The sequence below is a fragment of the Corvus hawaiiensis genome, chromosome 26 (genome assembly GCF_020740725.1).
Source record: "Corvus hawaiiensis isolate bCorHaw1 chromosome 26, bCorHaw1.pri.cur, whole genome shotgun sequence".
Classification (NCBI taxonomy): Eukaryota; Metazoa; Chordata; class Aves; order Passeriformes; family Corvidae; genus Corvus; species Corvus hawaiiensis.
The window spans coordinates 107238-179326 of NC_063238.1; the positions used below are offsets into that span (position 1 = coordinate 107238).

At 38.9% G+C, this 72089-nt stretch overlaps 1 protein-coding gene across 2 annotated transcripts; it reads right to left on the reverse strand.

Moving 5' to 3' along the window:
- Nucleotides 1-25449: 25449 nt before the first annotated feature.
- Nucleotides 25450-51794, reverse strand: DSC1 (desmocollin 1). Of its 2 annotated transcripts, XM_048286943.1 has the most exons (17): nt 51539-51794; nt 49011-49095; nt 46298-46500; nt 45704-45823; nt 44367-44522; nt 43345-43489; nt 41996-42162; nt 39689-39823; nt 38609-38794; nt 36949-37208; nt 36600-36742; nt 35226-35441; nt 33423-33656; nt 30648-30769; nt 29326-29562; nt 28643-28688; nt 28466-28557 (listed from the first exon to the last, which is right to left on the reverse strand). In XM_048286943.1, the coding sequence occupies exons 1-16, from the start codon at nt 51575-51577 to the stop codon at nt 28650-28652; spliced, it is 2487 nt and encodes an 828-aa protein (XP_048142900.1). In that variant the 5' UTR covers nt 51578-51794; the 3' UTR covers nt 28466-28557; nt 28643-28649. The 2 variants fall into 2 exon arrangements, with proteins under 2 accessions (XP_048142899.1, XP_048142900.1); XM_048286942.1 differs by lacking the exon at nt 28643-28688 and having other exon boundaries at nt 25450-28557; nt 51539-51792.
- Between the last annotated feature and the right edge of the window lie 20295 nt (nt 51795-72089).

The window sequence follows — 72089 nt, forward strand, 5'->3', positions numbered from 1 at the left end:
TAATAGGAGTGGAAACTGTGAAAGTGAGTGTACCACAGGATTCAGCATTAATAGCATGTGATAAAAGGGAGAAGTATCCTGAAATGTGAAACTAACACTTTTATTGAAATCACAGAAAAATTAGGTTGGAAGGCACCTTCGGTCAAAGTAGGGGCAACTTTTAACTTACAACAGGCTGCTCATCCCAAACATAATTCAAAGTACATCCTGGCAAGACAGTGAAGAAGAGTCACATACAGATTTTTTTTTGGTTTTGTTTCTCCCATAGCCCTGAAGAATCAGTCCATTGTATTCACAAGCTTCTTGAGGGTTTTGATAAACTGCTGCTTTAAAATACAGGAGTAAAATGCAAGACATGGCTCCAAACTGTTACATGCTGTGTTTCTGCTCTCACTCTTCTCTGGGTCTTCTTTCCTTGATGTGTTTCTGCATAGCACAGGGCAGGTCACAAGAAAAGGCAGCAGTACTCACAAGGGAAACTGCAGGTATCTGAAGTTGACCCAAGCTCTTCTGTTCTCTGTGAAGAGAGAGGCTTTTGCAGAGCACCAGAGATGAAATCCCACTCTGAGTTGTCCTCTGGAACTCTCTGTCTCTATTGAGCAGAAGACTAATTTCCGAATCTAGGCCACTTTTAAAAGTGTGAATGCCTCCCAGGGTACAAGCTGGCATCAAATCAGAATCCCAAAGGCCCAAGTGACCTTACTATTCAGGTCACGTATTCATAGCCAACTTTTTGCATGTTGTCAGTGTCTGTTTGCTTGTCTTATCTGGATAGTGCAAGGAGTAATCAGGTATTTTTAAGAAATCTGACCTAGTACTGTAAAGACTATACAGTCCCTTTACACACTGTTAACTTGAATTCAGTAAAAGGAGTTATTTTTCTGCTGCAAAATCATCCTTTCTTTATTGTTTTTTTCTGATGTTTCTTATTGTTAAAATGCTTCACTGCTGTATTCACTTTTCAGCATCTGAGTAAGTGGTAAGTGGAAACATTCAATCAACAAATCTTTCACAATTGTATTTTTCTTGTTTTAGGAAGCCATTCTCTTAGTCAATTTTGAAAAAGGTACTGAAGTTCCTAAGTTTACTTGGTTCTTGTACAAACTTTCCCCTTATGTAAGAAATGATGTCCAAACTGGGTGCATACTGAGAGCTTCACATCTAGGGGGAACAGCAAAGATTGCTTTGGAAAGCCTGAGAAATTATTGTGTGACTTTCTCCATGCTTAGGCAGCCTCTCTGGAAGGCGGCTCCCAAAGTAATTGGTATTGTCTGCAATAATATAAGGAAACTTTGTTTTTACTCCCTCAACCCTTCCTATGCTTCATTTTGCCTGGATGCTCACCCCCTCCCTACACACACTCATCATGAAGGAGCAGTAACTACTTCATGTTGTATTTTCCTCATTACTCCTATACATTTTCATGATGACTCAGCTCTTCCTGGGACCTACACTGACTCATTGAGATTCAGATAAACTCTTTCCTACTCACTTTGCTTCATGGACTGTTGGTTTGGGAAGCATTTAAGAAGCCTGGTTTTTTTAGTTCTCTACCTTCACAGGTGTACAAATAGTCTTGTTTGCAACAGTCATATTTGCAATGCAAATCTGTGTATAAGTTTAAATTCCTTTTGTTTTTTTCCTGCAATGATACCTTCATACAGAGGGAGACTTCCAAGCTATCAGTAAATCTATAAAGAATTTTGAATAAAGTTCTTCTTTCAGTTTGAATAGCAAAATAATTTCTTCTCAGAATGGATGCTCATTTGCCTCAGGTAGAGATCGGCAATGGATACATCAGTAATGGATAGGATGGGAAATATCCTCACTGTCCTACACATTTGATCTACTCTTCCCACACTTTCAGCAACAGTAGAGTAGCACTTGAGTGAGTAACCACTTCGTTTCTTTCCAGTGTACTAATGAGGTTTCGGTTCACAGTTTCAAATACAACACTTGTACATAATATTGATTACTCTTGCACTAGGATTAGAGAGTTGTGGCCATGCAATTTCACAGAGAAATGGTGCTTAAATATGGCATCTTTTGACTTGTATCTAATGGATTTGGATGAGAGAAATGTCCCTAAAAGGTAAAAAGGCAAAAAGGAAAAGAAAATATATTCAACTTGCTCTAGAGCTTGCTGACAGTGGGCAAAGTGTGGACATCGGAGGGGACTCTGCCTACAGGTTCAGTAATGGAGTTCCTACTGTCAGAGGAAGGGAGCTCAAACCACTTTATATCTCTGGCAGATACTTTCCCACTTAATGGCAAGAAACTATTCCTATTTATGAAAACTACACTCAAATGCTATATCCTAGCACATAGAACTGAGCTGAGGCAGAAGATTTTTTCTTAGAACATCAATTAATTTTGCATGTGGTGAGATTGTACTTTACACTCTCCTCGTGCACTGTATTTCATCCAAGGCTACCCAAAGCTTTTGTTGATGCTTGAACATAATTCAGCAGGAAGAATGGAGATTTTTCTCTAGTTTTACACTGGCAGACTCTGGTCAGTCTAGACTACCTTGCAAGTCCACTTGTGTTAATAGACCAAGCTTGATTGGTCACATTCTATTTCGAACAGCACTGATTCAGTTTGCTATGATCACTGTCTAGTAATCATCCACAAACATATGCCGAGGAATAATTTATTAGAAAACCTAATTTTCCTTACCACTGCTTAGGATTAGAACAATTTTCAAACTCTGGCATATAGATAATATAGGATAATATCTGGCATTTATAGTCACAATTATACAACAATAAATGCAGTAATGCTGCTTTATTAGTCCAAACTATGTGAAGTAAGTGAAAAAAGCTTATTAACACACAGCTTGATTTTAGGTAAAATCACCTAAGCGATCTGGAAGTATAAACCTTTTTTCTTAATATTAACTTTTTTTATAGCGTACAATGCTAAAACCTTGTTTCTGAACATCAGGCAAATTCAGAAACAAGGAATGTTATTTATAGTGTTCTTCAGTGCAGCTATTTCTGCTCTCAGTTATTTTTTCTTTTCTCATTTGCCAGTCTGCCATTAATCTGTAAAACTCTGCTCTATATAATCATTTTCTCCTTTTCAAGACATAGATACAATCGTTTAGGTTCTGCTTGCAACTCCAGCGGAAAGAAATTTGATACTTTATCTTTCTGAGTGCCATAAATAAATAGCATCAGATTGTGAAAAAGAGAACACCAATACTTTCAGGCATAGAAAAAAACCGAAAAAGCACTTTCATTTTTACTGTGTTCCCTTGTCGTTCCTTTTAACCTGATTATGCCTGAGATTGTTATGGGAAGCTAAACATCTGACTATGTTTGTTTCTCCTTCTCGGTCTCTCTAAAAGCCTGCAAACATTAACAGTGTTGTGAAACATTGCAGCAAATCTGAAACAGGATTTTCTTTTTCTATCTTCCTATATATTCCAAAGGATTGTGCAAGGTCTCTTCACAAGCTGTTTTAGGAGATGCCTGCAAAGACCTGTGTCTCAGCTTTCCATAGCAGTCCAACGCAGCCTGGAAAGGAATGCTGTACACCATTTGCAGTATAGTCTTTTACACTCACATACATATTGGGGATTAACATTTTGGGGGTGTTTTTTTAGGTTTATTACAATATTTCTTACCAAACAGTATGGGAAGAAGTCATAAGCAGTTTTATTTAGACAAGATCTCTTTTTAAATGTAAAAGCACACAGGCAATTTTCAAATCAATTATTTATCAGGTGTGTTGTCAACTAGATTATAGCACTAAGTGCAACATCCAGTCATTTCCTGAACACCTTCAGGGAGGGTGATTACATGTCCTCCCTGGACAGTCTGTTCCAACACCTGACCACCCCCTGAATAAAGAAATTCTTCTTGATGGCCAGCCTGAACCTCCTCTGGCAGACCCTGGGGCTACGTATGTCCCCTTGTCTTGTACTTACAGTACAGTGTGCCCTCTAACAAGGTCTATTGGAAGTCTTTTTACAGGACCAGTATGACTGTGACAAGATTATTCAAATAATTTTTGATACCAACATAGGTTTTCTTTAAATCTGAGTTTTGGAGGTATGACTGAAGACCTCAGATAGACTCCTACTATGAAACTTGGTCACAAGAAAATGTAGAGAACGATGGAGACACTTTTTTTCCCTACAGTGATCATTATAAGAATGTTCAAAAGTCAAAAATATAGTATGACAGATTTTGAGAAGATTTTTCACCTTTTCTTCAGAGATGTCTTACCAATGTCATATTTTTGCTGTATTTATAGGTGCCCCTTTGGTAAATATAAGGTATCTCAGAAGAGGTTATAAAGTTCAGATATTTCTATACTCTTGCAACTTCTAGTCCATAGGGTTGTCAAATCAGCTTATTATTAAAAAAATACAAGTCTGCAGTATCAATATTATCAGTTCCACCTCGTTTGCATTAGATTGCTGAATACATGTTTGTTTAAAATAGTTTCATAATCACTGAATAATTAAGTTGGAAGGGATCTCTGAAGGCCATCTGTTCCAAACCATGTTCAAAGCTGGCTAAGTCAGGTTACCTAGAGTGATGTCCAGTTGCATCTTAAGCATCTCTAAGATTCCAAGCCTGTCTGAGCATCCTCATGTTTGACCATGTACATGAGCTGGTTTGTTGGCTGGGTGGTTTTTTGTAAGTTTTAAATAGCAATAATAATAATAAAATAATCAGAATTTCCTGTTTTCTAGTTTGGGCCCATTGCATCTTGTTTTATCACTGTGCACCTCCAATAAAAGTCAGGAAACCTCTTGTCTGCATGTTCTGATTAGGTATTTATAATATCTTTCCTTAGAACTGGATGGAGAAAGGCATTCATGAAAATTGTCAGTAACAATTATATGCACTGCTCATTGTTGATCAGTTTTATTAATTGACCATCCCTGAAAACAATAATGTGTAGGCAAAAATATATAGGCTGCATAAGTTCCAATTATTTCATTAACTGACTTATTCACTCTGTGAAAAATAAATTTTAAAAAAGTAAGAAATCAGCTAGAATTCATAAAGCTTCCAAAGCTTTACGAAATCTAAATTCATTAGATAATTTATTCTTAGGAAATAATTTACCCACTTTGACTTATAATGGAAATTGAAGTGGGGAAAACAGCACCCTCCTAACAAAACTCAGACAGATTGGTTCCTAATTACAATGTTATACGTTCCAGAGTCATGTAGTCTTTTGGGTTTTGTCTGCATTCTTCTCTGAGAAGAGACATCCATATAAAACAGCTGCAGCTCCGAAAGGACTTTAAGTGGTAAATTGATTTGATTGATTCAAATTTGATTACATACTGGAAACACATTTAGTTCAAGTTAAGCACATTAGCGCACATCAGCTAGAATAAAATTCCAATTGCTTCTTTGTTATTCATTAATGGAACTTAATGACTCCAACGAAACATTAATGAAGAAAAAATATTGGCTTGCATAATTCATTTGGAAAAATTAATTAATTGTTGTATTAAGGGCAGCCTACTCCATGGAGTAATTACTGAAACTTTGGTGGGGAGTACTTCATGATATTTATTTGCAAGCTGTTGTTTACTCCTTTCATTTCACATCGATTTCATTTTGCAGATAGTATAGTTTTCTTGCCGAAGGAAATTAAACACACTTTATAATGATGCTTCTAACTAAATATTTGCAATTGATAGGGTCACCACAGTTTTACACTCAGCCTGTTAACATGATGTTTACTACATCCTGCACCTACTGGAAAGATGAGAAAGTTTGTCAAGAGATAATATGCGAAGTGAAGAAAGACCTTTGATAGAGCCAATTCACCAGTTCCAATGTACAACAGAAATAGTCACTTCTGCTCAGCTGAAACTTTCTAACAAGTAGAAAATAACTTCTGGGGCCATATTTTCTTCTTGCTAAAATCCATTAAGAAATATATGAGAATTTCGCATAAGTCCTTAATATTAAGACAATGAAAGCATTACTCAGAAACTTTTTTTTTCTTTTGTTTTCTTATTTCTTGACAGCTACAGACAGATGTTTTATTTCAATGGAACTTAAGTTTTAGGTAGAGATAGACTTAAATTAAGACAAAAGTCTCTACAGTAGTCAGGTAGTAAGAGCTGCAGTCCAATTCCCTGTCCCTTACTCAAGTTCTAATCCTATGGAATTGTTGGGTCTGATGGAAGACCAAATTCAGTGCAGACATTTACAGCTAAGACATTGCAATGCTTTTTTATTTTTTTGGCCAGTTATTTATTCTGTAAATAAGGCAGATAGTAGTTCATTGTAATTTCTGCTTTCAAAGGAGTCTCAGTTCTTTACTGGAGCTAATCCTCAGTTGATAAAATTAATTTTAATTGAAATATGACATGAAAGTGTTTTTAGGTGAAGTAGCAGGTGGTATCATTCATTTTGCTGTCCTGTTTACAAAAGCAAAAACAAAGTTTACCTGGAGAGATACAGTTCACCAGAGCCAAGTGTCACTAACCTGATAGTGGGCAGCAGAGAAGAAAAACAATTGCAAATTCCTTTAAATGCTTCCCCAACAGCAGTAGGATTTTTGAGTTTGTTTTGCTTTCATTCCTTCCTGTAGCGGGTTGAGTTCGTAACCGGGCAGAAACACCAATTAAATGTAGTGGTTTTGATTCAAAATATTCATTATTTACTTATTTTCCTTCTGTGAGATAAGAATTAGGAGAAAAGCAAAGCAGGCCACAAACCTTAAACAGTTGCAGTACAATGAAAGAGCTTTATTACTAACAGAATTAAAAGTAAAGAGAAAACAAAACAAAATTAAAGTAAATTCCCCCCCCCCCCCCCCCCCCTTCTTTCCAGCACTTCTCTCCTTTTATCCAGCTCACACAAGGGATAACAGAACATGGGATGTTAGTCAGTGTTGCAGTTCTTGAAAAGTCTCTCTCTTATGCTTAAGGAAAAAAGGGTTTTCCTTCAGTTGCACGTGGATCCCACCGCTGCCACCAATAGCAGACCCGCCCGGAAACAAACAGTCTGCTGTGTGTAGAACATCTCTCCCATGAAGAATTTCACAGTTCTTTCACACTACAGAACATGGGCCATCACATGGGGTTATTCATCTTTTTAAGGATAAGTTATTTTGGCCTGCACACAGAGGCTTTTCTTCGCCACAAGTCTCTAACAGCCTCTTACTACTTCTATATAGCCTGGCATAGGCACTCTTCACAAACTTCATAGGCACACGTTGATTCTCCACCCCCCCCCCCATGTTCTTCAAATGGATTAAAGAGACAAACAGTTTGTGGTATTACAGTTTCTTACCACGGCATGCAAGAAGGTTTCTTTTAAGCTGCGCGCCAGAATCGCGGCACCGCCCTCTTTTCTCCTGTCGCCATGCTCAGCTCCGTCCCACGTGACTCACTTCTCTTTCTCTCTGACTCTGAAGCCGCCATGTTGAAGAGTGTTCTTGTTCAGGCTTTACGGTGGGGAAAGCCTCGCTCCCTCTGTGCTGCTGGCTGCGTGGTGTCCTCTTCAGTTCAGCACGGAGTGTGCTGGCTGCAGACAGGAGGCTCTGCCGGCTCCCGCTGGCTCCGCCGGCTCCGCATGGAGAGGAGAGGGACCCGCCTGTCCCCAGAAGCCGCGCTGGATGGGTTTAGCTGTGAGCAGTCCATGGCTGGTTTTAGCTGCCTGCGGCTCTGGGACAGTCCCCCTCAGTGACCCAGGGTCCGTGCCGCAGCAATAGGAAAGGGGGAAAGGGGCAGTGGCCCCGGCCCGGCCCGGCCCGGCCCAGCGGGGCCGGGAGGCTCGGAGCCCCCCCACCTTCCAGCAGGCGAGCTCCGACCATAAGGGGAAGTCCCGCCTTTCCGTGCGGTTTAAATATGTAAATTGTCAGAAGCGTAATTGGTCTTAAAGACTGTCCATCAACTCAGGGTCAACCCAACACACTTCCCTAGAAAAGAAATATTCTTTTATCAGTGCTAGGTGAAAGGGAAATACGTGAGTGAAAATATTACATACTTCTAACCAGAATCCCAGAAGAGCCAGTTCACTGAGCACTTGGAAGGCTCTGCAGGGTCTAGATGTAAAGTGGAACCATATGTCATCATATTTATAAAACTGTACAAAATAAAGCAGAGTTTTGTTCTGTAGCTGGGTTCTTGTTGCTGCTTAGAAATTTAGTGGATTTAATGGACAGTGTTCGGCTGTTGAGTCATTGCTTCAGTAGAAAAGCAAAAGCTGTTTGTTTATATGACTTTTGGCATTTGGATCACAGACTATGCTCCACGTATGGTTGGGGTTTCCTTTTTTTTCCTCTTTAGCAATTAATTTTAGCAACTTCTGCTGTCTAACTAGCAAAGAAATTGCCTGACCACAGGAGATATGATCCAAAGCTTACTGTAATTTATGTGATCTTCTCCCTGCATTTAGTAGGATTTGCATTAAATTTTGTACTTAACAGTATGCATGGAACATGGTAGGATACAAAACAGATGGTGGACATGTGTTAGTTAAGGTGGTCAGAGATGGAATTAATTACTAAAATCCTCTAGAAATGGGGTTTTTTTAGGTAGCTATTTTTCAACAAATATTAAGTCCTTTCATTAGTACTACTGAGGAATGAAACAAAACACTGCAAGCAATCCTTTTTTCTGTTTTGGGTGGGGAGAGAGGGCCAAGAGAGGACCTTTTTCCAGTTACTTTTATGATAACAGAGAAGGACACACTGTTTATGTAAACTGATGTAGAAAGTGAAACTCATTACCAAGTAAAGACATAATTTTCCTTCATCAGAGGTGGAAAAAAAAAAAAAAAGGGTTTAGTAGAAGTCTTAAACCTTCTGTTCACTAGCTTCTAATTGCTACTATGTAATGCTTTCCAGTGAAGCTGAAAATGACCCACAACATCAAAGGCTCAGCAGCTTCTGTGCCTTTTACTGTTTGGCAAGACTTTAATGGCACAACAGGCTGGATTTTCTGCTGTTTTTGAGAAAAAAGGACGAAACCAGAAAAGAATCAGAAGAAGAAAAGTGTCGGGTGCTACAGGGGATTCAAGTCTTCCATCTCTCTTCTGACAGTCAGTGCCAGGCAAGCAGCAAATGAAAGAGAGAGACAATGGAAAACATGCTTTTGCTTTTTCTTTTAATTTTCACTGCATGAACACGTAGCGTGCCACACGATGGCAGCACAGGCTGCAAAATGAAGAGGAGTTGCTGTACACAGTAAATTGTACAGAGAAGATTAAACGTTGAAACTCCCGTCTTGCAAATGTTTCTGAGGGGTAGGGTATCGCTGCAATGGGAGCTTTTCCTGTACACAAGTCATGCCTATAGGGATCACTTTTCCAGTAAAGACCATCTTTTTGAGATGGCATTGGTATTTCTTCTCAGAATCATAAGGGTTTTATTGTCTCCAGTGACCTTTTACTTTCCCACTGCCCCAAATTTTCTGTGCTTTCTTTAAACAGAAGTAATGCCTTCATCTCAAGATGCACTGCTGCGCTCTGTGACCTGCTCCACCCGCACTAGGTGAAGGTTACAGCTTAGCAGGACAAGGCATACTTGAAGGCAGAGACTGGTTCTAGCAGAAATCTTTGCTTTCCACATACAGCTGTCTCTGGCACCATTTCAAAGATTTCACTTTTCAAAAGGAAAAGCAAAATGAACTTCAGGAAGGAAAATAGGCTGTAATTTTGAAAACTGATTGAAGGCAGGCTTGGGAGCTGTGATGAAGAAGGGTTGGGTTTGAAAGCTGAGCAAGGTGCCCTTCTCTGCTGCCTTTTTAACTTCCCCTTTGGTTTATTGACTTCCTTTCTGTCCCAGTTTAATCCTGGACATCTCAATTTGTGCTCCTTTTTCCTCTGTCAGTGATTAAATGGTATCTAGCAGACAAACACACACCAAATGAAAATACAAAAACCATAACACACAAAAAAAGAAATACCTGTCTAGAAACAAAACTGGATACATCACTTTGTCTCGATGTGGGACTATGATACCTTTTAATTCTGTTTCATCCTAAAATGATTTTGTGGTTTGTTACTGCAGCATTTAGTCTGCATTTCGCTTCTTTGCAGTAGCCCATGACGCAGTTTGGGTTGGAAGTGATTAGTAGCTCTCGCTTTTCTGCCATCCCATGCTGCCATCCTGAGGCCAACTCCCGCACTGCCTGGAGCCACGCACGCTGCAGGCTGGCTGTGTCGGGATGCACAACCACTGTTCATCCCCACCTGCTGAGAGACCACCCCAGATCAAAGTTTGAGTCTATCGAGAATCATCGCAGTTTCAGAGGTAGTTCAATATAGTTTTTTATTTTCATTCCAATGAGGTAAATTCAATTTCACTTTTAGTAAGCACTCAAGTTTGTCTTGCACTTTTAGTTCGTATTTTTTAGTCTGAAACCATGCAATTACTATTTTTACAACTGAAAGTTAAATTGGTGTAGTTCTTCACTTGATGAATATAATTCTGCCTGGCACAATCATTCTTTGCCTTTTCTGGGTCATAGATTATCTGTCTGTAGGTGGTGTATAACTCATGACTGATTATCTTTGGGTCCTAAATGCTGTCCTAGAATTTGAGAGGACGAGTATGTCACCTTCGTAGCTGCACACTGCTTCTAGTGCATGTTTTGATCATAAGAAAAAGCCCTGAAACTAGATTTGATGTTGCCAATCTTTGGGATAAGACACATGAAGATAAGTGATGCCAGCCAGGTGAATGGACACTGAGAAATACAGCAGGAACTGGGAATTGCAACCATTTGGATACCAAAGGGCATGATGCCAGCTATGTGGATGCGCATGGAGAAGGAGGCAGGAGTCAAAGATGCGTGAGGAGGAGTGAGACTGGTGTGAGACTGGCACATGGGGAGACTGTGAAGGAGTAACAGCCCAGGAGTTCCTTTGTTGGGGATCTCGTCAAGGCACCAGCTCAGGCTGTTTCTGTGTTACTGTGGCATGAATAAATGGCTTTATGGAATGAGACATCTGAGACTTCACCATGGGAAACCTGGGGTTGAACTGGTGAGGAAACCTGGTCTGACTGTAGGAGTGGGATGTGTGAGGAGAGAAGTGGGGACTTATTGGGTCACTGGAGCTGCCCGCAGTGAAGTGACTTCCGTTTCATCAGTGAAAGTCTCTGGCACTGGGAGTGCAAATGCTGGAGAGGGGCTTGTGAATGATAGGACTGGGAAGTTTCCTTAATGAGTGAGCCCCACAAGTTTCTACTACAGCTCACAATGACAGAATGGGTTCAAGGTGACATTTGCTCCTTTTTTCAACCGTGGATTCCTGTTGCCAGGGAAATCACCCACTTTGGCCCCGACAGGAAGAATGAGTGTCAAAATGTAAACCAAGTCCTGTTATAGACTGGACTAGCAGTTAATGTAGTCCTGTATTGTGTTTCTAAAATCAATTGCAGATATTTTAAATTATGAACCATAAAACTAGTTAGTTATTAGTAATAAAATTGCTTGTTTTCAACTAGTGTTGGTCTTCTAATATGAAACGTGGTACCTTTAACTGTTGTCTCTGACATCCTCCCCAATGTAGCTGCAGTGTTTTCTTCTTTGTGTAAAACATTAGATGCTTTAGAACTAATTGCGTAAGAGATAGCCTGTCTTCATGGGACTCACTGAAGTATTTAATTTTAAATATTTTCATATTTATGATCAGTGGATTTGTTCACGATGGAGCTTTACTGACAAGCAGCACAAGATGGAGCTTTAGAACATGCACTTTCTACAGGAGGATCCAAGGTCCACAAGTTCTCTTTCAATCAATAACTGCCATCAAGATCCTCAAAAAACACTGAAAAAACCTCAGCTAAACTTCTTTCCTGAGATTTGACAGCAGAAGAAATGGACATGTAGCAGTAGAAAGTTGTAGGACAGGAGAAAGAAAACTTTCAAGCACTCTGTACTTACTGTTGTGGAGTACATTTAGCTGTAAAATTGATTCAGGATCTTTATCCTGTCATCCGAAGTTAAACCAAGAATGTATACAGTCTGTAGCTAAATGCCCTTTTTAAAAACTTCTACAAATAAAAGTACATTAAATATGGAATTCTAGTGCTCTTTTCTGCAGGGGTTTCTTTGGGAAAACTTGAAGGGCTAGATCTAGTGGAAGTCAGCTCTGGAAATACTACGTTCCTTTTAAGCATGAATTGGTACAAGTATTTTTTATCTCTGTAAGTACATGTAGCTAGGTTTGCATTAATTTTTATGTTGTTTTTTTTTCTTTAAAGCAAACTTGTGATATGATTTAATTCTTGCCTATAGAATATTTCTTAGGTAATAAATTAAGTAGTGAGCTTGGAGAAAATCAGCTTGTAACAAATTAGAGAGAATATTATAATTAAAATATTAATGGCTTGTTGAAACTTGAAAATTATGAAAATCAACACAGTAGAGACACTCAGTTGTCATATATGAGTATTAGGATAAGAGAAGAACATATTAACTCAACTGAAATAGAGAGCAAATCTTTCCCTTTGTAGTAACATGAAATAAAGAAATATGAAGTGTTTTACATAAACTATAATATTCTGAGAGAAAAAAGTCATGCTTCCCATTGTACGATGGATGAAAACAGTTGCAATCCTATGAGTACATGAGAGAAACAGTGTAAAAAGTAGCACCATATGATAAAAATCCAGGTGGAATACTGAGGTGCTGCTACATCTATTGACTGGAGAAGCACCCAGCCGTGTTAGGCAGGGTTGTACAGGACAGCTAATGCTGTCCTTCACCTTCCAATCAAATGTTCTTTTGGTTCACTTCTGTCATGGTTTAACCTCAATAGGTTGCTCACGCCCCTGCAGAGGGGTAGAGGAGAAAGTAAGAAGAGCAAAAGTATGAAACATGGGTTGAGATTAGGACAGTTTACAAGGGAAAGCAAAGGCTGTGCACACAGCAAAGCAAAGCAAAATAAGGAATTAATTCACCACTTCCCATATGCAGGGAGGTGCTCTGCCATCTTAAGGAAAAATGGGCTTCATCACGTCAGAGTTACTTGGGAAGACAGATTCCACAACTCCAAATGTCCCTTCTTCCTTCTTCTTTCCCCAGTTCTGGTCAGTTGGGGTCAGCTGTCTTAACTGTGCCGCCTCTGAACTTCTTGTGCACTCCCAACCTCCTCACTAGTTTGGTGGGGCAAGGAGCAGAAAAGACCTTGATTCTGTGTAAGTGCTGCTCAACAATAACAAAAACACCCCAAACTTACCAATGCTAATTTCATCCCAAACCCCTACCACAGCACCATACAAGCTACTGTACTCTAGCCAAAACCCATTTGAGTACACACTCTGTAGTGTAGGCTCTTTTGGTTTGCTATCTGCTTGTATGGGGTAAGCACAGTGAACCTCTGACCTATGAGTCTTACTATTATCTGGAGTAGCTGGTACCAGCCCTCTTACAGGAATGAAGGATTGAGGCAAAGAAAATTATCTGCTGCAATACAAAAAGCATAAACACTGTTTCTCCAGCACATCACACCATTATGCATTTTTACTCTCAGCCTTCATTTTAGTGGTGTGAATTCCCTTCCTGATGTGTTTTAAGCAGCTGAAATAGTTTGTGCTAATACCTTGGTGAAAGAATTTGTCTAAGCCACTGTTGTTCTGATTCACTGGGAATTGGCCCAAGAGATGAATTCTGCAAGTCTGAAAGAGCACAAAACTTAGAGAACTACCAATTTGCTCTTCCATGCATTTGTATCTTAGGTAATAGTGAAGTTCATGCATTCCAGCCTGGTTCACTTTTCCTGTGAAGCTCAAGAGTTACTACTTAACACTAAGAGGAATTTTTGCCATAATTTCTTTTGCTTCTAATCTTCATTTCCTCTGATAGCTACTATACCAGAATATTATTATTTTATATATAAACATCATAAAGTATTTGGGAATGAACTTGATATGAGCAAGAGTGGAAAAAAAGTGATATCACAGTTCTGTCTACATAGTACAGCGCAGATGAATAGGAACAGATCTGTAAAGCAAACTGCCTGGTGTTGAGGGCAGTGTCCACACTACAGGTATGTCAGGGGAATTCATACTCAGGTGTGGCTATTCTGTCCCACGGACTATTCCATCCCATGGGCTGTGTGTTCCTGTGTGTTTCACTGCTCAAGGTGAGTGTTACAGTGGGGATTCTGTAACACGATGTATCGAACAAGGAGGCCCATGGAAAAGAAATATATAGGGACCGATTTTTGATAGATGTTTCAGAGATGTTTATTTCTCCAGCCACATGGCCGGGGCTCTGCCGAGGAACTGAGGCAATCATGGGACCCGAGGGTCCTTGCCCATGCAGGGGAACACAAAACAACCAATGGGGAATGAGGCTGACCAGGGGCAGGGAAACCCCGTGTCTCCCCCCATGGTCCCTCTCCCTGGGCTACATGGCAGTGGGGAGGGACCCCGACATTTCACTCGTTTATTTTTAACAAAAGAGATTTAAAACTTAATATTGAAAACAACTGGATAAACATAACAAGAACAGTTTCAAAACAAAACAAGCCACCCTCCTGAGTCTTTAAATGTCCAAACAGATTCTCTGGAACATCTTAAGGCTGACAGAAGGGAGACAGGACTCTCCGGGCATGCTTTGTGGGGAAACTGAGGCAGGAGAGTGTTTAATTTCTTCCCTCCCCCTCTTCATCCCCCACTCGGCATTGGAAAGGGATTTTTGGGGAAACAATTGGCAAAGGCATGGTTTTGTGAGGGAAACCATGGGTGGAAAAACAGATTGGGAATACACTGGGGCTAATAGGATATAGGGTAAAGGGAAAGGTGGGATTAGGAAAGGGAGACTGTAGGGGGGGCTTATACTGTCTAACATCACTACGATTTTTAGCATATGTACTGCCTTTTACAGAAAAACCATCAGGCCCAGTGACCTCTGATGCTTGTAACCCTTTTCTACCTTGTACAATTTTGAATTCCACCACCTCTCCATCTCCCAAACTTGGGATGTATTTTTCAGGGTTATTCTTTTTAATAGCAGTTCTATGAACTAATATGTCTTGCTGGTTGTCACATCTTGTTATAAAACCATAATTTTGTTTAACATTATACCACTTTACTATTCCTAAAACCTTAGCTACGGTGATCTTTCCCTTTTTTCGAGTGGCTGCTGTTTTCTGTCTTGCTGTGTTTTTGCTTTCTCTTTTGCTTTCGCTCGCTCCCATGTTGGAATTGTCGGGGCTGCTCGTGCCTGCACGCTCTTCCTGGGGTCGCATTCGGGACCGCGCAGGCCGGGCCAGGCTGCGCTGCTCAGCTCCCTGCACGCCATCTCTTCTGCTCTCAGCTGCGCTGCCGCTGCCAGGCGCTGCACCCATGTCTCAGCCGGGCCCCCGAGCGACAACCCCCCTGCACCCTGCTCCAGCACGTGTTTTGGCTCCTCTCACGGGGCTCGCTCCACCACACACTGCGCGGGGCCGGGCAGGCTCCCGCCACGCCTCGCTCCACTGCCAACACTGCAGCTCACGTCGCTCCACCCATGCGCAGGAACTGCCTCGCTGCTGCTCGGAGAGCACTCGGTCCACATGGCCTGGGTCGCACGGACTCTGAGGTACGCTTCCCTTCGCTAAGACACAGCTGACATTGCTCAACAGTCTCAGTAATTAAATAATATTCATGAAAATATTCTTCCATCAGCATATATTTTGACTCAAAAATTAACTGTGTCCAAACGGTGTTCCAAAAGTCTTTGGTAAAAATTAAATCCCAAGAAACATAGAAAAAGTTCTTAAACAACCATGAAAGGAAATGTTTCAGTTCCTTTTGAGCTTGAATTAAGCTAAAATTTACAAATCGTTGTTCAAGAATCATTTTAAGATAAACGTCCATATGCAGCTCTGAGAGCCAAGAGTCTTTCCACAGTTCCTACACAGTTAAGATATGGAATAGCAAAACAAAAACAAGAAGAGGAATCCAAAGTTTCTAGGGTTCTCTCACACATCAATCGCTTAGGGATTGCGGATCGTTCTGCCCGCATTTCACCACCATTTGTTACAGTGAGGATTCTGTAACACAACGTATCAAACAAGGAGGCCCATGGAAAAGAAATATATAGGGACCGATTCTTGCTAGATGTTTCAGAGAGATGTTTATTTCTCCAGCCGCACGGCCGGGGCTCTGCTGAGGAACTGTTACAATCACAGGACCTGAGGGTCCTTGCCCATGCAGGGGAACACAGAACAACCAATGGGGAACGAGGCTGACCAGGGGCAGGGAAACCCTGTGCCTCCCCCCCAGGGCCCCTCTCCCAGGGCTACATGGCAGTGGGGAGGGACCCTGACAGGTGAGGGCCGAAACCAGGACAATGAAAAAGAAGATACAATGGAGAAACAAAGGACTTTGACAAGAAACAGAGATAATGTTGATGACGCGGACCTAAGTAAGCTAAACTAAAGATCCACCCATCAGCTTCTGAACTCTTGCTTCCGGGCGTTCACCGATCACGTTTGTAGTTTGGTGTTCTGCAACTGGTTATTCACTTTGAAGAGCTTAATCTTCCTTAGAGTTTAATCTTCCTTTCATATATTATTTTCTGATGATTGTGTTGGCCCAGTTGCCTCACAGGACATTGTATTTTAATATTCCTTTCCAGAAGAGTAAATTCAAGACTCATGTCTTTTGGCAAAATTAGCTTTACTGGGTGTCTCGTGTGGCAATAGTCAGCTTCAGTTGCTCAACATTTCTCTTCTTCTATTGCATTTATGTTTGATCTTGTTCACAATTGAGTCACTGTTGTGGGAAATTTTGCAATCGTTGTTCTTTGAGAATTTTTATTATCATAGCAATTTTGTTGAGAGCCAATTAAATCATGTTGGTAAGACATGTTTGGACAGTAAAAGGAAATTGCCTTGTAGCAGCAGAACAATACACAGTAAGAGTGTCGAATCACATCAAGTAGCAAACCTCATGAACAGATATATATGAATTTCAGGTCGCTTTTTAAAGCAAGTAGCATGACAAAAATAGAGGCTTCATAAAGTCAATGTAAACCTGATATTTGTACATCTGCTGATGGATGCAATACTTTTAAATGTATTTCTCTTCTCTTTCTCATCACTCATCTTGCTTCACCCTTCTCTCCTCATTTCTTTTCTTTTCATCAATTTTGTTCATTGAGCAACTAATAATTTTAGCATTTTGAAGGGGTTGCTGGAATACATGTTTTCTCTGCTCATTTCATCTCATAACTTTTCTTTCCTGTGTTTACCTGAAAGGTAAAGGAGTATTTTATATAAATCACAAAGACAAATACATAGAAAATACCATTTTGAGAAATAGAAATAGTTCATTTCAGAATACAAAGAGAAGAAGATAGTATTCTTCCTGTAAATATGAATAATTTCTTTCTCAGTGCATTAAAATGCTAATGATTTTTTAATATTAACTGAAAGAGGTACCTGGTGCAATACTTCAACATTTTTTTAAACTTGGCTTGAAAATTGTTTTGAACAACTCATATTCACACAGCCATTATCTACACTTAAGCTAACTAGTTTTGATATGTCCCTTCTGCCTTGATCTGAACTACTTTTAATATTCTTTTCATTCTTATTATGATGTTATCAGTTGTCCCAGATTCTGCAGCTACTATGTCATCAAAAGTTTTCTGTGCTTCACTAGGAAGATGTTCACCTGTTTCTGCACAGCTACAGACTTACAAGTTGATCCAGACAAACAAATCCTGTTTTCCTTGTGCATTTGAGTTTCACAGCCCGGGGTGAATATGACCTTAAGTTATATCAACAAATTTGTCACTTGATGATTTTAAATTATTAAACCTGTCTCCTTTCTGCTTTTATTGCAATGAATCTGTCTTTCCATGTGGAGTGACACAGACAAATATGGTAGCTGTTGCTAAAGGCAACCAGAAAAATATTATATCCCCATGTACCTCTAAATTTAGTGAAATACAATAAGAAGTCCTTGATGAACCTCAGGCAGTATTAATTTAAGGATGGCTTCTTACTGTGTTAGACAGGTTTATAGCAGCTGCCAGGTCTCAAATGCTTTTGACAAACTGCTGGCTCATACAAATCTTGCATTGGGCAAGAGTGCCCCAGTCATCAAAGCAGTTTCTGCACTGACATGTTTCTCTGTAGTGCTTTGACATAACTGTCCGAGTCACCCCAGCTTACTGCATGGTGGTGCAGTTCTCAGACCAGTTCTGGTACTAGCAAACTGGATTCATTTAGGAGGAAACTCAACCAAAATCTATGCTCTGTGTGTACATTAAATACACTCATCACTCCTAATGAAGATACAAAGCTTCAACCAGTGCACAGCCCTCAAAGGGCCTTTAATCACTGGAAGGGGATGTTCCAGTCATGGAACAAGGCTAAATCCTGAGTGAGGTCACCTGAAACTACCCTAATCATCCTCAGTGTGTAAGTAGAGGCCTTGGCACCAAACACATTAACATGATGATCCAGAGTTGGTGTGACAGATCGTTTGCTAATGTAAAAGTAATCTGAGATTCCTACAGCCCCTGCTGGACTAGCCTGGTCACTCTTTCATGGAGTGTGCAAGGTGGGTCTGGAAAATTCACCTCATGCCAGCAATTTTAAGCACTATCATATAATGATCCAGCTGTTGGAATTTAAACAATATTTTAAAAGGAAGCGATTGCTCCCTTTTAACCAAGCAGATCTATGCAGATGGAAAATCATTTCCAAATTTTATTTTAACTCCATTTCAGTTGTGTCTTGCAATAATTAACTTGTGCAAAAATGCTTCAGTTTACTTACAGTAAAAGGGTTGATCATGGTTTCAAATTTAGGTCTGTTTTCATGATAGTTATTGATCAATGTTCTCTCTGATTCATTCTAGGACATATTGTATGTAGATGTTTGTGGGGTATGCCCAGCCACTGCCCTGGAGGGACGTCTGCTGAGATAAGGAGATTGCCGAAACCTCCCAGCAGAACTCCCCTGGGAAGGCAGCTACTCTTCAGTTACGGCGAGAAGAAGACAGACCCAGAATCCTCTGGGAGACCCTATGCAGATCCTTTCTAGCCCATTGGCCTTTACCCTCTGACACCCACCCCCTGTATCCCTATAAAACTAGCTCCCTGCCCCTGTGAGGGCAGAGAGAGCCTGTCCCTGGCCTCCCCTTCACTGGAGTACGGACCAATAAAGCTACCTTCATGCAGAGCCAGCCACACGAGCTTCTCGTCTCTCTCTCCCTGGTCTGGCCTGGAGGCTGCCCTGCAGAGCTGAAATCATGAGCTGATAATCACTAAAGAGCTGACAGCTTCTGCACGGGCCCTCCTAGCTGGCAGCTGAGGGAAGACACTGGGCCTCAGGAAGACGATCCTCCCTCCACAGGACCATCTCTCCGGACCAGTCACAGCTTCCTCAGTCAGAGCTACTGACCCCACACCAGCTGCCATAGATATTTATTAAGGCATAAATGTTGAGTGTTTTGCCTATATTTTTTTTGCAGTGGGCCATATAGAGGAAATACATGTTCTGCACATCCTGTGATGGATGTGATGAGTACGGATCTGTTATCCTAATGCCAAAAAAGTCAATTAATTACTTGCATTTTTAATCTGAATTTACATACATTATAGTACATTTCTACCCTATCATACCAATAGCTGTATAATATTTTGTTTCCTGTCTTTTTCAGTTCCGGTTTCTACCCTACTGTTGCTCCCATCATTAATAGAAACAACTTTCAGTCATAGCTGTGGTCCTTGTTAACAGTAACAGCACAGCATGAAGAGCTTCATGCACAGATGTCAGGACAGGGAGTACTCTGTCAGTCAGGTCTGTCAGACTCTGTACTCACAGATTTCTATGTACATAAATTTATGTGGAACTGATAGCCACTGTTCCACACCTTCCACAAGTTCACAGTTGAAAACATAACCACAGCTTCCAGGATCAGCTGACTGCACAGGTTATCTCCTGCTTAAATCAAACTTTCATCTGCAATAACAACAAATCAGTAGTTTATTTTATTACAACACCGGCCCTACTTTTTTTTTTTTTTGACCAATTAAACCATCTCTTATCTCTCAAACAGAAGTAACTGCCTTGCAACTGCTTAACTGCCCAACAGTTTTCAAGGTTCATCATTCCTGTTAAAATGACATCAAAGACATTCTTCACTTCATCTACATATTTCCCTCTTCTTTTTTGCTTATATTATTGTGTGCACACATATGTCCCTGGAAAAATATAGGAAGCATTTAATGGTCTAGAAAATTAGTTCCAAACTTTGTATTTATCAGAATAGTGGCCTGCAGTTTACTCCAGCATACTGTCATAGGAGACACTAGGCTCAAATGATATTAGGAGTTCCAGTTTTTCCATAACTGTATCGAATTCCAGAAAATTTACAGTGCTGCATTCTTGGCAGGCATGTATTACATTGCTGGCTGCACTCTGCAAACCCATTTTCAGAAATATTCTACAGTGCAGAGCTGGCCTGGCATGTTCTCCCAGGCTTGGCACCTCCTTCAATGCCTGCCCATGGCTCAGCAGCAAGGGCTGCTTAGCTGGGGCATAGGCTGGGAACGGTGTAGAGGTGTGCACCCTCACTACAGGGAAGGATGAAAGAATTGAGGCAAACACTGCTACCAGGAACACTCATTCCTGCAAAAAGGTCATCCTTTAGTAAGCAATTCAGTTGACCTGTCCTCTCACATGTTCCTAATTGAAGGGGTGAATACTGCAAAAGTGTTGAGAGCAGATGGCATGGGTTTTTTAAACACTTTGTGGAGTACTTAGGAAGAAATGCATACTCCTCCAAAAGTGGTGGCTCAGAGATCTTCACATTGAGTATTATATCTTAGTCTGATACATGAGTACTGAGATAGGCTGCCAATGCAAACATCTAACAGAAACCAGAGCAGTTTTTGGAAAAATGATATACTTTTAATAATAATGATGAGGGAAATAAAGTTTCATCTACTCACTGTTTACACCTGATTTCATCCAAAGAAAAGTGAGCCTGACAGTGAATGAAGAGGGCACAGCTATTTCTAACATCTTCCTGCCACCATTTCTCTGGTAAGAGTAAAGCATGCTTTTTTTCCATTTTTTCCTGATATTCATGTTACAGACCAGTGTGATCCATGCCATACTGTCACCAGTACACAAACAAAGGAGACAGCTGTCCTAGGAAACAAATTATATAGAACATCACTAGTTAGAGAAAAAAATTGGGATTTTCTGTCCTAAATGTACATCAGGCTTAATATTTTATCAAAAAAATTTTCCCCCATCAATTTCTGTAAGATAAAAACTAATAAAGCTAACACTGCAGGGGTTAGGATTGTTTGTAGTGCTACCCCACATAATGGTATGATTTTTGAATTTTCATTTTGACATTGTTATTCCCTTTGTGATTATTAATTGTAAAAGATTCTTTGTTGTGTAAATGTTTGCTGGCTGTTAACAGCACTGTGAGTCTGGAGTTCTAGATATCTGGTTAATTTCAGAGAAAACAACTAAAACCTTAACTTCAGTAACAGACAGCCACTGGTTGTCAGCAAAGGTTTCTTATGTTACTACAGAATTTATCAGTAGTGTGAGAAAATCAAGTATCCTTTGATTACTACCTAAAGGCTTCCTGTATTTGCTTTATATTAGTGTTACATGTTTAACTTCCTCCCTTTAGTTTTGTTACTGAGGTAGTGACTGATTGAGCTGTGTGCAAAACAAAACCCAAGATATAAGATGATCTTAAAACCATGTGTTAGGGAGGCAAAGAAAAGGTGCCAATAGCTTTTGTGTTCTCAAGCACAGGTGGATCATAAAACCTCATCATATACTCTTTTATCTGGTCAAATTACAGCCTCCTTAGAGAAGGAGGAAAGAGTTGGGACTTTATGAGCCTATTTGATTTTTAGCATTTATGTGGTAAGTTTGTCGTGGTTTGGTTGTAGTTACGGGATGCCTTAATTATAGGTTGATCCAGCGAAGTTACCTGTATTTAAAGAGTTGCATAATGCTTCCTTGCTTGCCCAAGACTACTTTCAGTCACTCATAATAATTTCAAGTGATAAAGATCGTTTGCATTGAAAATCTAAGCTGTTTGGCATTAGGCAGAGGCTGACTTTTTTCTCAGCAGCATATTTAACTTTTGCTCAAAAATCTTATGCTTTCTTAGAAAGTGGGGGAAAAAATCACATACACACACACACAACCTTCCTGTTCCAAAGTTTCAGTGTCTCTAATTTTTTAAATAGAGTTTGACTATTTCCCAGGGGTTATTCCACTGTCAAGTATATGTGTATTGGTATCATGCCTGTCCCACTTGATCAAATCGTGAGTCTGATTTGCAATTTTCACACAGCCTATGAGTGTCTGTTGGCTCATATGCAAAGAATGACCTTTCTGAAATGTGCTTTGTCTAAGGATCTTTGAAGCTGACCAAGGCTTTCCTTTCAGTTGCTGCTGTAACCATAGGTGTTTTAGCTGAAATTAGATACAGAGGTGAGATTCACTTGACCAAATAGAAACCTTTATCTTCAGATTGAATGGAACTTGATCCAAAACTACATTATCTAAATGTCTGCTAACTAGAAATTCACTGCATTATGATTATCTCATTTGTAGATGTCTACATTTTTAAATACTTATGCTAAGTTTTTTGCCTTTTCCTCACAGACCCTGTAACACCTCTCCTGGTGTGCAGACAGCCCACTCAGATTCAGATTATGCAGAAGCTGGACTGCAACAAGAGAGGGCAAATCGCAACAAAGGTGTTTGTCATATTACAAAAAAAAAAAAGAAAAAAGACAAAACAGATCTTTTGAGAGGTAAGAAATTATACATAATGAGCATTCACGTAGAGACATCCTGAGGCCAAGGCTGAGGACAAAAGCAAAGGGGAAGAGAAAACTGGGGTAAGAAAGGGATCTGGAGGCTAGAGCTAAAGAGGACAAGTCCCAAAATAGTATGAGGAGGCTGGGATCAGAGAACAGAACAAATTGCTTGGGGAGTTGCTTGAAAATAAGTAATGTTGGTTCTCTATAACATATGAAGCTAGTACTTCAGAGTTGCAGATTTCTTCAAGGTATTCGCTGATAGAAAGAATTGCATAGAGTTTTCAAGGTTCCTCAGCCAAAATAAGACTCCAGATGTTTGAAAGCTGTTCAAAACAATGTATTAGTCTGTAGATCTCCTTGTTTAACTTTGGTGATCATCAGTATTACCTGGGCAATTTTAAATCCACCAAATCTGATTTTTATACATAAGGGGTTTTTTTATGTCCCACTTGAATATATACTGAAAGGTAATAATCAATAAATATTTCAGTGAAAATCAACAGTACTTCTTGGGAAAGCACACATTTGTCCCCTAAAAAAAAAAGACAAATCACAAAATTTGTAAGGCCAAAACAAAAACCATGGCAAACAATGATAGATTTTGTGGTAGTCTACTTTCAGTAGCAATTCTGTTAGACAAGCTGGTGCCCTTCTCATCTCAGGTACATTTCTAATAAGATAGTTCTTTTAACCTAAAATGTTTGTCTTATATTCATTCAGGAGGCTGTGAATGGGATTAGAAGAGCAAGAACAGCATGTTTTGTAACAGTCTCCAGATAAAAGAATGCTTTGCCCCCTTACTCTCCCCTTAGGAAAATACATAAAACCAGGAAAAATGCAAGATCAGTGAGAGACTTTGAATCCAATTTTCATTGTTATGTTTAAGTATAACCCCAGCTTGAGGCTGACTGAGATTGAGGTGACTCAACTCAGTTTCAGGTCTTCTTTCTTTCCCCTCCCACCAGTTTCTTCACAGCTCAGTCTCCCCAGCACAGAGGATGCAACCACCTCCATCTCATGAGTATGGCCAGCACACAAACGCTGAGCTCAGCCCCCTGATGCTGGCTGGTCAGTGAGGCAGCATGGAGCATCACGGACCCTCTCCGTGCTGCCTGTGTGACCTCACTACTCCTCCTCCTCTTACAGTCCCACAGCACCAAAAAACACAGCGCTGGAAAGAGGTGCATCCTTCGTATGAGCTGAAAAACATCAGTGGCATCAGTATAGACAAGAAGTGAATATTAAGGCAGGTTCACTGCTCTCAAAGCTAAGGAGGAACCAGGTGTGCTCTCAAGAGGAGCACCTGTGCCTGCTGACCCTGAGCCATGCAGAAGCACCAAAAGGAAGCAGCAAGTGGGTGACAGCAGTGGATGACTCTCTGCTTTGAGGGACAGAGAGACCCATCTGTCAATCTGACCTGCTCTCTAGACAAGTTTGCTGCTTGCCCACTGAGAAGAGCATTAAAGAATAGACAATGTGGGTGACAAGGTAGTGAGTGTCTTCCCTGGATCCCCTGACCAGGAAGAGCAAGAGCATGAGGCTTTTCATGGGCAGCCAGAAGCAGCCTCCCATGGTCCTCATGGGGCATTTTAACCACCCTGATACCTGCTGGAATGGCATAAGCAGCAGCTTGGCTGCTTGGAAAGCACAGCTTGGCAGAATAGGACCTGGGGCCCCTGGTGGATACCATGAGCCGATGTGCTTTTGCCACAAAGGAGGCCAATGACATCTTGGGCTGCATTTGCAGCGTTGCCATCTGGTTGAAGTGATCCTTCCCTTCTAATCAGCATTGCTGAGGCCACACCTGGAGTGCTGTGTCCAGTTCTGGGCTCCTCAGTACAAGAGAGACGTGGACATACTGGAAACAGCACAAAGAAGGGACACAAAACAATGAAGGGACTGAAGCCTCTCTCCACGCAGAAAAGACTGGAGGAAAAGGCTGAGGAATATGAACTGTTCAGCCTGGAGAAGGTTCAGGGGAGAACTTATTAATGTATAACAGTACCTGAAGTTAAGAGCCAGGCTCTTTTCAGTGGTGCCCAGAACACAGGCAGCACCATCTGAAGATCATGAAGCACATTTTTACTTTGAAGGTGACTGAGCACTGGAACAGGTTTCCCAGAGAGGCTGTAGTCTCCATCCTTGGAGATACTCAAAATCCACGTGGTCCAGAACAACCAGCTCTAAGTGGCCATGCTTGAGCAAAGAGGTTGGACCAGAGCACCTACAGGGGTCCCTTCCAACCTCAGCCATTCTGTGAATTTCTCTTTCCTTGAAACCAAATAACCAAACCTTACATTCCACTTGTCTCCTGATCACAATAGCATAACCCCCACTATACTGATATTCTGCAGCTTTATGTGCCAAACATGTTAAAATTTGGGTTATCTGCTGCTACTGGTTTTCCTTACGAGGTTTTCAAAATAGGCACTGTGTATTTTTTACAATTTATCATCAAGATGACCAAGTAATGCTTTGTAATTTTAATATCCTGAATTTGCCAAGTATAAACTCCAGCTAGACCCACCCTATGGCTCATGCTGCATGGACAAGTACTACTAGCATCACAGCAGTATAGTGGCCCAAAACCACTTGCACTAAAATTTAAAAATCCAATCCCCTTCAGAAACAGGCATACTTATCTTCATAAACTGGTTCATACGCAAGAAATGAAGAGTTTTTATAGAACATCCTTTTACTTTGCAAAAATTTATTACTCACTGTTGTACAAAATATACCTAAAAATATGATGTTAGGACAATTTTGACACAGCTAGGTAGACTGCAGATTACCTAGCTGAAGGGAAGAAATCTTCACAATTTTTAAGGCAATTCAAGACAGTAACAACACGTGAATTATACATTTTGAAATATTCCATTTATAAGCTTTACACAAATGTTACCAGGTACTTCGTATCTTTAATGCTTTATACAAAGTTTCCATTCACGTAATTAGAAGATAAAATGAAAATAACGTTTTACAGTACTTTTTGTGAAGTATCTCACATCTATTCTTGGTTTTACAGAAATAGCTGGTTAAACTCGGATTTTTAATTTTTAAAAGAGACAAAGGAGTAGAAATCATTCCAAATTTCTACTTCGTTTAAAAATGGGTAAAGAATTATCTATGTTTGCTGAAATGTAAAAAAAGAAAACCAACAAAACCAAATAAAACATTTTGAAGGTAAATTAGACTAGAAAAGCATTATTTTGATTTAAATAATGTATTATTTTAACTCTAGGGTGGTAAGTTGGCAACCATCTACTTAAAACAGTCAACACTGATTCAATTTAAGCTCATACAGATTTGGTCTATTCTTTTAGAGAAGTACTACTACTATAGTTCATGAGGAAAGAAACCATACTCGCAGGGGTTTCTCTACACCACCCTCCAAGTAATTTTCTAAAGAGTGCAGTCGTTATTTATCCTAGGTCCTTCTCAACCACAGGATTTTTATATAATTTAAAATACAAACAAACAAGAACACCACCAAACATTAAGAGAGGGAGGGGGAGACATTACTATTACCTTAAAAAGTATATAGCTAATAACTAAACATAAAGATGCAGGACACAAAGCAGCAAGAAAATCACTAGGGAACAGATCTTCACCTGGCATAAAGTCAGCATAGCTCCACTGGCAACAGCAGAGCAATCCTGACTTGTATCAGTCACAGATCTGACTGTCCATGTACAGAATTTATTTATGTTAGTGATAAAGATGAGCAGTGTTCAGAAGAGAAGTGTTAGCACACATTTTTTAAATGAAGTAAGTTTGTAACACCTTGCTTCTCATCTAGCATTTTGCTGCTGATGACTGTCACTCCTGCCAGTGGCAGTGTATCTACTTCAGGATGAATTCATTACGACTTTCAAATGATACACTAAAATATATTTAACATTGGTCTATGAAGTCTTAACCACAGCTAGTTCTTACTAGAAATATTCTGAAGCCCATTTACAGTGTGAAACGTAAGGTTTTAAAAGTACTATTTTATAATGTTTGTAACTTTTTATACTGTTATGGGTTTTCACTGACCATAATTCATATGGAATGAACTGCAATCACTGGAAGTCAGCAGAAAATGAAATTTAGAGCAGCATGGATCTTGGTTGTTAGCAATTATTCCTTTTACAGATCATTAGCAATAGTAAATTTTTTAAAATATCCCTAAGGCATATGTTTACAGAGCAAATCCTAAAAGCAGACTTATAGCTACAGAAATAAGTAATTGCACAAGTTTCTCATAGGCACCAAGACGTTCTTTTAAGGCACAAGAGAACTCCCAGAGTGCAGAAGACAGATTACTTAACCAGGAGTGCAAACATTAAAAAAACACTTAAAACCTGGGAAGCAGAGGTGGAGTTCCACCTGCTGCTTATGGCAGCATTCAGGTCCCACTGCTGTCATTTGCCAAAGGTATTTCAGACTTTTGTGTGTTTGTATATATATATATATAGTGTATATGTATGCTTAATCTAGTACAGTAACAAATGGAATTCAGATGGTTTCTGCCAGAGATGTGTGTAAACGCTGACCTCTACAACTACCCTGTATTACACTCAAAACACACGGCTTCTCCCAGTGTAATTTTGCATCTCAATAACAAGAAATCTCTAAACCACATTATTAATGCAGTGTGCTCAATCCATTTGAGCCGTATCTTCTGTCAAGTTCTACTTCCAAAAAGAAACAGTTTAATGAAGTCCATACCAGGGCAAGTAGAAAAGGTAGTGGTAGCTCCACTGGACAAAACTCTCAGCAATGGTCATCATTTCTGCAATGATATGATTTAAAAGCTCACAAGCAACTGAGGTACTAACTTATGTGAAGTAAACATGAGATTTATACTGCGTTCATTTGAAGTATGATTGTTTCCTCTACTGCATGATTTTTTTTTTTTTGATCTCTTATTTCCTTAAAAGAAAAATACATCCTCGCATACAATGCTGATACCCTATGTGGTGATGCCATAAATCCCTTAGGATAGCTAGTTTGATGGGTGGTAACCCATTAGGAGAAAAATATATTTTTGAATATTATTTTACATATATACAATATATATATATATTTAATTTTCAATCAAAATGTAAAGTTTTCTAATATATTCATGAGTATTTTTATGTCCAAAATGAAAAAATATTTCGTATCTCAGTTCTTATAAGTTAAAAGTTAACAAGGTATTTGATATCCACCAACATTATTTGCTTCATTTCTACAAAATTAAAAGAAAACAAAGAAAAAGTGAGTTACAAAGCTTTCCTTCTCCAAAGCCAAATACAAGAAAATTTTGAAGCTGGATAATTAATTAAAAGAATACCAAGTTTTGCATTGTGAGTAATCACAAAGAATGTAAAATGCAATCTTAGTAGAAACTAGCATTACTATATTAACCTAAAGAAAAAATATTTTTAATCCCTTTTTTCTAATAGAATGTGTCCAGTGTAAGAAAATGTAACTTTAAAGCAAGAGTTATTTACACTCTCACCAGTCTGTCTTAATTTGGATAAACCTCTGCCCCCTTCAATTCCAAAGTACCTAATATCACAAAAGTATGACAGCCACTTATTTACAGGGTTTTTTCAGCACAGTGAAAGGCACGTTTATCTTTTGATGCATGTTTCTGCTAATGTCCTAAACTTGGGTTCCAACTGATCTAAGAAGTCAAGTGCCTCTTCTTCATGCTGATCACTGCAGCAGCCTACAGAGCCAGCCAAGGATCCTTTTCCTTCATAGTTATATGAAAGGAGATAATCTTCAGAATGCTTCTGTTCTTCATCCTGTCTGCATAGGTGCACCTTCTGGATAGGAACAGAACAGATCTTATTATTTTCTTAAATTGTTATCCTAAACATATTGCAAAAAAATAAGTTCTTTTTGATTTACCTTTCATTCAATTATTTTTAATCAGAGTGTGTCCTCTAATGGATTCCTACATACAAAAACATGCACATGATTGGTCTATATCATTAAGACTACAAAATAAAAGTATTTAATAAAGAAATAATTTCTACTCATCACGTAAGTAACAATAAAAGAGGAAGAACCTGTTTACATAACCTGTTAAGCAACTAAAATGCATTGAAAATTAGAAGACTGATTTATACATAACTAGTTAGGCAAGTAGTGAGAGTTTTTTGATCTCCAAGAAACAGAGTGACTACATTTCTAATGCTGTACATTCATTCCTGCTCCACTGCTAAGTTAAGTATGAGGTTTAAATTAGCACAAAGCAAGCAGCTGGAATAAAAGCAAACAGACATTCTCAAAAAAACTCACAAAAGCTTCAGTAATTACTCTAAATTATTCAAAATTAAAAATAGCACACTGCATATAGTTTAAGCCAAAAAAAAGAAAGTAATTTACACTTATGTCTGAAATATGTCAAGAATTACTCCTTGAAAGAGCAATATTCCGACGGGGATGCAAAGGAGCAAAATAGAGGAAAAATGAAGTGAAACCAAAGCCAGAAAGCCACCTTCCTAGCACATTTACATGTCTTCCTTGAAAAGTCTGTATATATTGACCATAACCTACACTTCAAAGAAAATCAGTTTCAGAATACTTACTTCGCCTAAACGAGGATGTGTGAAATTATGCCACTCTGAGTAGGAGTATCTACACGTATCCATCATAGGCTGTCCTCCTCCTTCTTTAACTGATCCCAGAGTCTGATGTCCACCTCCCTTGACTGATTCCAAGGTATGCCCTCTTCCTTTTACCATTTCAAATGTTTGCTGCTCTCCTGTTTTTACTCCATACCCTCCTTGATCACATGTATTTTGTAGAGGAATTATATTGTGATCCTAAACAAAACAAAACAAAACAAAACAAAACAAAAAAACAGTAGTGAGGATATCTTTTCCTTGCTTCTTTTTTTTTCTTTTTAATTCAAAAGATGAAACGGCAATCAGATAGAGTCACAACTGAAAATTGAAAAGTCTCCATCTTGGCACTGTGATATTTTGAACAAAAGGCTATCCTTAGATCTTAGTGTATAAAGATCAATAAATCATCTTTGAAAAGGTTACTATGACAGAGTAGAGAAAAGAGAGGTTATCTCCATTTAAATACGAGGTGAGATCAAAAAACTACGGTTTTATCCCAGTGAAATGTATATAATCTATATACTAGTTTATAATGGCACATTATGCTTCACAGGCAACAAGAAATGTGACACTTGCCACCAAAAGATTTCTTGGTTTTCAACATGAAATATCATTTTTAAACTTATCTCCTCTTTTTGGGGAAGACAATGTCAGGGGGTGGAGTACAACAGAAAAGAGGTAGAGTCTAAAGAGCGAAGTTCTTGTGCATGAACGCAGTGCTGGACTGAACTATGTTCATGGCAGATGGAAAGAAGTTTAGATGCCAAAAGCAAGAAAAATTGCATAAACATGGACTGTTTATGAAATCAACTCCATTTGGGGTCATTTTTCAGGGGAAGGGCAGAAATTGCACATGCAATTTACAACAGCTATCTGCTAAATAAAAAAATCCTTCTCCAAGGAAAAATAACGTTTTGCCATAAACACATATTCAACACAAGCAAAACAATACATTTCCATCTAATCTCATTGTTAAAAATGACAGAAAATGTTATTAAAATGTTCACCTGAAACTTCCAACCAAATCCTTAAAATCTGGAAGAATTACAAGCCACCAGCCTAACGACTACAAGGTATGTTTAAATGTATATGGTGCTACCACCTGTGCCTAAAGTAAGATTTTTCAAATTCTTGTTAAATAGCAAAGTACATCTAATGACCCCTACATTGATTGCTTATTTCCTTTACCAAATCACTTACTTGCAGGTGGTCCTGTTCTCAAACTGCAATGCTACGGACATCTTAATTGCAAGTTTCTCCATTGAAACAAACAGACAACTTACCATCACTTCTTCTCCTGGAGCTTCTGTGTTTGAAATTATTAAATTGTGATTGGCACAATCATCAGTCACCTGCCGGTGCATTACCCCAGCACCACAGCAGCCACAAATTGTGATCAGGATTACTATGAAAAAGGAAATAATACCATAAACTTTATGTCATAATGGGATCTACTTATATTAGATAATGAATTTTAAGGGCCTAAGCATCAACTATGGTTTCAAAAAGTAATTAATTTCCAAAAATGCCCATACTCAGAGCTGTATATATTCACTTTTTTTTTTCAAACAGCATAGGGAGTATTCACTGCATTGTTGAATTATTTCATTTTTCTAAAGCACAACCTTTTTTCCCAAAAGAAACGCAAGAGTCCTTTATGAAACCACTGTGACTTACACAATTTCATAGTAATGAAAAATTTAGATCCAAATCCAGGTGAAAAATTGCATCTTATGCCTACAATATGGTCGTACATAAGATATTTTTCATCTCTGAATATGCAGATGTCAAATTATAAGGAACTAATATGCAAGCTAAATGTCACAATATCAGAAACTTCTGCTTCACAGGAAAGGTCAGCAGAACCCTGGAAGACTTCCAGCACTAAGCTACAGAACAGTCTTATATAATCCCTTGTATTGATTTTATTCTTCTTAATAATACTGCTTTTTGCTGTCAGAGACTCACCCAGAAATGACTTGGAATAAAAGAATCATGTACAACTAATACCTCTCCTAAACAAATGACTAAACCTTTCATGCAGAGAACCATTGTTTTCTTCACTTTTTGTTAGCTTAAAAATAAAGAAGCCCACGAAGAACAGAACAGTTCTGCTTAACTGCCCACTGAGCAATCTGATCTCTGAACATATGAACTTCTGTGAAAATCGGCCAAGAGACACTTTCAAGCTAATTTAGCTTCTGTAGCATCAGCTGTCAGTGAGATCTGCATCAGTGATTCCAGCAGGTTGCCTCCTGATGCTGACAGATGGGAAGAAGACATCCATGACAGCACTGAGGATACACAGAATAAAACCTATCCACAGTCAAGTAAAGGATCTGTTTGCAAGTGCTGCAGTCAAGAGGCAGTGAAAAAGAGGTAGATGATATTTCACCAGTTCCTCTATTTCATGTTCCCACATCTGAAAATTCCACCTTCAGACTACATCCCAAATTTGGGTACTTGCCCTGTTGAGATAAAACATTGATCTAGCTAGCCTTCAAAACATGTCCAGTTCCCAGCGTTCTAGCTACTTAAGTAAGAAGAGCTAGCTGTGATTTAACAGGAGCAAGACATTTTAACTATTACCACAAAAAATGGGTAAGAAGGAAAGAAAAAAAAACCCCAAACCTGAAGCCTGAAATAGTAACTACTATAGCATGTCTTCTGTGTTTATTAAGGATATTATTAGTCAGACTATATATGATTGTGGGAAAAAAAAAAAAAAAGACTTGGGTTTGCTTTTATATATCACCATCATTGTCTCACTGGTTAACAGCAATATTACCCTTCTCAGAATCTGCGAGGTTTTGGGCACCTCCAGTAGTACAACATACACTCAAGGTTTTGGTCTGTTGTGAACTATTCAACCCGCCCTTTAATGTTACTGCACCTCAGCTGGGGCAATCCTGGTTGTGTGTACAGACTGGGGAATGAGATACTGGAGAGCAGAGCTGCGGGAAGGGACCTGGGGGTCCTGGCCACTGGCAAGTTGAACATGAGTCAGCCATGCCCTGGCAGCCAGGATGGCCAGCCCTGTCCTGGGGGGCATCAGGCACAGCATGGCCAGCTGGACAAGGGAGGGGATTGTCCTGCTCTGCTCTGCACTGGGGCAGCCTCACCTCGAGTGCTGGGGGCAGTTTTAGGTGCCAGAATACAAAAAAGACATTAAGCTCTTAAGAAACCATCCAAAGGAGGGCCATGAGGATGGTGAAGGGCCTTGAGGGGAAGCCATATGCGTAGCGGCTGAGGTCACTTGGTTTGTTCAGCCTGGAGAAGAGGAGACTGAGGAGAGACCTCACTGCAGTCTACAGCTTCCTCACAAGGAGAAGCACAGGGGCAGGTACCAATCTCTTCTTCACTCTCGTCAGCAGTGACAGGACTCAAGGAAATGGCATTAAGCTCAGTCTGGGGAGATTTAGGTTGGATATGAGGAAAAGGTTCTTCACCCAGAGGGTGTTTGGGCACTGGAACAGGCTCCCCAGGGAAGTAGTCACAGCAGCAAGCCTGACAGAATTCAAGAAGCGTTTAGACAATGCTCTCAGGCACATGGTGTTGTTCTTGGGGTGTCCTGTGCAGGGCCAGGATTTGGTCTAGATGATCCTGATGGGTCCCTTCCAACTCAGTATATTCAATGGTTCCATGATTATCTGGGCTCTTGTAAAATCCCTTGTGGAATCCCGTGTCTCAGATACTCCATATTTTAATCCACAACACAAGAGAAATCACAAAATGCTCTGGGAAATTGATTTCAGCATTCCTAGAAACAGAAATGTTTCTAGAACTCACGAACTTTTTTGAAGTCTTTTGGTTCAAGTGCAAAATGCATCTCACACAAAATAAACAAATGAACAAAAATCTACACACAGTAACTACAGCACAAGATGAGAGCAGGAACATGTGATACTGATAAATATAGAACAGGTACATTAAGTCAGTGACAACAACTATATAACCTGCAAAATGAAAAATGTTCGAAGCAAGTTTGAATGAGGTTCTCTCAGCTAATTTTATAGCTAAGTGAATTGCACTTTGTGTTTAAAAAGAAGTGTACTTACGCAGCAATAATAATGATCCTAAGATCATTGCAAGGATGGCCCAGAGACCAAGGGTAACATTTCCACCAGAAAGCTGACGAGTTCTGCCATCGCATTCAGTTGGAGTAACACAATCGCAGAGGTTAACTCTTACAATGTTCTCGCCTATCTTTCCTCCATTATCAGTCACACTTACAGGAATTTCATAAATTCCATATGGAGTATCACTCTTTGGTGAAAGATACCAAGAATTATCTGTAAAAAAAAAAGACAAAACCAGATCTAGGGTCAACAAAACCTGCAACTCAGTTGTTACAAATGCGACCATAATCACAGTTTTCCCTTCTGTTACAGCTATACTGCTACCAGATCCACATAAATTAGCTTAAAGTTAGATTAAATGTGTTGATACAAAACTACAGCTTGAAAGGTTTTATACTTTCAGCAACTTTTAAATGTTGAACTGAAAAAGCATACCTTATACAACCTCCTGAAAACACATGCTTTGAAACTCTGAAGTTGATTTAGTTCATTATAGGAAATGACACTACTTGGGCTTACTAGTAAAGACCATCAACTAAACTGACATTTATTAAAAAGATTTTTGGTAGCATGATTAGAATAATTAATTGTAAACTTAATTTATACCTCTTCTACTCTTTAGTTCTATGGCTGTATTCAGTGAGAATGACTATTTCCAGTGGGGAAAAAAAATCCATTTAATCTGCTGCCCTGTTTAGAGGCAATGATTAATGACCATATGCTTTAAGGGGGCAAAAGAAATAACTTGTGAAAAAATGTACAAGACTGACACTGATGTACATAATGGCTGTTTTATGATGAGCTATATGAAACAACATGTATCATCCAAAATGTGGGTTTCAATTTGCCTAACATAAAACCTGAAATTCGATGTCTTTGCTTTCAGACTTTTCCATCTTTTGCCTTTCTTTAGTGAATATATGATGGAGCACTTCAGAATCAGACCCTTTTCAACTAATTTATGTCACCATAGTAGCAACTGCATGTTGCTGCTCTTGTTGCCATCATCTGGTAACCACCAGGAAACCACCACCCGCTATAACTTTTTAAATCAACAAATTTTAGGAAACAGTGATTCCTTTGCTAATAAATTGTTCATCTACTTCTATAAAAATTATAAAAATAAAAAAGATATTAAAGGAGATAGTCAGGCTTTCTTTCACCCAGCTCAGCTTTACGAAAAGTGTGCTGGGTAATAGCAGTACTAACAAACTTCAAGAATTTTTTTTTGTCAGCCTATAATCAATTTTAGGTAAAGTTTCAGTTTTCCAGTTCTCCACCATAATAACAGACTAAGAAAAGTTGTTTTTCTTCGGAATACTAGCCATTTTATTCTTAAATAGTTTATGAATTATAAATCTATAGTTCCTTTTCCAGTTCCATATAAATTATGAATTTATAGTTCCCCTTTGATGCAATGCATTACATCGGGTTTTGTTCTTTCTCCTGATCTTCTTACATCATAACTTCACACAGCAGCTGATTGCTGACCCAGGGATGCTGGGGACAGATTCTTAATTATGCTTTAAGAGACAGATATGGTATCTTTCCCCTTGCCTTTGGGATGCCAACAGTGCCATCTTCTCTATGGTTCCCTTACCACTAGAGGGGAACTAGAGGAACCACTAAAGACCATCAGTGAGCCCCATAGTAGCTCCAGTGACTACACCAATTCCAAACAGAGATTCGTCCAATCCATTCTTGCAGACCACGCAAGGGAAAGACAGCAAAGCCTCCTCTGGCAACCTGCAGCTGAGTGAGGAGGAGGAAGCTTTAACCTACCATCGTGTGGAGTTAACTTCCACATGGAAGCCAGGTTTCGGTCAGTTATGCGATACACAAAGGGTGCGCTGTAAGGAGCCTCATCTCCATCCTGTGCCGTGAGGCAGATTGGTTTTCTGTCTCTGCACATGATATAGTCCGTTTGAGTGATTCGTGGGAAGTTCTTGTTGCCAGGCACAATGCAAACCTGAATTGTTCCAGTGCCGGTTTTACCATCTAAAAGATAAAATAACTAGGTTTAGCACTTACTTCTAACATTCACATACTGCTTTCTAGTCCAAACTTTCACAATTAAATATCATCAACTGTAATACCCATGTTTAGAAGTAAGGTGGAAAGCAACTGCTGATTTAGCCAGAGAGAGAGGGAGTTCTTACAGCCCTCTCTTGGCTGCTTCTTTTTGCTTGGCTGGTTGCAGATGCATCAGCAGCTCCCACATCTCCATGTTCTGCGTGTGCAGACTGTATTTTGTTGAGCAGGTGGGTCTGTGTGGGAACACATACTACTCTAACAGAAGGATAAGAGGAGAAAGAGCTCATAAGCCAGGAGTAAAGGACGCTAAGACAAAGAGAGACAAAAGGAGAAAGTGAAGATTTCCAGCTTTTTAACTTCAGGAAGGAGAAAATTAATTATACTTTCCCTACCTTCACCTCCCCTGGGAACACAATCACTAAGGAAACAGGAGACTTCTTTCTGTCCTCTACCCTCTAAGTCACCAGGCATTCATTAGTGGCATACACTATGCCACCAGTCTACATGCAAGAAGTGAATGAACTCTTCCTCCTAATTACAGTTTTTCCAATACACAATTGGTCAATGCTTGTATATGCATCCCAGTGAAATTACATCAAGTCTACTTTTTAATCCTTTCTCTAGAAACAGTTGATTGCAGATGCCTTTATCACGTTTACTTCATAGACAACAGAAGTTCTACGCAATTTAGATTTGTACTATTTACATTTAACTTTAATATGCAGACTTGGACAGAGTTAGAATTTTTTGCTGCAAGGTCAACAACTTGTTTGCAAAAAGTCCTCTCTACTTTCTCTGTTGTCTAGCTCACAGATGCCAGGAGATACCATTTAAAAAAGAATAGTCAAGAAATAGAAGAAATATAATCCAAAGGAAAATCTCTCATTTTAAAATTACTGAAGGATTTTAAACAGGGCAGATAACTTCTCAAAACAGGGATCTTGCCTGATTTCTAAAGGCTCTCCCTGCTAAATAATATTCTCTAAGCATTTGACAGAGCTATCACAAAGACAAGACAATGGACTAGGTGGGCCACTGGTCTGAACCACTACAGTTGTCCCACTAAGTTTGCACATAATCATCTGTTATAGACCACAGAAAATGCCAACATTAAGTACTCACTTCTGTCTATTGCGAGGACTGTGATATTGCATTGACCTCGTCTCATTTCTCCTATGTCTCGGTCCAAGACCCTAACAGTTCTGACTTCACCTGATCTGTCATCTATGTTGATCCAGTTACACTGGCCAGGTGGTATCCGGTATCTGTGAAGAATAATTTGTCTTGTTAAAGATCCCAAATGTAGCACACGTGTATGTACACACACACATATTTAGATACATGTATTCATATACACTGATGGGTGTGGAGGTGCACGCGCATACATACAGCCTCAACAACTGTTTCCCCTTTCCCTTATCCCACCCATGCTGTACTCCAAAATAACCCAGTAGGTAAGGTTGTTTCATACCTTATGCCCTCACTATTTCCAGTTTCTGGATCTTCTGCTACATATCTCCCAATAGCTGTCCCAATATCTTCGCATTCTTTAACGTCCAAGCGCAACAGACAGGGTTTAAACACCGGTCCCTCATCCACATCCAGGACATGCACGGTGACAGAGCAGGTGCTCTGGGAAAGTTGCTGTGAATGGGGAGCCAGCAGGTAGGGTGCCTCATTGTTGACTCCAATCACCAGGACCCTTTGCTTGGCAGTTTCATAGTCCAGTCCCTGTAACAAAGGTGGAGTGTTGGTTTTTTTCCTTCAAACAGTACAAAACTTAACATTGTTTTCCCCACGCCATTATTACAGCTGAAACTGTACCACATTTATTTACAAAAGAAGCCAGCTATCCTCAAATATCCACCTTGAGACAGAGTAAAAGGACATGATTTTTAAAAAAAAAAGTTGAGTTTCAAGCTAGTCAAAGAAAAGGGCCTGAGAAAACACCCCTAACAAGACAAGCAGTACCACTGCAAAATTTTGGATAAATAGTCCGAAAATTAATTACTAAAAGACCAGAAAGCAATTAAATGCTGTGGAAGATTTTCTTCTTCCATATTTAGTTGGCCATTATTTTAGCTTGCATGTATTTCCTTTCCACCACTAACCAATCACACTTCTTTCTAGTAGCTACAAATCCACCTGAGAATTTAAGGAGCTGGCACTAAGTAGCTACCATTTATTCTTGAGACACCTTCTCCAAAGTCATCATTTGCCTTTAATAGAGCTAATTTTATCCTAAAGTCATAATATTCTCTAGTCTACTACAGCGTTACAATAAATGTAAGAAATTTCAACTGTGTTCATATACCAGGGACAGAGCTTTAGAAAAAATTCTAATGATTACAAGTAACAAAAAACCCTCAATAATGTAAATAATAAAAAAATTACTGGCCTCTCTATCTCTACAATTTCAAATTTTAATATTAATCTTTTCTGCTCCTTAGAAGTTACCTTTTATGGCAGTTTTAACAGGTAATGAAAAAGAGGCATGAAGAGGCAAAGGGATGTGCTAGAGTACAAGGCAATTGGCATTTTACCTCATATCTGCAAAGCACTTATAACAACGAACAAAACTGACCCAAAATCTTTTATGTATATGGACTTCCTCACATGCCAGAAAAGTGAACCTGAAGTCAGGACACTGCAAAATAAAACCTGGAGAGCTTTTTGCTGAAATAGTGAGTTTATTTAACTCCCTTATTTAACTCCCTGAGAGAACAAGACTGGAGAAGGTGCTCAACCTTTCCCTGCTTTGCCACTCTCTTATTTCTGTTAAAAACCATGAAGCATTCCTTAGTTACATCTCTAAGTCTAAACAACTCCAGCTGTGGAACCAGGCAAAAGCATCAAGCTCTTCTGAAATTTTAAACCAAATTCTTTGGATTCCAAGCACACAAAATTGAGGAACAGTCTGGAAGATGAATTATGTGTGTTATGTGCCACACACAAGCCTCAACCGCTGTGCCTAATGCAATCTGCTCTTCAAGAGAGTTCAGGTCAGAAGAAAGTCTGATGAGCCTGAGTTACAGATATTCTTTGAATAAAAATAATTCCTAGATTGTTGGTTTTAAACCCAAAACTTGAAAATCCATAAATTTTCCTCTAGCCCTTCAATTTTTACTTACCTTAACAACACACAGTATTCCTTCATTTGTGTTTTTGTCTGTTGTAATTTCAAAGGCCTGGTCATCATTTCCTCTTATAATTTCATATACTGCTCCTGAGCCAGGTGAACCAGGTTCATCAAGATCAACAACAGAGACTCTCAGTATTTCTACACTCACTCTGTTTTCCTCCACTCGTGTTTCATACTTGGAGTACACAAAAAAAAAAAAAAAAATTAAATCAGAGAATACTGTTGCATGAGGCAGGACTAGAAGAACACCATATTTAAATAAGACTACTTCAACCTAAGGGGTCAATTTACCAAACTGCTGTATTGATTTATTTTGTTGATTTGTTTCCATAAATTAGTATATTTTTCCCACTCCTCCCTTATACCCTGCATCAAACAGTAAACCTTTCCTGACAGCACAGTTGAAATACCAGCTTCTTCATACACTCAAACTATCACTGACATAATTAATTCTGGAATTCTCCTTCCAGGAAAGGTAAATTAGCACAGTTTCCCTCAGTTACATCAGCTATAGATTCTAATTTGCATACAACATGATCAAGCTGAGAATTAGAAAAGGCATTGGGCTAAATTAAAAAATATATAAATTAACAAACCAACAAGAACTTGAAGAAAAGCCAAGAAGGATTAAATACATCTCTACTCAGATGGCAAAAGATAAAAGGATTTTTTGTATTTTTTTATCTTTTTAAAGAGCTGTGTTATTCTCTACAAGCCGAAGAAGAGCAGGTAAGAGTGATTCTCAATTAATATTGCTGATGATATTCTACAGTAGTGAACAGAAAGGGTAAACTACATGTAATCCTTATGAATAATGAATTATTTTTTCATACATTTTGTATTACAAAATCTCCTGTAGTTTATGACATGTGTACACTGTTATTGAGACATACTCTTTGCCCTGAATCATATACATGGCTGGAATAAGCAAAGACATTTATATTGGCATTAACTGTCTCAGGGCATTAGATTTCATATTTGAGGGACTGTCCATCAGGAAATTAGAAAGGGGATGAAAATACTTTTTTTTTTTTACCTTCATAAAGACATTTTACTTATGCAGACTTACTTGTAACTGTTTAAAGGATGGTGCATTGTCATTTGTATCTTCAATTTTGACGACAACTGTTCCTGTAGTGCACAAACCAAAAGGCTGACCTGCCATATCTCTCACTTCAACTAACAAAGTGTAACTGGGTACGAGCTAAAAAGAAGAATAAAAGCATAGAGAAGTTTGTCATACTCACTTTTTAAATTGCATAGTTACACAGAGGAGTAGAACTAAATGTTTCACTCCTGTTGCACAACATTGCTCTAAATTCAGTGCTCCTCACAAAATGAGACAATTCGCTTTGGGGCTTTTTTCACTATAGCTCAAAAGGAAAAGCAGCAAAATATTTTTCCGTGGCTAAGCAGTGCTGAGCTCAACACCTGTTAGTAACGTGCATGCTATATCTTGTATCAAAGAAAGCTTCTCACAACATCAGCATTATTTTCCAAAAACCTGAAGTTTTGGAAGATACAGACGACACACTTTCAGCTGTTATTTGTCTGCCCTTTGGAGCAACAGAGTATTCCCTTAGGTTGCCAGCAGGTAAAGTGTTTCGATGCACGTCTCTTATTTCACTGAGGATGAATGAAAACTGTGCTGCGACCAGCCTCTGTCTGGGCAATACAGGATAAGGCAATGCCTGCCATTTCTCAGTCTGGCACTGAAGGAGTCAATGTCCTTATCAGTTCCAAGGGGCTCCCTGATAAGCAGACCACTTAAATCCCTGACTTGAGCCAGAACAGCAGAAAGCTTTTTTTTTAATGTGAACAACCAAGGGGAAGAAAAGTGTGGGTGGAGGGGAGGGAACATAAGACAGTACAGAGGGATTAGGCATAAAAAGAGTAAGTCTGTAAATCAAGACAATAACTCCAGTTCTGAATGCCTGGAAGTAGCATTCAGTTTCTCTGGTGCAGGAAAGAAACCTCATGTTGTATTTCATAAGTTTATCTTTAAAAGATAGGCAGTGGACTAGTTTTTCAATCCTTTCTTCTTCACTGTGACAACTTCCTTAGTAGTCACAGTGACACTCACAATCACTGCAATTTGCTCTGGCTAAAAAAGTTGAGCACTGTATCTGCATGTGCAATATTTTGCAACATTCTGTTTTATGTGGACTTTCAGCCATGAAATAATGTAAGTATGCCATAATATAACTCCTTCAATCTTCAGAAAAGATGTGCCTGTAGCAATGTTTTCTAGAATGACTGTCTTATGCTAGAATTATTATTTTGAATTACACGTGCCTGTCATTTTTCTTCTAGCATAAACTATCTCTCACATGACATTCTTTCAAAAAAAAAGAAATCTTGTATCTTATTTGCTTGAAAGCTAGCTGCTAAAAATAAATGGGTGGCACTTTATTTTTAAGAAATGGTATATTACTGTTTAGGTTTCAACTATTGGAGATATTTCTAGGTAATAAGGGATGATTGACTACTTCCAGAGAACCTGGTTCATCTTCTCTGTGAAGAAGCAAGAAGCACTGCAAATCAATCTTAATTAGGAGGAAAAAGTAGCTTATGGGACTCCTGAACACAGAAAGAATAAAAAAGTCATAGGTTGAACAGCTGAGCAGTAGGAAGTTCTCTGCCAAGGTTAGCTAGAATATGGTAATCTATGCAGAAACTCTCTGGACTAATTACAGGTCTCTGAAAAGCTTCAGAAGGTCCTTAGAGACATTAACAAAAAATGGGTAACAGAAGCTACGTCTGGTGATTTCCATGCCAGCATTTCATAAAATCATAGGAGGGCTTGGGTTGGAAGGGACTCTGAAGATCATTTAGTTCCAACCTGCCAATGCCATGAGATTCCACCCTATGAGCTTCCATCCACTAGCTCAGTTTTCTCAGGGCTCTGTACAAACTGGCCTTGAACACTTCCAGGGATGGGGCAACCACAACCTCTCTGGGCAACCTGCTCCAGTGCCTCACTAGCCTCTGAGTAAAGAATTTCTTCCCAACATCTAACCTAAATATCTCCTCTGTTAGTTTAAAACCACTTCATGTTGTCTTATCACTATCTGCCCATGCAAAAAAAGTCACTCTCCTTTTTTATAAGCCCCTTTCAAGAACTAAAATACTGTAATGAGTCTTCTCTTCCCTAGGCTGAACAACTCTCTCAGCCTGTCTTGACAGAAGAGGTGCTCCAACTTTTGGATTTGAACTTCTTCACATCCCTCCTCTGGACCTACTCTAACAAGTCCATGCCCTTCCTGTGCTGAGGAGCCCAGAGCTGGATGCAGCCCTGCAGGTGGGGTCTCACAAGAGCTTAAGAAGCTATCTGTGTGCACTAGATGACAGCTGAGAATGTTCCAGGAAAGATCACCTCTCTGTCCAGCTGTGGCAGTAATACAGAGATGACACCAGTGTCACCATGTAAAGAAAACGCTGGGGTAATTGGTGGGGTTTGTGACACAATGCGGTATTTCAACGTGGTATGCAGAGTATAAGGCTCATCTCTGTCCTCTGCAATCACTTTTCCAACAACAACACCTGTGAACACAACACAGCAATTTTTAGTTCCAGAAAAATCTGCAAATAGTAAAAAATTATTTGAGTGGGTATTTCTGTTTTAAACATGTGAAAATAGCTATTTGATCATTTAGCTCTAAATGAAAATGGTATCTAAAGCACAATAAATAGCAGCAAAAATAAAGTAATGGTGTAAAATTATCTATTTCGTCATCTGGGCTTTTTTTTTTCATTCTTAGACAAAGTTGTGATTATTGCAGCTGTCAAAAAAGAATAATCAAAAGAAATAATGGAAGTTTTTATTTCAATTAGTGTTTTTGACATTGACTTCCAATTAAGCATCTCAAACACAGCTGAAAAGCTCTTGTCAGGGGGCTGGAGCTTTCTGACATGGGTCAAACTGCACTACCACCTCACACAGCAATGCTGTACCACACCCCATAGCCCCAGTGGGTTTGGAACTTCTCTTTAAATCAATAGCTCACACAGTAAGAAGTACAGCACTTCAGAGAATGAAATACAAGTGGGTTTTTGGGATAATGGGGAAGACACCTCGCTTCCTTTTTTGTGAAGCAAATCAGACTTTCCCCACTCTATGATCCTGGCCTAGGAGATGAATGGGGAATGGGAAACCGTGGCTCTTGCATTCCTTATTTTCTGGGGTCCATCATTCTCCTGGCTTTTGTTGTTTGTTACACAGCACAGGAAGAAACAGGCAAATCCCAGCCTTTTACACGTATGGGCAAAAGCAAAACTTTCTCCAACCCTGCCCTCTCCCAGGAAAAGTCCCACCTTAGTTCGTTAGCTTGGACATACACTGTAAGCTTAACCACAGGAATTTTACACCTTAGAAAATCACCTTTTTAATTGTTTAAGAGACTTTTAAAAACATTTTATAGAAACAGATGTTTTTTGGATAAGTAACATTCTTAAATTTTTCAAATCATTTTAGGTACACTGAAGCACAGTTTTTAAAACCTTCTTCTAACAACACTTTTCACTATGACTGAGATGACAATTTGGAATTTCTAATCATTAAGAAATCTTCAGCTGCTCTTTGCAAATTCAGCCTTTGCTGTAACATAATACTCCCCAGGAAATCCCACTGAAATGTCTTAAAAGGCGGGATTACATCTAGTCATACTGATATGTAACTGAGTTGAGTAGTGGTAAGTGTGTTTAGTGATTTAAAACAACTCTTACCAGGTTTGGAATTTTCAGGGACACAAAATTCAAAAAGGTCTTGTGTAAAATATGGAGCATTATCATTATCATCCTCTATCCTGATTGTATGCACAAGTGGTACTTCCGGTGAATAACCATCTGGAGTGGTTGCAAAGCAAATGATCTGTAAGAAAAATTCAGTGCTTAAGAAACATGCAGTATTATTACAGTTTTAGTTCAATGGAGGAGTCAATAAAATGAAATGAAATATAGTGTGCAAAGCCCATCCTTCTCAAGAACATGCTCTTCAGGCACATGGAAGGGGATGTGACTGGTATCTTAGAGTGAAAGCAAAACAAAACCTTTGAATGCTTTCCAATCTTTCCCCCTTCCATTCTTCACACACTACAAGTATTTTAACCACTTTCTCCCTGACCCCTCCTCCAACTCTATCACTTTTTCCAAGTTTCTTGAACACATTTTATTTCAGGTGTTTACAAGGCAACCTCAATTACCAAAATTTAGATGTTATTTACAACAAAACAAGAGTAAGAGCAAAACTATTTGCCCATTGTAACATAATCTAATAAAATGCAGCAATAGGTACTGAAAATTACCTATCTGGAAGCTGTTTCTACTAATTGCCTTCTTACACTTCTCAGCCAGTAGAGAGAGCAGTGTACCTTGTTAACAGAACTGAACAGCGTGACTCAGAAAACCACAGCTGTCTAGAGTTTACCTTTATTTTGTTTTTCTGCAGATATTTTAAACGTTCCCTGAAAAATTCTTCCTAGAAGTGATACAAATCCAATAGCTCACTATATTTATGCTGCAATTAGAGATTAAGCAGTGAAAAGCAAAACTCAAGATCCAAGTGACCAGCTATTTATTTACTTGCTACTGATTTTATCTCTTCAACACCAAGGATATCACTCATGTGATTCCAGATCTTGTTTTCTGCCATTTCCCCTGCAACCCAACTGTCAAATAGTCAAATATATGCATGACAGATTAAGGAAAATATATATATTTAATTATATTTACACAACATAGGCCTGTACCTGAAAACTTGGATACTGTTCACGGTCTACCGCACGAGTAGCAAAGATATTTCCAGTTTCTCTTTCTATGTAAAACAAACCCTTTGGATCTTGATCAATTCCTGGTCCAGTTGCAGAATAATAAATTGTGTAGTTCTGAGCTGTATCTGATTGGACCTATAAGACGACATTTTTAAGCCCAAGGAAAAACAGTAACAGCATCTCAATACATTTCCCCCTTTTCATGATCATATTTAGCACAAACAAAAACTTCTGAAACAAAAAAACAAACTTGATTTACAGTTCACAGAATAGGAGAACAGCCTGCCATGTGACTGCCTTCCTTTATAATGCGTGTGCATGAGAAGGGGAGTTAATTCAAACTCATAAATATCTAGAACTATTGAATTAGAGAAATGGCAGTATGTAAGAAACAAAAATTGAAATCAAATCTCTCTAGAATACTTCACACACGAGGCATATTCACATACAGAGGGCTTATTTCTGAAGCTGTTCAAGAGACTTCAGTTTTAGTGCATTCACTGAGAACATGGTCTGCACATAAAGAAGAAAAAAGTGAAGGAAGGAAAGGAGGAAGAAAGACCATATAGTCCAAGAGATATGCCAATTCAGATAGCATCTGCATGTCATTACAAGCACCAAGGAGGCAACATTAGACTTATCTATTTATAAACACTCTTCTCTCAAAATACTTTCCTTATTTACTGGATGTCAGAAGTTAGGAGGGTAAGATTAGTAGAAGAATGATTGCTCTACACAGACTCTGTTATTACACTTGTCTCTACACATCTGCTACCAGGCACTCTGTAATCTAGTGAAGGCTAGATGGATCTATGATAACTTTAGTTCTTGCATTTCTCTTTCACGCCTACTTGTTTTCTTCCAGTAAGTACTTTTCTGAACAACACAGGCCATACTCAGTCTTCAAGGCTGAAGGTACACACCTTGAGCTCCAGAAAGGATGTAGACAAGCAGGCAAAATTTACCCCAGCCTGTGTTTACAAAACCTTTTTCTAGGCAATGTTTAGTGGAGGGTTGTTTGCTGCTGCTTTTCTTTTAATTACACAGACTGATTTCTAGGCCAAAGAGCTCTCTTTGATAGTAAGTCTCTCTCCTTTTTTCAACTTTTGCACAATTCCATTTCACTCCAACAACTAAGATTGCAAGTTATTTCAGGCACAAGATCATGAAATATACAATGAACAGGACAGAACAAGATGGAGAAATAATAGCAGGAATGTCATCGGTAGGGAATACAACACAACTCATTTCTTCATCATAAAAGTCACATACAAAACTAGCATGGGTCATAAAATTAAGGTTCATACAAAATGTACCTGCTGTATTTGCAGTGGGAAAGGTCCCAGTGAGTTCTCTATCATGACAGATGGAATAGGGCCCCACCTTCTTTTGGTTCTCTTGAGAACTGTATCTCTAGCATGCCTGGTCTTTGGTGTCTGGGACGAGCAGATAAAAAGACAGATGAGAATACATCCATATATTCTTAACTGCATATATTTTTGCTTAACTGCCATCCTGCATTTCCATCTTTTTCCCTCCATTCCAGTCTTCCTACTGACAATTTGTTTTTCCAAGGTCTTCATTTCTGATTATATCTGTGATAATATTCCAAGCTTTTTCATTTCTTGTAATACTTTGCATGAATAATATCTGGTTTAATTCCTCAAACGTGGCTTTTAAGATTCTTGACATTCCTGATTATGCTACTTGCTAGCATCTCCCATTTGAGAAAGGAAATCTGCTGACTAAAGGAACACAGTAATCAACGATTGCTAAATAAAAATACACTCTCCACCAGTATTTTGCCTGATTATTTGAATTCTAAAATTCAACTACAGATACTCGGCATGAAGCTGTACTCTGTGAAAAAGTATTTCAAATAAGTAAGGTATCTTGAAATAGAACTTAACCTTTTTTTCTTCTTCCACCAAGCTAACGTGTATTTTCTTTTGAACTTGTTCTTGAATGTCCTTAAGTAATATGGTAAAAGTCTTTTTCTCAGCAGACAAAGAAAGAGCAGACGTTGTATACACAGAACCATCTTCTAGAACCTTGAAGTTACCATCACTGGAACTGATAAACTCTGCAGACTGAAGGCATTCTTTCAGATCAACTGTAAGAAAAAATATTCAGACAATAACTCAAACAGCAAAAACCCAATATCCCTCACAAAACGAAAGAAACCCATGCCCCAAGTAAAAATTATATTTATTGACACATAGTCTTCAAAAGCTTGTCATTCAGTATTTAAGCATCACACAGATTTTAAAACCTATTTATGCACTCAGATCCAACCAAGTTTTCATTAATTTCCACTCTTGTTCATTAGTGTTTCCTAAAGGACATGGCTGCTTTGTGGATATTGCTCACAAAACACTATGAAACTGGTAAAACTATAGAAGCATCAGAGATGAAATTATGTACATTAAATGCAAAAAACATTGCAGACATGCCTATTATTGGACCAGTAGCTATTACATTTGCCTCGTGCTCCATGCCCTACAATATCAGTGAAGACGATTAATTAATGCAAATGCCCAATGGTGATATTACATCTTGGAAGTTTTGCCCTCAGGAGGAAAGCACTGACTGGTACTATGTGATTTAATAGGCTTTGGAGGACAAAGGCCTTTAAATTATGAGGCAGACAGATGGGAGAGATAAAGACTAACTCTAGAACAAACAATTAGCAATTTTTTAATATGTATGTGATACGAGTCCCATATAGGTAATTTCAGCATACTTCCCAGGTATTTTTCATTGCATTTGCTATCACTTGTGGCTAAAATAGATTTTTTGTACTTCAGTGAACTCAGTTCACCAGCAAGTAGTTCAGCACTACAGCTGGAAAAAAAGCAAAATCAGGATATAACCACAGCCCTAACCAAGAATGATTTGGTACCCTGAAAAGGATGGAAGTCAGAGACTCAAACTCCAGACAAATGATCATTGCAGAGTACAAGACGTGTGTCACATTCTCAAAATGAAAACTTTGCAGTACTCTTTCAATGGTATCATAGCGGGTGGAACACTGCTGTATGAAAGCTGTTTGCAAAATTCACAAGGATTCAGAATTTCATCCTGTATATGAAGATGACATTTTCAATAAATTACATTTCATTTTGCCTTCAAAACTGCAAGAACAAGTGGGAAGCATAATTTTAAATACGTGATTTCTTCTTCCTCTTGAGTCTGTCCTTTAAACGCACAAATAAAGATTTCCCAGACTTTCTATGGTACTGCAGCAGTGACTCCCATCCTCTTTCATCTGTACAGTGCAAATGGAGTATTGAAGAGAATATCATAGCCTCACCTAAATGTACCTTACACTGCTATTACAGCACTTCATTTCCAAAAATACCAGGCTGGAGATTTTGTTTCTGGTGGTTATATGAGTCAACACTACGCTCAGTTAGCTATAGCTTTGTGGGATTTTTTTTCTTTAAAACCTCTGGTATAAGATATAAAAAACCCTTACAGTAGCCAGGAAAATCCTGACTAACTTCACTGTCAAGGTATGGTCCTTGTATCAATGCAAAATATTTCTCCATAAATGCTTAAGTAATGTCATTTGAGCTATAATGATTGTGTTAAAAGTTTTAGGGGGAAAAGAAGTTTAAGTTCCATGTTATGCAATTTCTTTCACAGCACTGCAGTGACATGAAGTTTTATTTTTATAAATTAAGTTTATTTACATACGGAAATGTTGAAGTCTACGAAAACTCACACAGCTGTAGCAGCCTTCATTTTAAAATTTAAAAGTAAGGTCAATTAATTTCCATTATAAAGCTAGATTTTCTGAGCAATTGTGATGAACTACCAATTCACTTTATTTGATCCTTCTATAGAAATGTGGATTAGGACTGCAGACTTGGAGCATATTCCCCTGTTGTCATAGGACTCACAAAGGGCACCTCTAAATCCTCAAACTCAGTCTCAAGCAGCACAGAATCCTTTAGCGCCTCCTATGCCACACCTTTCAAAGCTGCCTTTGAAAGACTGCTCTGAAAAAAAAAGGTGTGGGGAGTTTTTTGGTCTCTCCCATTCCTCCCAGTCACCTGCAAGCTGCCCTAAACTGAGACAGACTGTCCAGTCAGATGGGAGCACTCTCCCAAACAGAATGTGCATGCAGGATACCTCTGCAACACAGCCCCTCGTATGCCCTGAATGCCCCAGCACTGCTGAGCTGGGTTCCACAGAGCAGCAGCCTCTTGGTGCCTGATAAAGTGGGCTTTGTCTTCTTTTTTTCATCTTTTCAATTGTCCACATGACTTTCTTCTTCATATGACCATGGGTTATGGGTGCAGTTGGGAATATCAAGCATTTATTTAAATGGTAAGCCTCAGACTCCAAATTTTGAAAATATTAAATTCTGCCATTTTAGTTTTAAATACTGTACCCTGACAATAGCTCTTTATGCAAAAGTCAAATGGATGCATGGAGCCAGTGTTCAAATCCGTAACAAACACAGGGCGTATCCTTCATAAAAAGGCTGATCCAGCTGTTTAGCTGGCTGTCCAGTCATCCATCCATTCCATAAAAAAAGTCTCCTCCACTGGTAATAGCATCTCCAGCAAAGGTGCAATGTTGTGTTGTTAAGCTGGGAATCTCATAGTTTCTCACCTCTGCCAACTAACGTGTCAGCCTCTAGTTCAGAAGGAACATGAAAAATTACTTTCTTGCAAGCTTCACAGCACAAACTCAGCACCTAGAAAACAAATGAAGAAATCAGGAAAAAACCCTACATAATTACACGGTATTTTGAACTAGACACTGATGCTGACTTTGGTTTGTTTGTTTGTTACGACAAGCGAGTGAAACAGCACAGAAAGCACTCCTCCCTAAAAATTCAGGTACTGTGCAGCACAGCATAGAAAGTTTTAAACTGGAAACAAGATCTGACTACTGCTCCTGGATTTGTCCATGGCTCATGTTTTGTTTTTTTCTAAAATCACTGCACCACTGACATTAACGGCAAGAGTTCTCTTTGACTAGAAGATTTTGCCCACACTACTATTTCAGGAGAGAAAAGATAAAATACAGCTTCGCTGTGCACTCTCTCCAACAGCATTCCTGGCCAATTTAGATCCAAGGTCTCTAAATATTAAGGTTTAATTCATCAACACTCAGTTTGGTAGAACTGTGGTGATGCTAAACATTAAAGGGACAAGTGTCTCATTAAAACTACATGATGACACTTGCACTAATATATATCACTTTGCATCTCCAAAGTGCATTCTCAACAAACTAATTAAATCTAGCCTCAGCAATTAGATATGACATAAATAAAATGTCATGTATTGCAGTCCACTCCCATATAACCAGTTACAAAATAGGTCCTCCTAAAAATTCAAATGAGTAGTAGATAACCAGACTTCTTTCTAAAAAGAATCACATACAAAGATTTTCCTCAGCATAGAGCAAATGAATCCTGATCTCAGATTATGTGTGTGCTTTTGCCTAGTTTCTATCTCTAGGTTTAAAATTGTAATCCAAAAATCACACAGACAATTAAACAAAGATGTAGAAAAATGTAAATAAATCTATCCACCCTTTTATGTGCATTTACTCTTTCAGGATGAAAGTCCAGCAAAAATGGAAAAGCACTTTTATTTTGCACATACCTTTAGAATTAAAGGTATAAAGGAGTAAATAGTTAATGGAAATCCTTAAAATTACTTGTGATGCTTATTAAGAAAATATTTAAATAAAAATACTTTAAACTCTTAAAGACATTAGGACCCTTCAGAAAAAAAAATGCAGTGTCTGCGCCATAAAAGCTCTTCATATAGTTCCTTATATATATACAGAGATATAAAAATATGCATATATACAAATAATTTAAATATCCCTTCTTATGTATTAGTAGGCTTTCCATATTAACACACACTTAATAAAACACTCTCTCCTGAAAGACCTTGCACTATTTTTTAAGTTATTGAAATCGCAACATCTTTTTACACTGTTCTGAAATATTTTAAGAATCAATAACATCTAATTTTTAAATAGTAATGCCAAGCTCAGTCTGCTGTCAGTAGAAAGAACGATTGAGGAATTAAACAAAAGTAATTGATAGTTATTCATGGGCATCAAGACATAAGGAAACATCAGGTAAAAATAAGATGTGATGTCCTTTCACTTTACGCAAAGAAGACACCTCAGGATTTTTTTTCTTTGGGTATTGTTTTTTTCTGCTTGACAGAAAAAATTTTTTATTTTTTATTTTTTTCATTAAATGTAAGAGTAAAGTTGCTTGCATTTTTTTGGGTTTTACTTGAATATCCTTGCAAAGGCAGGTACACAGTATCTGAAATAGTAACATTAAAATGTGCATATATAATTAATATTAAAATAATAAATTCAGTTCTTCAACACTATCAAGTATTTTTCTTTCACAGGCTCAAACGATCATCTGCCCTCTTTTGTGAATGCAATGATAAGAGGGAGAGAAGGGGGTAGGAAACAAAAGACAAATCACTTTTACTCATCTACTATAAATTAAAATAAAATTTGAGAGAGAACTCCCCTGCTCTCCCCGGCAAAGACCTTTCTGGAGCTGATAATTATGTACAAATACAATAAACTGAAGGCAAAGGAAATCGCTGAAAAGTGTTCCATGCACAACTAATTCTTTCAAAGGAGCTCAACACGCTGTGGCACAATCCTTCCCACGGCAAAGGGACAACCAGGTGAGAAGCAGAGGGGGGAGATTTAAATAAAAAGAACTGCGGTTTATTTTTTCTATGAATAACCAGCAGCAGCATCAGCGACCCGAGCGTGTGCCCGTCGCGTAACCTCACGGCAGGCTCCAAAAGCCACCCGACCACCCGTCCCAACGCGAGCTGCGCATCCCACTGCATTCTTCCTCGCGCCGAAGCCCCCCGAGGTGCATCCCGCGGCCGCGCAGCCTCCCTGCTGCTCTGCGCCCATCGCAAGGGCCCCGCCGAGGAGAAACCCGACTTGGAGTCAGGAGCCAGAGAGAGATCACCCGCTCGGAAGTCTCTCCGGTGCGCTGCGCACCCGCGGTGAAGCAGGAGCAGCGCGGAGGAAAGGCGCGGCCGGGTGCCTGAGCGGCCGGCCCGCTCCGCTGCGCTCCCCGCGGTGCGCACCCACTGATCCCACTGATCCCACTCTCTGGCTCCCTCACTCACCAGGAGGCCGAGGATGAGGCGGGGGGCTGCGGGGGCCATGGTGCGCGGGGCTGCGCGGGAAGGGGGGAGCCGCGGCCGTCGGTGCTGCCACGGCGGGCGAGGGAGCGAATGCGAAGTGGCCGCGGAGGTGGCGGCGTGACTTCGCGGGATCCCGGCTCTGCTGTCCCCTCCCGTCTGCCACAGGAGCCGGCCGGTGGGGAGGGTGGGACCGCGCGCGGCAGCGGCGACTTTAATTACTCCCTTTTTTTTTTTTTCTCCTTTTGGGTAATGCTCGTCCCGGGCACGGCGCTGGAACACCCCGCCCGCCCGCCGCCCACCTCCGCGGCGAGGCGCTGCCCGTCCCCTCCCCTCGCTACCCCGCCCCGCCGCGGCGCCGGCTGCGCGCAGAGCGGAGGGGAGACGCGCCCGGGACAGCTCTGCCCCCGCCCCGGCGTGCCGCTCCCGGGCGCGGCTCTCTCGCCTCCCCTCCCTTCTCTCTGCCCTTCCCTTGCGTTCCCTTTCCGTGCGGGCCGCGCTCCGCGGGGCGCAGGTTCCGCGCGGGCGGGTCCCGTCCCGTCCCTTCCCGTCGGGGCGGTGCCGGCCGGCGGCCGCCATGGCGGGCCAAAGTGCCCCGCGCCCAGAGACAAAGTTTTGGATTTTTGGCCGGATTTCTTCTTGTTGGGACGATTGTACTGATCTATGTGAGGCCGAGCGTGCTCGCCTGTGGCTCCTGGAGCTCTTCGGAGCGGCTGCAGGTGAATAAAAGCCGAAATAACAGTAACAAACCCGGAGCCGCGGGTTGCACGCGCAGGAGGTGGGCTTCCCATGGGAACAGCCTGCACTCAAAAGACCTTTGAGCCTGAAGCAAGGAATTCTATTCTGTTTCTATTGCCGGCTACATTTTATTTTTTTCTGAGTTGTAGCCGGTGCCGAAGCACGCCAAAAAGAGGATCGAGTAGACTGCAGTATTTGTTTACATTTGTGTACATTGCAAATCACACTTCAGGAGCAAAAATTCTGGAAAATAAACCTTCTGTTTCTTACAGTTTCAAGCTAATAAGGAAGGATCAGTTGCATCTGACAGCATGAGACATTCACTGCTGGACGTCACCAGTAGTGACTGTAGGTGGCAAGAAGGTTGGGAGGGGTAAAACCATCGGGCGGTGGCAGTGGGATGTGCACGTTTGTGTGAGCATGAGAATGCTGGAATGCCTAAAAGCATGGCCATGTTCCCCCTCTAGTCATGTGGGCATCCATAGAGCTGTGTGACGAACTGGTTACATACAAAGCATTCTGGGTGCAGGGCACTATGATAACCTGTGGTAACCTGTGATAACTTATGATCATTCACAGCTATGTGCTGCAGTACTCCAGGGCATGTTGGTGTTGTAGGATGGCTCTGCTGATGGTTGCACCATAAACATAACAACACTGCACTGAATTCCAGCATACCGACTCTGTGGGAGCAGAGGAAAAAGGGCTGTAACACTTTTTTTTTGTTTTGTTTGAACTGGTAGAGCCTGATTTGTCCTAAGAAGCAACCTCACATACCTGGCTGTCCCACTTCAGGTGTTCAGATAAGCACAGAGTAGGAGCCCGCAGCCCCCTGCAGCCTCACCAGACCCTCCACTTTGCCTTAGTGAGGTTTCCAGCCTTGTGGGAAGCACAGGGCCCAATTTCTATTTTAATTCCTCATGCTCCATTCAAGCACTTGCAGACATAGAAAGGGAATGAATTGTCTGGACCTGCAATAATTTCCATCCAAACCTAACAACCCAGAATATTTACCTTGTGGTCAAAACTTCATTTTTGAGCTTTTTAATTCTTTGTTTAGTGTCAGTGTGGGACAAACCCACATCTGTCAGAATAGGTGCCTAGATTGGGTTGACCCAGACTGTCTGTTCCAAAGCCCTAATTAACAATCTTTAAATTCTGGCCTGGCTTCGTACCACTCGTGTTTTCCTCCTCCTACATGCTGTTCAGTATTTGCAGTAACACACTGGACCCCTACACTGAAGGTGATGGTGCTGCTGTGGTTGAGAGAAGCAGGACTTCAAGGGAAGACAGGGCAAATACTGGAAGGAGAGCTATAGGCAGGAATAATAATGAGATGGGATTGTGGCACCCTCAGCCCAAGGCTGCTGGGTTCTTGCTTTTCCTGGCTGTTGGCTTACAGCCACAGCTAGAGAAAGCACACTGGGCTGGATACGCCATCGGCGTTGACACAACTTGGGTTGGTCTCTCGTGTTCCTGTGCTACCATGAGTTTCTCCCAGAAAATCTTGGGTCTTCCTTGATGTCAGTTGCATCAAAGTTGCTCTGCTGTTCGAAAATCCTGTTGGAAATTCCACCTGAGTGAGTAAATGCCTTTTAGTCGAAGCACTTTTTGGAGTCATTCACGCCTTCCTCATCACCAGGAAGCATTTGTACAGCAGAGAGGTATTTGACAATGGGCTGTCCTGCCCATCGGAAGAGTTACATTGTGTAACTGCAGTAAATCCCTGCCCTATACGCTGTGTGTCCCTGAGCTTACAAGCAGATTTCAAGGCTTTTGTTTGATCATGAGGAATCTCTCATAGCTGGAGCTCTGAATTAACCTTCTTCCTTTACCTTGCTTTTGACCATCGGTGTGCATGGATATGCTTGTGTTTTAAGTTCCTGTGAGTGCATCCTTAAGTCTAGAGACAAGCAAAAAGAATGTGAGGGGGAAAAGCATCCCTTTGTTTCATGCTATTTTGGGCACAAAGACCCTACCAATTTCCACAAGAGTCACATAATTGAAGGATGAATCCTCCGATGGTTTTAAGTAAAACTTTGACAGCCCTGGTATGCGTGATAGTTTTGGGGGAAAAGTTTTAACAAAAAAACTTACTTGTAATTTGATTATCTTGGAGTCCAGTTAGTAGAAGGGATTATTAAAGGGTGGGCTCATTGAGCATATGAAATGCTGGAGAAGAGTTAGCATGACTGTCATAGAGGGAAGTCACATCTCAAAAATCAACCATAGTGTAAGACCAGACTCAATACACAATTTACTAAGTTTCACCTGTTCAGTGCAAGAGTTCTATCCAAAAGTTTGATAAAGCCTTTCACCAAAAAATACCCCAAATTAAAATTGCAGTCAGAGTAGAGGTTTTGCTGTGATCATAGGTGGTTTTAAATGGGGAAAAGAAGAATTATGGAAGTTGTGTTGTAGGGGCAGTTGGCAGCTGGACCTGACCATCTTTTCATAAAGGATGTGGGAAAGGAGATTAATAGTAACACAATAACAATGGAGAATTAGTCATATTCTTGATAGCCATATCTAAGGTTGGCTACCCAAAGTAAAACAAAAATGTTACCATATTGAGTGAAAAGGTGCTAAATTGATAACTGAAATTTTAAATTAGTATAAGAATGGTAAGATTAACTAAAGTGATACAAATAGAGTGGCAGGCTCTAGCCTTGCTGCTACCTTGCTGAGAATAGATTTTATATAGTTCTCTGCGAATATCTTGAGGTCAGTGACTAAGGTCAATCAAAGGGAAATAAACCAGCAGTAATTCTTTTGAAAGAAACAACATAAACCTCTTCATGTTTGATGTTATGTATGATCTGTAACCACAGTTACCTCCATATATTGAAAAGGGTATATTTGCAGTTCTGTTAAGCTATTTCATAAAAGGAGTAGTAGAAGGAAAAACAGTACCAAAAAAACAGCAGGAGAAGATTGTAGCTATGAAGACTAAGTGGAACAGATTCTTGATCTTGGGAAAAAGAAGGAGTATGTTAGAGGTATACACAATAGGTAACAATACAGAGAAAATGAGCTGGGAAGGACTGCATACTTTCTCATAATCTAAATATCAGAATAATTAGATATTGGATATTAAAAGCAGTTTCATCTTTGGTTCAGAAAGTTCTAAAATGTAAATGGTTGGAAGCCAGAAGAGATTATATATATTTTTACAGGTAGGAGAGATCATTCAATAATTTATGATTTCTACTCTTTTTCTGTAAAAATCAGCTACTTTCTACTGCTGAGGTAGCAAACTATTGAGATAGAATGGCAAACCAGTCCTTACTGCTTCCTTTAGTAGTTCAGAGTATTTTTCTCTGTGGCTGTGCTCAGTTCCTCACTACACATGAAGCAATGTAACACCAACAAAGGGTTTGGAAAACATGGAAGCCACTTTTCCCTGAACAGTGGGATGGCGCAACTTTTGCTACTCAAGCAACCCAGAACCTGCAGCCAGATGTTTATGTTGGAAGCATCCTTGGATGTGAAATTTGCTTCCTTGGTAGGCCACCACAGAAGACAGAGTCACAGCATATATTTTGGTCAGGGGTTTCTGTTACTCTGCATTGTTAATAAAATGTGCAAAATGTGCCTAATTTAGGTCAGGCATACTAATTACCTTAAGAGTGCCTGAACAATAAGCAACAATGACCCTTACTGAGAAACCAATTAGCTTTGAAAATTTGGCTTTCATAATCATCAAAGAAGATGGGGTAAAGCTCATCTTTAATTTAGAGAATAATTATTATCAGTGGTCTGAAGCTTTCCACATTACTCATTCCCACATGAGGGTTGGATTGAATAAGACACCGGAGCCTTTAGCCTCACACTTTCGCCCTTCTTGTTTTCATATTAAAATGCAAGCATACTCTGAAATTTAAGATTTAATCTCCAATTTTGAAACTGTTTTCATTTAAATGTTCATCCAAATTTTAGTTTATATCAGTTTTACATCACAGAATAATAAAATGCATCATCTGTACTTAAGCTAGCTTTTCTTGTTTGCACTTAGTAATTCTCATTATTATTCTTATATGAAAACCACTATTTGCCTAGTAAAAGGTGTACTTTTCATGATCTGAGTATACCTATTGTCACAGCAGATCTTGATTTTGGTATGCATTTTTCAGAGGGGAAATAATCAGGTATTTCATTGTGCAATTTAAAACAAATGCTAGTTAATTTCTTTCTTTGCTGTTAGAGAAAAATACCTCCAAATTTTTATAGAAAAACATTTTTTAGGAATTTAAACACTTTATTAGGTAGTTCTTGTTTTAGCTAAATAATTTTAAATACAGATCATGAATGTTTAAGTTAAATTGAAATAGTTTATTTAAAACTGCATGGGAATTTTTAACACTTGGATAAAAAACTGTCTCTTCAGGTAAAAAGCCAGGAAAATAGTGACTGCTATATCGGTTTATTTGGAGGTGAGGATCTAGAATTTTCTACCTCTTAGTGACAGTGAAGGAAATATTATAGTTGGGGGTTTTTGCCATGTTCAGGCCAAAACCAAGAACAAAAGGAAGGAAAAAGCTCACATTAAAAGTAGATTTTTCAAAACTAGTTCAAAAACTTTGTCCAAACCAAAAGAATTTAGAAGTAAGTGGTTGGTGGTGAAGTGTCATAAGCTTAACTAATGAAAAAATTGAGTAGTAGAAGACAAAATATGTCTTGTGAGTAGGAAAATAGTGCAACTTTTTTTCTGTGTTTAACAAGTGTTTAACTAACTGATCTTCATTATTACCAAAATATAAGTGATTGTTTTCTGCAAGCGTACACACTTGGTCCTGAGTTACAGGAAAAAGCATGAACAGCTCTCAATGCAGAAACCCCTCATAGTAAAGGTATTTTTGTTTCTCAGAAAACCTCAAGTCATTACTCCGGGGCATTTGAAAGTAAGTGAAATCTGAAAACTTATTAGGAAAGGAAGAGGAGGGATGCAAAGTCAAAAACAGAATCATGCCACTGTGTAAATGCAGGAATTTAGACTGAAAATACTGCATGCTGGTCCAGGCATCTCAGAAAGCACCTACAGGAGGCAGAGAAGCTATCAAGAAAGGAAATAAAAAGTGATTTTCATATAATGAAACTAAATCCAGAATCAACAATGGGAGGCCATGGGTAATAGGTCAGATAGGTGAGGAAAAGGACTGTGACAGGGATTTGCAATGTAACAAATGGCATATGGACAATAATGGGAACTATTTAGTCACAGTTTCTTGCAAGCTGAGAATTTAAAAGTTATCAGGGGAAATGCTGAGGCAATAAGATAAAAACAAGTAAAAGCAGGCATGTTTATTTTTACAGTAAATGATCAAATGTTGCATGTTAGTACTGTCATGTTATGGAGAAAAGAAGCACAAATATGTCAGAAAAAGGATCAGAAAAAATAACACAAGGCATGCTCATCAGTGATTGCTAGAGACACAGTCCTGACTGCTTGACTTTGGAAATCCCTAAACACTGATCGGCAGAGTTGGAGAGTATACTGGGAAAAGACAATACACACATGCTTTGTTTCTTATACTTCCCACCTAAACATCAATTTCTATTTGCTGTGAGAGATAGTATGAATGTAATGGGCCTTCAAAAGGGTGTGGTAAGGCAGGTTAATTTTATTTTTCTCTCATAGTGTCTGTCTATTATATTTTCCTGGAGATATAGCAGACATGAGGGCATTAAGTGTTACGAGACAAATGTTTTTGTACATCTTAAAAAACACATTGGGTACATTTAAAGTTTTGAATTAGTTTTATATCATGCTTTCATCTCTATTTTCCTAGTTACATATATATAGATGAAAAACAGAATGACAGCAACTTTTCAAATACTTTGAAACCAGATGTATTTGTTCTGCCCAGCTTTATTTTGTCTTACATCAAAGATGCATAATAAAATTGCATAGGAGGGGCTGATACAGGAGTTGCTTGAGTGTTGCTCATCATACGTTTTTTCATGTACTATCTTTACTAATCCTATGACTCCTTTTTACTCACAACAGGTGTCAAAGCTGAAACTTCCTAGTCATATTTCTTACATGTAAGAGAAAAATTATAGGGAGAAAGAACTCAGAGAAGATGTTGTTTTTAAAAAAGCCAAGAGCACTCCCTAACACATATTATAATCTGCAAAACAAAGTCGGAGATGTGTTGGAAAACTCTCAGAAACTATGAGAGAAATACATGATACATGGATTTCCTAGACATGGGTTTAGCAAAAAAAATGCTAATAGTTTACAGTATTAATTATACCATGATAGCAGCTTAGGTGTTCTTGGAGACGATACCAGACAGGATTTCTTTACTAAGAAGAAAAATATAACTGCCATATTACACTTACTTTAAAAGCCATGAATCTTCATAAATTCAAGAGTGGGGACTGACCAGAGAGAAAAGTAGTTTGAGACAGTGTTCTTGGAATGAGCAAGCCCAGGTAGGTTCAAAACTCCCACAATAGGTTCAAGTGCAGGGTAGACAAAGATTGGTAATAATCAAAGCTTCCAAATTTTGAGGCAATAAAGCAACTAAGAGGCACTCATGGACTAAAATGCAAATGACACATGGAATCACATACAGAGAAAATTTCAGTAGTCTGAGCTTGAGTTTTAAGTAGAAAATTGTAGAAAATAAATTACTATGGACCTGCCTGGACCACTAAACACCTCAAACAGGACATAGTAGGTGATCAAGGAATTTACTGAAATGAGATTATCAGTGAGTAAGTCAGAAAGTACAAAAATGGAGTCAAAAGGGCAAAATATCTATCTGAGCTAGATCCTTCAAAGGAATGAAACGAAATTATAAGAAGGTTTCTAACCACAGTACTCTAGAAATAAAATGAAGGGGACAAGTGGGGTCATATCCTGAGAATCAAGCAGAGATTAGGGGACATTGAATGTCACACATCTTAATACTTTGCCCCAGTTTTAATAGATGAAATTATATATATGACGAAGAAAAGATTATCCAACAAGAATAGGAAATGGAAATTATAACATCCATGGTGAATTCAAAAATAAGCAGGTATTGTGTGAAATCTGAACAGCCTGGATAGTGTCCAGCAACAGTTATTTTAAAAGAAGCTGCAATTTTGGTCATGTTACTTTATTGCTTCCCATTAGAAAATAGTATGTGTGATACATGTATCTGATAAGGCAAAATGGAATATCCGAAAGAATCCCTCATTTATCCTTAATAAAATATGCAGGTTTTGTATGGAAGAGTAACCAAGAACGTGGAGTTTAAATAAAATAAATTCATTATGATTTTGGCAAAAGTAGATTTACATCTTTCTTTTATATCCTTCAGGTGGGATCAGTGAAGTCAATTTAATAATCTATGTTTAAGTTAAGCGGTGACTCAAAGGAATTAAAGTTGATATCAAAGGAAAGCAAATGGAAGTGGAAATTAAAACAAGGACTGTGAAATTATTAACACGGTAGCTGAAGGGAAGATTACAATGATAAGGGAGTTGTCCAGATGGGTAGAGGCTAGAAATTATGTTTTCCAAGAACCAGTCTTAGAACAAGTTCTGCTTAATATCTTTATTTGTGACACTGCTTTAAAAAAGTTTGGTATTAATAAACCATGGTGTGGATGGTGTAACACTTGAAAAATCCAGCCAATGTTGACAGGAATAGGTGGATTGCACATTGTGAACAGGAATTAAAAATATAGGCTAAAATAGCATAGTAGAAAGTAAAGCATATGGAGACTAAATCCAGAATTTTTGGTTTAAATTGAAGGCTTATCAACTGGAGTTGTCACTTAAAGAGAGGGAACTGGATTTACTGGAAGATCACAGGAGAACTTTCAGTAAAGACTGAGGAAGTTCAGCATTACAGTGCATAGTATTAACAAGATGTTCCATGCTTATAAAATAATATAAATTTGAATCAAAATAGAGAAAGGCTAATATAATAATAGGAAGAGGTACTTTAGAAAGTTTAAAAGGCTATTTAAACTATCAAAGTAGAAGTTTTAGAGAAGATATGATTATTCTTTAATCATATCTTTATCTATTCAAAGATGGAATGATTTTTAGGCATAATGATCTTACAAAAGGCTTTGTGTCTATAAAGTCTGTAACTATTCAAAGAGGGAAACCCTGTATGTGCTTTTCAAATGAAGTAGTAGGCAAGAAACCCTCATTGTCTAAATATGATGCTCAGGAAGTTTATGAAGGGTTTTACAGACTCATACTTGCTTTTAATGTGCTGGCAATATTTATTGCGTTGTCTTTTATTGAATTCAACTTATCCTATGGATAGTGGATTCACTTAATTTGTACATAAGGCAGGAAAGAATTTTTACAAGTTTTGATGCACAGTGTAGACTTCAGGGGAATTTTAATTCCCTTTCTTCCAAGTTTGGAAGGTATCAAAGACAGAAAACAGGAAGGGATATCATCAATATTGTCTTAGAATCAGAAAGTAACTTCTCCTCAGATGCAAGTATCATAAGCCCTTGTTTTGGAATTCTTTCTTTGTTTTTGCATTTTTTTTCCTAGAATGCCTGATATTTTAATTCTTTGGGTCAGAGTATTTGAGAATATTTCACACTCTGAATCTTTTTTCTATCACAGACCAAAGTAACATTCCTTCTCTCCCCAGGCAGGCATAGCATGTGCCAAGATATAGCTTTTTATTAAAGATCTAAACCTTTTTTAATAAATTCTAAGAAGTCTCTGTCATGTTCTCTGGTGGATGTACAAAGGACAGGTAGATGAACTAGATTTTCTAAAGGGTTCTTGATTATAGACTGTAATTCCATTCTCCACCATGATATTGAGAGCTAGCTAGGGCTTACAACAGAAGTGAGTCTTATTCTCAATTTTATACTGCAGCTTCCTCACGAATACTGTTTTCAAAAATCCATTAACTTTTGCAGACTGGGATACCCAGATATTTGCTGAACAATTTTTGCTGTGGCAGAGCCTAAGACCATGTAGTTGCTTTTTAATATTTAATTTGATATTTAATTTAATTTAATTAAATTTCATTTAATATGAAGAACCTAAATCTAAACATCTATTTTAAGAGTTCTGATCAGAATATATGTGACAACTACTATAAAAGTAATGAAAAAACCTTGCTGGAACACTTGCAAAAGGCAAAAGTGGCATTCTGACTGAATGCTGGCCAAAATAACTATTGTTTAACTCCAATTAATGAATCAAACACAATTTGTTGAGGCAAATGAGAGAATCTAGTTCAAAGTTGCATGTTATTATTTTTCTGGTAAAGATTTGGCTAAGTTCTGATACATTAGTCTGTCTTTCAGACAAGTTTCTGTTGAAGACAGAGCTGTAAGTCTACATGCTTTTCATGGAACTGTAGACATGTTCCTCTGTTCTCCCTCCTCTCTTTCCTACAGCACCACATGAAAACTTTTTCTGGAAGATGAATCTTCCTGGAAGGGAAACTCCATAAGGCAACTTTCAGTATTTTTATATAAAACAGTAATATAAGGAAAAACTCAGGAATTGCCCATGAGAATAAAAACCAGAACAAAAATTAGTCACAACCATTTGGGATTCTATGTGAAAACACAGAATTGCCCAAGGATGTCTTTCTCTCCTCTTGTTTTCTGTGCAAGTTTATTATTTAGGTTCATCTGATTAAGAAAAATAGTTATTTTAACAAAGGAAGTATGAATATAACAAATTATAAGTACGCCTTCAAACCTTAATTTTCTTATAATCAAGAAGAAAAACTTTAATACTCTAGAGAAAACAGTCTTTTGGTGATGTTTATATACTGTGCATGTCAGAAAAAAAAAGTAATATTACAGACACAAGGGAGAAAGTAGAATGACTAAACAGGTTTTGAAAATATTACTACAGCTGATACTAGTTTTGTAGCTTTATTGTTTTGTAATTCTATTACTACATTTTCTACTGCTACATCTAGTAGTGCTATGTCTGGTCTGCTTCCTTGCTCTGCCAAATGCAAATATGCTATGCAAGGGTATTTATACTGTGTTAGAGGAACTATGCAAATAGTATAAAGAAAATTAAAAATGTGTACTGAAATGTAATGTTTCAGCTAATGAATGGCATGCATTTAAATAGCCTTGATAGCCTTGAGAATCTGAAATAGTCATTTGCCAAAAAGGCTTCTTTTGACAACTGTGTATATTTTCATTCTATTTTCATTCTATTTCGTTAGCTGTTGAGTCTTGCTTTCTCATATGTAAGTAAAGGTAGCAAATTGACATGTTTGCAGGGTACTGTTTTACAGCATTTCATCTTTTTTAGAAGAAAAGAACTAAGACCCAATATTTCTTTGGTTTCTCTTGACAAAGAAATTTGTGCAGCTCTAACTTACTTCTTCCTTTTCCTCTCACACAAATAATTGTCTTTAAAAGAGTTTCCTAGGACATGTATTGTCCTTGAATATGCCCTTCTCTGGGAACAACGTAATCCCAAGGGTTTACTCTTTTTTTTTTTTTTCCCCTGAGGATCAGTAAAATATGCAGATGTTAATGATTTTTGAGAATTACAACATTTTAAAAGTCTCTGTGCAGGGGATTGGGAACTGCAAAAGGGCAGTAGTATCTCTTGTGAATGAGGAAACAGATAACTGTTAATCTCAAGGAAAATAAAAAGAAGGGAGCAGAAAAATTTAAAACTCAATTCCCAATGTTGTGCTGCTGAAATAAAAAATAGTGAACTTTCTTTTCACAAATAAAGTTTTGACATACTGCAAAATGTTCCTTCCTTTCTAATTTTTTTTCTTTTAGCTCATGTGAACTTCTGTAAATGTGTGTTACTGTCATTAGGCAAATTCAGTAAGTGGAAATAGGACTGTCGGTGAAATGCCAATGACATATTTGTTTTAATCAAATGGCAACTGGAGCTTCTGTGACTACAATTAAAAGACACAATGCTACCAATATGTGTGACAGGTTCAATATACAGGCAGTACTTTGGCTTTCTTACTGTTCTCTATGCATCTAGAATTGCTACCAAAAGTAATGGAGAAGGTTTGCAAAAGAGATGCTGTTTCACTAAATATGGGATGAAGCAATGAGGGCTTTTCTAGAGCATCAATTAGATGATGAGTAGATGAGATGAGCACTCTTTTTATTTCTGTTCAAAACTATACACTCGTGATCAAACTCGTATGTATCAGTGTGACAAGTTTTAGAGGAAAATGCTTCAGAGAGTTTTTCTTTATTACCTTCTTAATTTAACTCCATAATATCAAAAAAATACTCTCTTTAAATGATACGATGTATGGTTTCATTCTGTGCTCTGAAATGAACATTTTAAGAGAAAACATAGTCAGTGATCTCGGTAACGCTACTGCACTATCCACAACATATGAAAAAATTGCATACCTGATTAGCTAATGCTTCTAAATGAAAAATTCCCAATTAGACTGTTTACATTTGGATTCTCCTCAGTTTTCTGTGGCCAGTAAGTTTGTTTACATTTGGATCCTTCTCAGTTTTCTGTGGCCAGTAAAAAACAAAAGCAATTAAAGTATTTGGAGAGATTACTTCATTTCAAACAAAAGAAACTGTTTGCATTATTGATCTAAGAAAGGCGAGCAGATAATGTATCATTTTGAGTTTACTAATCTTAATTTGAATGATTTCGTGTTGGGTATAACCAGTAACATCTGTTCTTTTAGAACTAGTTTAAGTCTTTAAGATTATTTCTCTATATGTTTACCTAACTCTTTAGTTGACTTCAGCACTGCAAAGCAGGGTTTGCCAGTCCTGTATATGTGATCAACACTAGTCTGACAAGGGGTGCAGTTTGAAAAAAAAAAGATGGATATATACCTTCCACATACCATCCATTCTGCAAGGTCAGCTATGACCTTAATCAAGACCATTAAGAATCATCCTTCAGGAAGATAGGGGAAATGAAAGCTCCTTAGTTGAATTGTACTGAAATGTAAAATTCGTTATTCTTACACATATCTCTTAAACATTATTTAAGGAAATGTAGAAATTATTCAGAAGCTAAGTCAAAGCTGGCATTGAGTCAGTCAAATGGAGTCTTGAGCATGCATTCTTAGAGATTTATGTAAAGATGTATTATGTTGTGTAGCTGACGTTGAAAATCATGTGATGTCCTCGCTGACATAGCTGCAGCTGGATGGGTGACTTCACTGGTGGTTAGGGTACATTGATCTACCAGATTTTGCTACACACAGGAATACATGTAGTATATTTCTCACTCCAGTGATTTTCTTTTAAATTACGTCGATTCCTAAGTTTTACAAATGCTTATTGCACAGCTGGCTTTAGGATAGAGTAAAATAAGCAGGTACATAGGGTGGCCAACTTCTGGGACAGTGTTAAACAGCCTTTGTAAGAGACAGAGGAAGTGGATGACTACACAGCCCTGTCTACCTACACTAAATTTGGTGCCTGTTGTCTCCAAAGAACCAGTTCAGATCAATGGTCACCAGCTGGTTTTACCTCCTTCTTGCAACAGCTGTTGCATCTTGCTCTGCTCATCTCTCAGGCTTTATTTGAAGGTCAGCAGCCCCCTTCTATCCCTGAGCCTCCAGCCCAGCCTCATCCTTTCCTTTTTCCCACAGCAGGAGCAGATGTGCGTAGCACACAGCATGGCATCCAGCATGGGAGGGTAACGCATGTAACCCTTCCATAGAACTCTCTGGGGGGCGGGTTATGTTGGCTGCTATCTGTGATTTTGAAATCAAATCAGCTTGTAAATGAAGGATTTTTCAAGGACAAAAGCAGGAAAAGAATTCTGGAGCCTTTTGACACTCTAGAGCCTTCTGAAACTTCCATGGTCTGTCTCAGGCCTCTCCCCAGCTTCATTGCCTGGAAGGTTGCTGAGCTCTCACAGGCCACATAATCCCCACAGACCTTTCCTATTTCCTCCTATGCTGCTTCCCCAGTGTTTCCTGAGGCCCTCTAAACCTTCCTACCTCAGCAGATATACAGTGTCTATTTGAACTCCCAGATTCCTCTATCCCAACTCACTCGCATGTGAAATGCCCTTTGCCACCACCTAGTTTTGTCTACATTGTTGAGGTGCCTCAAGCACTTCTGTGATTATTTTTGAGATATACATGCCCAGAAACATGTTGCTGCCCAGTCTTTATCCTACCATAACTCAGATAAATAATTATCTCAAAACAGCTTTCATAAAACTATGAATCATTTATTTTGTTTCCAGTCACCTGAAATTACTAGTAGCCTTTAATTCTGGTCTGTGTTAGTTTGAAAGACTGTCCAAGAGTCTTTCTTCTGGAGTTTAGCTACTGAGTTCTCCATAAGTCATTCCCCCAAATTCCCTCACTCCTCTGTAGGGTAAAACGGTCCCCCTGCAGAAATGTTTTGTGGTGAGGGGATTTGTGGAGATGATCCCCTCTACTCTCAGTCACTACTTGTCTACGGATCCCAGTTTATTGTCCTGTATTAGATGGTAAAAAATCAAGCAAATATATCTTTTATCATTTTGGGGGAAAATGTATATAAAAAAATAGATTCTTAAAAAATAAGCACATAATCTTTTATTTTTCCTTTTTAGTAACTTACCACTCCTACTTTTCCTGTCACTTTACGTGAAGGCATCTTGTACCCATCTTTAAAGCTCTTTTACCTTCTACTTCTATCTTTGTAGCTGTCCTATTATTTGTTCTGGCCCTAACATGATTGGCTTGCGGTGTTTCATGCATTTCTGTAACATTTTTTCTCTTATCAAATTAGTTGTGATATCTGAAGGCAATTGGCAATTAATAAAGACTAGGGAAATTACCCCTGAAGGCTTTTAAAGTTTTCTTCTACTTGTACCATATCTTGAAAATAAAAAAATAAATTATATTAAAATAAAAGGTGCCTATTTGTTGGAAGAACACAGTTAGGGTGCACCCAGCAATATAATACTATATCACATCAACTACTGAACCTATATCCTGTAATTTACAGAACCACAAAATCATGGAATGACTGAGGTTGGAAGACACCTCTGGAGATCATTTTATCCAAACCTTGTATTCAGAGCAGGGCCAGCTGGAGCAGGTTTCTCAGGACTGAGAAACCTGCTGGATTTTGAGTATCTCCAGCGATCGAGACTCTACCAACTGTCTGGGCAACCTCTTCCAGTGCTTCACTACTCTCACAGTAAAAAAGTTTTTGCTTTTGCTTAAGTGAAATTTCCTGTGTTTCATTTTGTCATTGTCCCTTGTGCCTCTTAAGGCATCACTTGTATCCCTGAGAGCAGCCTGGGTCCACTTCCTTTGTTCCAACCCTCAAGTGTTTATGCACATTGACAAGATCCCACTTGAGACTTCTCCAGACTCAGAAGTCACAGCTCTCTCACCCTCTGATTCCATGTCAGAGTCAGATGCTCCCAGACATTAATCACTTTTGTAGCCCTTTGCTGGACTCTTTGCCCCTTGCCCCATCCCATCTGGATGTTGGCGTGACCCTCTTGTGTATCAGCTCCTCCTCTGTTTTGGGTCACCTGTAAACTTTCTGAGGATACAGTCTCTGTCCTACTTATGACTTTGTCCCACTGTCCAGGTCACTAATGAAGATGTTTAGCAGTATCAGATCCCTCAGTGCCAGCCTGAGGGTACGCCAGTAGTGCCTGGCCTTCAGCTGGACTTTGTGCATCTGACTGCAACCCTTTGAGCCCAGAAATTGAGCCAGTTTTCTGTCTACCTCACTGTCCACTTATCTAGCCCATACTTCAGTGTTTCATCTAAAGATGTTTTGGGAAACAGTGTCAAAAGCCTTGCTAATGTCAAAGCAAACAATATTCACTGGAATTTTTTTCCTTGTCCAGAACGGTAGTCACTTCATCAGGTTGGTCAGACAGGATGTCTCTCATAAATCCATGCTGACTCCTTCCAGTCACATTCTTATATTTAATATGTTTGGGTATGGCTTCCAGGATTACAGGGTCAATCACCTTCCATGGGATTGAGGTGAGTTTTACCAGCCTGTAATCCTCCTGCTTGACCTTCTTGAAGATAGGAATAATATTTGCTTTCTTCCAAGCCTTGGGAACCTCCCGCAATAACCACAGCTTTTCAAAGATTACCGAGAGTGGCTTTGGAATGTCATCAGCCAGCTCCCCCAGCACTTGGTGCCATGGATCTGTGTATGTTCAGTGTGTCTAAATGTTCCTTGACCTGATCCTCCTTCACTGAAGGTAAGCCTTCCTGGCTCCAGACTTTCCCTCTGACCTCAGGGATGTGGGATTCCTGAAGGCAGGTCTTACCAATAAAAGCAGTGACAAAGAAAGTGTGGAGTACCTTGGCCTTTTTCATGTTATACAGAAGCAGCAACTGAACACAAATTTCCACTGCTAGGAGTCAACAAAGCAGAGTTAATATGACCCTCAGATATAATGACATATATATTGAGATTAGGAGAAAAAGCCAGAAAATGTACATTTGTATCCAATACAGTGGTGAGAACACTACTAGAACAAAGTACCTAATTCTTATGGTAAAGAATTTGAAAGCAACAGCTAAAAAGCTGCGCTTAGGATCTGAAAATTGGTAGATACTCTACATGGTGAGAGATTGTAAAAGCTCAGCATGCTAAAAAAAGAGGAGTGAAGGAGTTGGAGACTCGTGCTGCTGAAGATCTTAAACCAAGACCAGAAACCTTTACGAATAATTACTCCCTAAGACCGAAAGTATTACTCAAGCACAAATTATTGAGCCTATTGGTAGAGGAGTTGACCCAAAACGTAGGAAAGGACAAAAGATCAGGTACTGTAGCAGTTTTTTCTGTTTAAGTTCTCATAATTTTGAATGGAGATTAACTGTTACATCTGTATACTATATGACACCAAAGACACCCCAATTGGAAGTTCTAATGACAATTGAAGAGAGAAGAAACATTTTTATGCTTGGCATAATTTTAGTATTAGCTAACAGTACATTCTCTGGAATTATACAGCTTGGAAAAGAGAAGGCTTTGGGGTGACCTAATTGTGGCCTTCCAGTGCCTGAAGGGAGCCTACCAGAAGGATGGAGAGAGACATTTTACAAGGGCATGTAGGGACAGGATAAGGGGAAATGACTTCAAACTGAAAGAGAATAGGTTTAGATTAGATGGTAGAAAAAAATCCTTTACTGTGCACATGCTGAGGCACTGGAACAGGTTGTCCAGAGAAGTTGTGAATGCCCCATCCCTGGAAGTGTTCAAGGCCAGATTGGATGGGGCTCTGAGCAGCCTGGTCTGGTGGAAGGTGCCCCTGTCCATGGCAGGAGGCTTGCAAATGGAGGATCTTTATGCTCCCTTCCAACTCAGGCCATTCTGTGACTCTACAATTTAACTGGTGAGCTTGGGTGTCCACAGTTCTTCCTGAAGTCTTGGCCTTGTGCTTGTGCCGAGAACTACATTGTGACCTGTTGTCATACAACGGGCTGTCCACATGCACAAGTTCCCATCCAGTGGAAATCAGGACACAGAGGAGAAGGAGTGATGATGGGAACGTGGGATGATTTCCTTTTTTTCCATCAGGATATGGTTGGGGTTCTCTGCTTGATGTTGGAGCACTCTTAAGTCTCAGTATACGTGCTAGAATATACATAGAACTGTTATACTCCAAAAGCTGTTTTCAAATTGCATAACCAGTATATACTTATTGATAACTTCACATATTTCACCTTGATTATGACTTCCACATGGCTTACATTTGGTCACTTTTTTTCCCATCTACTTTATAATGCTCAAATATAATCTCCAAGTATGTGTCCAACTTTAAAAAACTTTTAACATTGCCTTGCATTACTAGGGCAAAACTTTGAACATGGAATTAGATATCTCGGTCTCTACTTCATGCTTTGGCATTCGTGAAGACACACTGTTCTTACTGAGATAATTTTCAAGTTCTATAGAATTTTGTTATGAAGTTCTGGTTTGGTGGCTACAGAAACCACAAAAGAAGACCCTTTGTGATTTCTGCATTATGTAGAGTCCATCTTGGATAAATTTATAATCCCAAAAGTATTCACTTAGAGTTTCTCCATCCTGACTGCATCCCATATTAAAATCTTGCACTTATATCAGGTTAATATCATAAGGATCTTTCCTGTAAAATCTCAGCATTGTGGCTTGCATTCACATGAATTGTTAAAACTATGACAATAACAGAGTAATTAACAGATGAAATGTTTGCTTAATTAATGTGTTGATCAGATCTTATTTTGTCATGGAAAGAGGAAGCTGACCAGGTCCACCTCATCCACCCTGCATTAGTGATACATTAATTTAATATCACCTTAAGTAGCTTATACACACACACATACAATTTTCTTTCACTCACTCATGCTCTTTCATGCTATTCAGTTTTCATGCTTTACAAGGATAGGTGTGGTTGTTTCTTTATTTCTCTAATTCCCTTGCCATGTTCTGTTTGAATTATTCCATTTGTAAGCATAGACAAGTTGGTACACGCACTTTAGTTTCGGCACACGTTTAACATTTATTATTTTAGATGGCTTTTTGAGATTATAGAGAAAGAGGTCTGCAAAACCAAAACACTTTTTGGTCTAATTAATTTATACCCTTTCTTGTAATCAGTTTGGTTTATGTATCTTTTTTCTCTTTCATTTGATCTCTAGTTTTGTCTGATATTCAAAAGAATGAACATCTTATTAAAAAAATTAAACTGTTTTAATTTCCTTCTTCATTGTGTTGCTATGAGCAAATGACGTTGAAAAGCTTTTATCTTTACATTATTGCGTTGTTGACTACCACAGAATAAAAGAGCTTTAGCTAATTATGAGAAAATTAAGCAAACCTATGTTCAAATTATATTAAAATAGCATATACTGTCTATATTATTATCTGTATATATATATATATATATATATATATAATTGACATATGCAGATGCAGCAGACTGCATCGTGAGGGTGCATGACTCTGTGGACAGCATGAACTGTCCATTACAGGGCAAACCTTCCTGGATTTTCTGCCTTGAAACTTGTTCTTGAGTTTTTGTATGAAGAATTAAACTAAACATTAGAACCAGGGGTTGGTCCTTCAGATTTCAGCTGATATCATAAACCATTATTTTGCTGGATTTCAGTATCAGAAATATGGTGATAACAGTCCTCCTTATGGGCCTGACACTGCTTCTTGGAGCTTTTATTAGAAATTCAAACCTTTGCAAAGTAAATGCAAATTAGATGTTCTTGTTTTATGACTTTGTCCTCACTTTTTAGAAGACTAAGTAAAAATTTGAAGATGGTTGCAGAAGAGTACAATCTTGTCACACATGAAAAAATAAGCAAAAAGATTTTAAGGGCAAAGATATTTTTTCATAGTTTTCCATTACAGGGAGCAGCAACCAAAAAGTGCCAATCCAGATGCAGGAAGGAAAAGAAGGAAGAAAATATGGGTGAGTAATCAATAACATGCAACTGGATTTGTTAAAAAGAAAGAAAAAAGGATGAATACAGAAACCAGACATTGATATAAATGGTGGTGCTCAAACACAAAAACCAGAGATCCCTGAAATCACTCATCAGTATTACTAAGGTATTTTATACAGTATCATTTATCCATCTGTAAAAAATAAGCCTGTACCTGCAGTAAAAAGTTTGTGTCTCAGACATTTAGGAATAAAAATGTCCTTTTTTCCAGCTAAACTTATAGGAATTGAGTTTATAATATACACATCTTTTGCTTGGCTATTGTATACTGATGTAGGAATTCATTACAGGGTTCATAGTATTGGACTTATTTAGACTCAGATACAAAACTCCCCCAGCCTCACCAGCTGATGGTCAATGGAAGCCAAAACATTTATAGCGCCACCTTATTCAATTGTTGATATTCATGGTGCTTGAATTCCTCACCTTTATCTATCACCATCTTTACTCTCCAGCCCTCCAGTCTTTCCACATCCTTTGTGCTCCACCCAATGGCTTTGGGGAAGTCCTCTTTCATGTTTTCATACTTCAGGGAACCACCATTCCTCTGAGGCTCTCATTATCCTAGGAAAGGAGGCTGCTGCTCAGTATGGCATACAGTGAGTCAGTCAAACTGTGTTTATGGACTTTGCAAAGATAGCATTTCTTTTTCCTGCAGGACAACAGTGTGTTCAAGTCAACCTCCTTCCTCATTTTGTCTCCTCCCAGTCCTCTCTCTTCCCATCCCCAGGGAGTGAAAGGCTGAGCGATCTATACAGGACACTGCTTGAAAATTATGAAAAAAATAACTACAGAGAAATTAGAGGAGGGATAGCAAGAGTAAAAAGGGAACATAAGGGAAGAGCTGAATGAACAGGTGGGGAAGAAATTCAGAAAGGAGAGAAAATAAATTAATGACTAGAGACAGTAAGGTAACAAGATTGTACAAGAAGCAAAATAAAATAATGAAATGAATCAAAGGATATGGAAATATGAAAATAATTAGGAACAAGAAAAAGCATACCAAAGAAAAATAAAGCTCCATTGAAAAGCCAGCTTTAAAAAAAATTATTTTTTTCTTTTCAGTGGTGGAGAAGAAATAAACACTACTTTGAGGAATGTCTCAGCATAAGCTAGGGACATGATTCACAAAAACTGAGATATGAAAACAAGGAGGAAAGTTGGAAAAAAAAATAACAAGGGGGAAAGTTGCAAAAGGAGAAAAAAGAAAGGTAAGAATGGAAGATAGAGAAGGAGTAGTGAAGGCCTTCTTCGTGTTTGTTCTGCCTCCTTTCCTTAGTAATGAGCAGGGAGTGTTTGCCTAATGGAGTCTCAGCCCCAGGGCAGACAGGAGTGCCTCAGCTCACCTGGTAGACAGCACCTCTCCCCATTTCAGGAGTAGTATTCACAGGTTGGAAAGAG

What these genes read in the sequence shown, in the direction of transcription:
- DSC1 (XM_048286942.1), bottom strand. Translation starts at nt 51,577, where the DNA reads ATGGCCCCCGCAGCCCCCCGCCTCATCCTCGGCCTCCTG. An exon ending in TGCCACAGCTGGACAGAGAG is followed by an intron (nt 39,824 to 41,995) that starts GTGATCTTTCCT and finishes TCTTCTTTTTAG; the next exon opens with CTCGTACCCAGTTACACTTT. An exon ending in AGGATCATTATTATTGCTGC is followed by an intron (nt 30,770 to 33,422) that starts GTAAGTACACTT and finishes CCTTTTTCATAG; the next exon opens with TAATCCTGATCACAATTTGT.